Raw genomic sequence first — 72,089 nt, 5'->3', positions numbered from 1 at the left:
TGAACTTTAGTGTGCCAAAACTAAATTTGATAAAACTGAAATAGAGAATATACTTTATGCAAGTGTAGTTAGTTGTTTGATGTATGCAATAATATTAATCAAGACAAATATTTCATATATTGGTAGTATGATGAGTAGATTTATAGTTAATCTTGTGAACAAGCATTGGAAGGCAGTGAAATAGATATTAAAGTATTTAAAAGGAACATCAAAAGGTAAGGTTGTTCTTGGTGCTATGTTTAAGCTAAGCTTAAACTTAGCAGGGATCTGCAAAAGGTAATTTTGCAAAAGATATAAAGAGAATAATAGCAAGATTAAATCTAGTTTTTAGGAGGTCTCATAGTGTCAATTTGTGTTTTCTATCTTGTATGACTTGATAGTCTCCGCAAGATGACATGTCAATTTTGTGCTAAAGTATTAAAGATGACATACACCTCATGTCGGTTAAATACAGTAATGTTACACATGTTAGTCACATGCAATCACTTAAACCATTAAGGACATAAAGACATAAGTCAATCATCGCTTTGATCACTTAATCAAGTCACATACTTTACGCATGAGTCAAACACAGTCAATTGGTTGTTAACAATAGTTACAAAAGTGGGAAAGTTCTAAGTTTGGTTCAACAAACCCAGAACATAACTGATGAACAGACATCTTTCTAGGATTCTCTAGATTAATATATAAAGCCTTAAAGGCTGTGAATAGATCAATTCAAAAGCTTGATCTTCAATATTAGACTTGTAAGACTTGTTCTTGGTAATCAATAAAAATTGACGCTCTGTTCTTTAGTGGATGCAGGCATTTCTAGGCCAAACAAAACTTTGTGCCATCTTATCAATTTTCTTTACTTGAACTTTTTGTTCTTTGTTTGCTTATTCTTAATAAATAATTGGAGAGTTTAGTGAGATCTTGATAGTTTTAGATTGATTATCTATTGGTCTGGAACCACCAAAATAAAATGAAGATAAAAAGGTAAAAAGGACAATTACACACTATTGTTTGCTCAAATGTAAACAAATGTTATTATGATCAAACAATTTGATTAAAAAAAAAGTTATATGAAGAACACTTCGCAAATTAGATAAAAGAACATACTACTTATGACAATTTATTAGGCAGTATCTAGTGCTCTTGAAATTGTGAATTCGAAAAAAGTTGATGGCACTTTATTAGTTTTATTTATGATCGTTCAGATTCCAATCTAATCCACTCAATCCGTTTGATTTGTAGAAATCTTATCTATAAAAATCTAATATGTGAATTGGTGGATTAGATTAGATTGAAAATTTAAAAATCCATAGTCGGCGTATTGGATATGGATTTACTTCTTTAAATACGCAAAAATCTGTGAATCCACCAAAAACATTATTCAATTAAAAAATAAAACTTGTAAATATGGCATTAGTACTTACTAATAAATAAATAAATTAAAATGTAGTTAAATTAACACCATATTATATCTTATCTAATAATAATATAAAATAAAAAATAATTAAATAAGCAAATATAACTTCCTAAATGGAAAATTTAATGTACTGATCTAAACAAATGAAAATTTTTCTTTTTGGTGTAATATATTTTGAAATTTTGAATGTATTTTCTAGCTTTATTTAAACAATTATTTTATTTAAATCTTATTTAATTTTTAATTTCATCAGTAGGAAAATTATTTTTATATTAAATTTTGTTATTTAGTTAGTTCATGGATTGGACATAATTAAAAAATTTTAGTCTGTAAACCAATTCGCAAAGTGGAGAATTGGTTATGGATTTGGTCAAATCCGCATTCGATCCGTAAACGTACGGATTGGATTTGGATTGACTTTTAGTAATCCGTGGATTGGATTGGATTGAAAATTTATAATTCGTAAAATTGTGGATCGGACACGGATTGAAGTCCAATTTGTAAAATCCAATCCACAAACACTCCTAGTCTCATCTTGTTTCCCCTCGATTCTTGGAAATGAATTTTTTTCTTTTTTCTTTTTTCTTTTTTGAGGGAATGCATGTAAAATATCTAGAAGCGCTTCTTTTGGTAAAAATTACATCGGATACATGTACACAATTTTTCGCTTTAGGAGAATACTTCTGGAAATGTACAATAAAAGCTCTTTTAAAAGATTATTTAGTAAAGTAGCTAGTAAGCATACCAAAACTAGGAAATTTATAAATAGCATATTTATTTGAGTCCTTGTTTTTAATTAGATTTATAATGGATCAATGGGCTTTATATAGTAAAGGGTTAGACTATTTGCACCCTTCTAAACTCCTAATAAAGCCCGTTAATTAATGAGAAGAATTCATTGTTTTTATGCACACGCAAACTCTTCTAAAACTACCCCTGATCCAATCTAAATACTTTCTCTCTCCCACCTACAAAAACAATTTATATCAAATGAAAATAAAAACTTTGTTGATGAAGAACTTCAGAGGGGAGATGAGATTTCGCCTACCCTTTTGAATGCAATCGGAGGATCAAAGATTTCAAAATGTAGAGGAAACACCCTAATATGATTGATGGATATTCGCATATACGATTTATCATATTTTACAACAATATTATTCATTTTTTTAATTCAATTCCCATGCATTCCGGGCCCTGCAATACTCATGGCCTAAATTGTGTGTATGTTGATGATGTAGTTGATATAAATTGTAAAGAGCAATGATAGATGTCTCAAGTTTTTTATCCCAAATTTCATCTCAAATGATGTGTTATTTATTAAGTGATTAATAATTTTGTACAAAATCTAAGTGAATTAGTTATATTATTTGATCAACTAACAGATAAATGACACATCATTTAAGATAGTTTTTTGGAATGGAAAATTTGAGATGTGTAGCATGATTGACACTAAAAAGTGTACATTTAATAAGGATAAAATTATTAGTTTTTCACTTATTGTGTCGATTAATGCGTTCATTGTTTCTAAATTATTTTAATACTTCCCAAATATATTTTATGTTAAATTAATTCACAAATTGTTAATTTTTATCTTATAAATATTTTTCAAGAATAAATTGGAATTAAAAGTGGGAACAAAGAAGGATTGCTGGAGCAATTTGGACACATTATTGAGAAAATAAAATAAAAATGAAAATGAATAAAAAAACAAAAGAACAAAAACAAGTAATTGATTTTTCGTGATGGTCAAGTATGGTCACTTGACCATCACACATTTCAAAACAATGATAATGTAAATAATAATAATAAAATAATAAATAAATAATAAAATAAATTAAGTTAAAGCATTTGTTGCCTATAAAAAGGAGGCAACTGATCGGAGGCGGGGAGAGCTATTTTGAGGAGCTTAAGTCGAGAGGGAATAGAGCGCAGTTGAAGAATTTCTTTCTTTCTTTCTTTTCTTTTCTTGTTTCCGTTTGTAATCAACTTTCTTGTAATGTATTTCAAAAGTTTATCAAATAAATAAAGTGTTGTGTTTTCTTTCAATATGAGTGGCTAATTTTATTAAGCTGAGGTGAAGGGTGAAACTCAATGTTTCAAACTATTAAATTTATTATTTTCTCAAATGAGTTTAAAGTTTATTTTATTCTTTTCTAATTATTTTTATGTCATATTAATTTATAAATTTCTTTGGATCTGTATGGTATTTTGACATAATGTTGACACATTAATATAGTGTGGCACATTAGGTACTTTATTTCATATTTATCTACACACATAGTTAGTTGAGAATTAAATGATAGAATAATTAACTGGAAAAAGTGAGGCTAAAAATGAGAGAGTATTAAAATTATAGTTTAAATACCGAGAGTGGATCCCGTATCCTTAGCTTATTTTTAAATCAATTTCAAATAATTTCTTTGCCCCGCAATTAATTTTCTTAGTTTTACTAGATTTAAAACTCCCTGTGGTTCGACTCCGGTCTCACCGGGTTATATTATAACTAGACACTCTTATACTTGAGAGTAATACACTTTTGAATCGTGTCATAGAACTACTCTTAGATACTCTTAGATTGAAATATGGTATAATATCTTTAACGAGGATAAAGGCTCTAGGTTAAAACTTAAATCCAGACTAAGTATTTGATGCTACTTTTGGCTGCTTCATGGAGGGGTAGCTGGGGGAGCATGTTGTTACATTGAACCAATTCCTAATATGCCATCTTGATAGACAGCGATAAAAAAGTAGCCGTGGAGATCCAAGCAATGCCTAAAATGACATAACCAATCATGCGTGGAACAAGAATTGACGCCAGTGAGACTGTAGAAAGTGATCTGAAGATGGCAGCTATAAGGCTGCTGTTGATTGATTTGTATAATCAATTATCATAAATGCCAACGTGAAAGTATACACAACAAGTAATAAAGTGATGAGTATTCAAGATCGTCTCCACATGGATTGATGTTACTCAAAATGCTAAAGCAATCACAATAGTGCAAATCAACCAAAGACCGAAGCAAATAATTCTATCATGATTAATAATTGCGAGAAATGGAAATAAAACAATACTGTAATGAAATAAACTAAGTTAATTGTGTCTAAGATTCAATTGAGAATATAGTAGTTGAATGATCAAACTCTCCAAATGGGGTGACTGTTGTTTACCAAATTAGCACCAGTTGTTAGAATAAGTGTTGCAGTATCGAGCAGAATAAATCGGCATCCTCAGCTATCGCATGTTGGACATCTCATACCTTTAAATCTATTAACAATGACCAGTTGCTCATATATTTATAGTACGGCATTATATCCTTTAATCTTTCTACCCTACAAGGTGAACACCTATGTCTAGTGTGCCACAAATCTTAACTTCAAGTATTGCCCTTATGGGATTCAGGATAACCTAATCCAGGAAACTCGTCTTAAGATCAAGTAATACTCTGATAATGTCCGCTAAGACATGTCATTTTGCTGCTCTATCTTAACTGAAACTATTAAATGGGTGGTCAACCGAAATAACAGTTATATACATAAAAACTACTAGAGTAAAATGCTACATCAATATCATAACAACATATAAGAACAGTCAAGAACCCATTGGATTATTTGTCACTCAACTACAAGTAAATTTAGTTCATAATCTGGATGAGAAAAATAAACATAAACATATTGATCTCGGAATACATCAAATCAATTAAAGGAAGAAGATAAATATAAGTTGAGCACGGTAAAAATCAAAGCCAATTAATTCTGCACGATTCTCCAATGTTGCCGAAACAATACTCTTCAATTCTGATCTTCTTCTTCTTCGTTCCTTGTAATTATTCTAATGATAATTCCCTTTTGCCACCTTTTTTTGTGGTATTGCCTCCTTTTTATATTGCAAATTAGGGTAAACATAAGCCCATGCACGTGCATGCGTTAAATTAGGAAGCATGTGCGGACCCACGCCTACATTTTCTCCTGCATTTACTTTCAGATTGCTACAACACGGATTGCTCTAACATTCGCAACAACATTGCATTGCTCCCGATTGTGCTTTTCTTCTTTTATGGTCGTCTTCTTTCCTCCTCTTGCTCATCTAATGTCTCAACATCCCCTCATGAATTAAGACTTTCCAAGAACCTACAATTATGCATCTATTTTTAGCACAAATTACTATGATTCAAACAAAACTTATTAATACTCAACTAAAATGAATGTTTAAGCAAAATGTAATCAAAATGTAATAAAAACATCTTATTTGTTCTCTAAATGATCTTGATTCAAGTCTAGAATTGATGTAATAACTCTCATTTCCTAGAGTTATCAGCTGCAGATGTTGAAAGAATTTGTTTGATGAATTGGGGTATTTGTATCTAGTGGCGGATCCATTAGCGGGCTGTCCCGGGCTGCAGCCCGTTATAGAAAAGAAAAAAAATTAATATGTTGATTAATTTACAAATATGCCACCACAAGCCATCAAAAATAAAAACACTTTACCTACTTTTCCTTTCTTTTCACCAACAACAATACTAAAACCAATCAATCAAAAAGATCGGTGGTCCCCTTCACAATTCCTCATTGTCAAGATCTTTCAATTTGGTTGGCTTATTCTTTTTTGTACTAGTATGCTTTCAAGACCTTTATAAATTGCTTCCGAACTTATAAATTTCGGCTTTATGGTTTTTTGTCCTGGTGACTCTTTATTGTGATTCATTATCTTGAATTTTTTATTAGCTATTTATCTTTTGTAATTGATTTTACTGATTTGCTTTATAATTTGTTTTGATTCATTATTTTGTAAAGCATCAATTTTGACTTCTGTCCATATATTCTAAATCATTGTTGTGTCCTGAAAGTTAGTTTTTAAAACTCAAGCAAATTGAATTCAATAACAATACAATAGTACAATGTGTTGGTCAAAATTTAGAGTTAGATATATATATAATTGTATATATTATTGTTGGAACAATTGCAAGAGAGCATTTTAAGTAAATACTTATTGTTGTTATTTTTTCACTAATAATCTATTATTTTTAAATTGAAAAGATGAACAAGTATTAACTGCTTATTTTATTTAAGTATGTTAATTAGGCTTGTAATTATTAATTAATTTATCAATTCTTATATAATTTCATATTATTATAGGTTATGATGTCCCACAAATCCAAGCCAAAGAAAACTCTCCTTTCATTGTTTACCAAAGTATATAGTGGTCAATCATCAAATGAGGCAAGCTCTCCATGCAATATTGATGCCTCAAGTTCTCCTACATCTCAAAGGGTTGAATTTGAGAAAGTCGATAATCCATCCACTATTGACACCCCTTATTTAGAACGTGATCCCGGATTGCGCATTTCAATCAATACTTATCCCACTGACAAACGGGAAGATGTGCGGATGACATACATAAATATGGGACCATTTCAACCTGAGCTACAAAAGTACCCATCGACTAAACATGGTAAGCAAAATCGACGATTTCAATTTTCTTGATTCTCAAAATTTCCTTGGCTTGAGTATTCCATATCAAAAGACAAAGCATTTTGTTTTCCATGCTTTCTTTTTTATGACACATCAACTAAGTATGATGCATTTATTATTGATGATTGTCAACATTGGAAGTATGTTTTTTGTGACAAAAAATGTCCTTTTGCACTACATGAAGGGAGTCATAGTTCTTTTCACAATTTTCACAATGCGGCTATGGTTAAGCGGAGCAATTTAAAGGATCCATCTAGACATATTGATAAAAAAATGAATGCACAATCTTCATAGCAAGTTTTAGAGAATAAATTGCGGCTAAAAACCACAATAGTAGCTACCAAGTGGTTAGCAAAACAAGCTTGTACTTTTAGAGGTCATGATGAGTCGGTTAATTCTCTCAATCGTGGAAATTTTATTGAATTAATCAAGTTGTTAGCAATAATGAATGAGAAGATTAATAAAGTTGTGTTAGAAAATACTCTTAAAAATGCCCAATACATAGCACCTAAAATTCAAAAGGAGTTATTGAATATTCTTGCTAATAAAGTGCGACACAAAATTCAGGAGGAAATTGAGGATGCTAAATTTTGTATTCTTGTTGATGAAGCACTTGATGAATCTCACAAAGAGCAAATGACTATTATTTTGAGACATATTGATTGTGATGGGTTTATTAGAGAGCGTTTCTTTAAAGTTGTGAACGTTGATGACACAAAGGCCTCAACTCTAAAAAATGAGATATGTAATGTTCTTGCTCAATGCAATCTTTTAATTGAAAATTTAAGAGGTTAAGGGTATGGTGCTAGTAATATGGCGGGAGAGTGGAGTAGATTACAATCTTTATTTCTTAATGACTGTCTATATGCTTATTATGTACATTGCTTTGCTCATCGACTATAACTTGTATTAGTTTCAGTATCTAAAGAAGTGCATGAGGTATGGTTATTTTTTTTCCAAGTTGAGCTCTATTATCAACTTTGTTAATGCTTCTTTCAAACGTTATGCTGAGTTAAAAGCTGCTAAAGAAAGAAATTATAGAATTGATAGCTGTAGAAGAGCTTGAGACTGGTACAGGTGCTAATCAAGTCTGGACTTTACAAAGGGCTGGAGATACTCGTTGGAGCTCACATTTTACTTCAGTTAGTAGGCTTATTGATATGTTTAGTGCAACTCTTGAAGTTCTAAGAAAGATGATTAATGATGGACCTACTCGAGATATGCATGGAGAAGCTAAAGGTGTGTATAGAGAGATAACATCCTTCGAGTTTGTTTTTATTTTGCATTTGTTAAATAAAGTTCTTAGAATCTCTGATATTCTTTGTCGAGCACTACAGACAAATCTTTAGACATCTTGAATGCTTTGAATTATGTCACAAGTACTAAAAGGCTTTTGCAAGAATTTCGAGATAATGGTTGGGATGATTTTATTAGAAGTGTGGCATCATTTTGTGGAAAACATGACATTATTGTGCCTGATATGAGTGTTTGTTATTGTTGAGTGTTAGAAAATGCATATTTATAAAGGAGAAAACCGTCATTTTATATTTTAAGTCTTACTAACAACCCTTACTTTTATATATTTAACCTTCTTGTGATTTAATTACATGTGTTTTATTTTAATTAAGTATTTTATGTATTTTAGGGGCATTATAGTCATTTCACAATAAAGGAGAGATCAGACGGCAAAACGGACATCACTTTTGAACTCAGGACGGTCGAAAACCTTAGGAGGAGCATAAAAGGAAAAATGGCACTATTCACATGTACGGTACTATTCACGTGTACGGTACTGTATACGTTACTGTTCACGACACTGTTCACATAGACGGATGATGACGTGGCATTGACCGATGATGTGGCATTGACTGATGAGGTGTCACGATCCTGTTGGACTAAAATTCTTATGTACTGTTGATGGTGACGTGGCAGCATATCAGTAGACGAAAAATTTCGTGTACGATGCATGCATCACACAGGATTATTTTCAACCAAACCGCGTTACTGTTCATCCGGGTCAAACCGCGTTACTGTTCAAAGTCGGGTCAAACCGTGTTACTGTTCATCCGCGTGGTCAAACCGTGGACTGTTGACTGATGACGTGGCGCAATCCTGAGCGTCCAAACTGTTTTTAATCCGATGGCCATGATTTACTCCATGTATCTATAAAAAGGGGGCCTCCCCCCCCCTAATTTGATATCTCTGAATCCATTTTTGGGATCCATTTTCTGTAATTCCTTCTCCATCTTGTATTTTCTTCGTATTTAAATAAATTTCTATTTTGCCCCTAGTTCAATTATGAGTGGCTAATTTTCTTTCAAGCTTGGGTTGAAGGTGAAGTCTCAACATGTGTCATGGGCTTCATTTGGTAAATTTATTTTCTCTTCCCCTCTAATTTTTGTGGATGTTTTGACTTATCGTCGACAAATAATAATAGTCTTGTCTAGATACCGCCTTGGTTACACCGGCTCTCTAGTATAAGGTTATTATTATTTGGCACGATAATCCCTTAGCACCATATTGATTAGAGCATGGTTCATGAGGTGTGGATTCCCCCCTCATGATTTAATTGGCATTAATACGGATTATTTAGCCCATGATGCATGTTGATACGGATCTAGATACCCAAGTACGTCATTTCAATAGAATTATCTTCAATTTATTCTCTCCATTGCAATTCCAATTTTAAAATTTATTCTCGCCATTTTAATTTAAGTCTTAGCATATTCCAAATCATTTCCACCATAAATCCAACAACCCATTTACAAAATTAATTCTATACACATAATTAAAATCCACCTCCTCGTGGGATCGACACTCGTCACCATTAGTCTATACTACAATAGATTCGTGCGCTTGCGAGTACATTAAAATTTGCACAACAAGTTTTTGGCGCCGTTGCCGGGGAGGTAAGTAATTTTAATTCATAGAATTAATTTTTTTTGAAGAATTTCTTTTATTTGTTTTCTTGTATTTTTTTTAATTATTAAAAAAAAAATCTACATTTAAAGATTAGTATTTCTTTTCTTTTTCTCTTCTTTAAAATTCTGTAATTTAATTTTCAATTTATTTTTCTTTGTAATTTTTTTTTGTTTATCTTATTAATTTATTTTTAGTTAATTTATTTCACGTATTTGTTTTTGTGTATTTTTATAGAAAGGTTTTAATAGCGCAATAAGGTTAGTATCGTAATTTCTCCCTCTTCTTTATTTTTAATTGTTTTGTTCCCATCTTTATTTTCATTTTATTTGTTTTGCATGCATGGTCGTAGGTCATTATTACCTAATCTTGAACCTATAGAGCTTGAATTAGAAAAAACACTTCGCACACAAAAGCACATTAAAAATAAATTTGAAATGGATTTGCAACCACAAGAGAGGTCATTTAAGGACTACTTCAGTCCCTTAGCTAATTTGAGCACATCATGCATAAGATACCCAAATGTAGCTGGTAGGAGTTTCGAATTAAAATCTAGTGTGCTAAATTGTCTCCCCACATTTTATGGCCTAGAAAATGAGGACCCATATAATCATTTGAATGATTTTCATGCTATTTGTCAAACATTTAAATATGAGAATTTTTCAGATGATGATGTTAAACTTAGATTATTCCCATTTTCTTTAAAGGATAGAGCTCGTTCATGGCTTAATACATTGCCTGCTAATAGCATTGCATCATGGGAACAAATGGTTACAAAATTTTTGAATAAATATTTCCTAGTGCATAAAACCAATGCTATTCGCAGGGAAATCTCGGAGTTTACCCAGAGAGAGGACGAGCAATTTTTCGAAACATGGGAGCGATTTAATGGGCTACTCTTGAAGTGTCCACATCATGGGTATGAGAAATGGCACCAATGCCAATACTTTTTGGAGGGATTATTGCCGAATGTGCAAGAATGGCTAATGGCAACAAGTGGAGGAGAGCTAATGTCAAAAAGTGCATCAGAGATTTGGGAATTCTTCCAGCGACAAGCGAATAATTCCCAATAATGGAGTCGATCACTCAGGAATACTAGAAGAATTAAGGGAGTAAATGAGTTTCACATTGGCGATTCAAGTTCAGAAATTAAAGAAGTCAAAACGATAATTGAAGGTCTCTCTCGACAAATAGCATCATTATCGACTGCTAAATCAACAGAGCCACATGACCATGACTCATACTCAGATCAAGCCAATGCCATAGGTGTAATGAGAAAACCATCGAATTACAACCCATACTCCAACACATATAACCCTGGATGGAGAGACCACCCCAATTTTTCATGGTCTCAAGGATTCCAACAGAATGGACCAACAGCTCCAGCTCCACCAATTCCACAAAATCCTCAAGCCTCTCAGCCACCATTTAGACCATACAATCAGAACCAGAATTACTCTCAGCCCAGACCATGGGAGGATTCATTCTAGAATCTTAAGAATCTTACTCACTCCACGATTGAGCAACAGAACCGCACCATTGATGGACTACGAAATGAGTTGAGAGCAGGCTTCAACTCACAAGCTCAATTAGTTTCAAGCCTCGAGAAGATGGTGGGACAACTTGCTTCTTCAGTTCAGACCTTGGCAATGACCATTGAGAAAGGTAAGTTTCCAAGTCAACCAGTGCCTAACCCTAAAGGAGTGCATGAAGCAAGTACCAGTTCACCACAGCAGCATGGAGAAGTCAAAGCAGTAATGACCTTGCGAAAAGGAAAAGAAGTCGACAACAAAGTGGAGATGCCGGTGACAAAAGAAAATCAAATTGTACCTGTGAATGTTGAGGAATCATCACCGGAGGAGAAAGAAGAAACCAACCCACGAGAATACGTTCCGAAAGCTCCATTTCCTCAGAGGTTAGCGAAAGACAAGAAGGGAAAATCCACAGGTGAGATTCTCGAAATCTTCAAATAGGTAAGTGTTAACATCCCTTTGCTTGATGCTATTAAACAAGTTCTATCCTATGCCAAGTTTCTTAAAGACCTTTGTACTAAAAAGAGAAATATGCATGTTCAAAAGAAGGCATTTTTAACAGAAAACGTTAGTTCTATACTCCAACATAAAATTCCTTTAAAATGCAAAGACCCAGGCTCTCCCACTATCTCATGTAGTATAGGGAACCACACAATTGAGAATGCTTTGTTGGATTTAGGAGCTAGTGTAAATCTTTTGCCTTACTCTGTATTCGTGAAACTTGGACTGGGAGAATTACACCCAACTCCAGTGGTGTTACAGCTTGCAGATCGGTCCACGAAAATACCTCGTGGTATTGTGGAGGACGTGCTTATCCAGGTAGACAAATTTTATTTTCCTGTTGACTTCATTGTAATTGACACTCAACCAATATAGGATTCAAGGAAGCACATCCCCATTATTCTAGGCCGACCTTTCTTGGCAACTGCGGATGCTCACATTCAATGCAGGACTGAAAATATGCAGTTGTCTTTCGGCAACATGACTATGGAGCTGAACATCTTCAACATTGCCAAACAACCTCACAGTGCAGATGATGGAATTGTTGATGTGGATTTAATTGAAGCATTAGTTGATGATACTTTTGTTTCAAACCTTAGTGATGATCCTTTACAAACATGTTTAACTCACTTTGGTTTTGATTTTGATATTGACAGATCGGTTGATGAGGTCAACGCCCTGCTTGACTCAGCACCATCTATGGATACTAATAAATGGAAGTCAAGAGTTGAACAACTAGCACCATCAGAGAAGCAACTCATTCCATCATCAGAATCACCACCGAAACTCGAGCTCAAACCATTGCCCAACACTTTGGAATATGCATTTTTGGGAAAAGAAAGTACTCTGCCGGTAATCATCTCATCATCCCTCAATGATGAATAAAAAGGTAAGTTGTTGGATGTTTTAAAAGAGCACAAAGGAGCACTAGGATGGACTATAGCAGACATTAAAGGTATAAACCCAGTAGATTGCATGCATTACATTCACCTTGATGAAAATGCTAAAACTATTAGGGAGATGCAACGTCGGTTAAATCCTAACATGAAAGAAGTTGTTAGAACTGAGGTCCTTAAGCTATTAGATGCAGGTATCATTTACCCAATTTCTGATAGTTCATGGGTCAGTCCTGTACAAGTTGTCCCTAAAAAGTCAGGAGTCACAGTAGTTACCAATGCTGATAATGAATTGATACCCACTAGAGTGACTACAGGATGGCGTGTATGCATTGATTATAGAAAATTGAATTCTGTCACACGTAAAGACCATTTTCCTTTACCATTTATTGATCAAATGCTTGATAGATTAGCAGGCCATGAATTTTATTGCTTTCTAGATGGTTACTCAGGATATAATCAGATTCCCATAGCACCAAAAGATCAAGAGAAACTACTTTCACTTGCCCTTTTGGCACATTTGCATATGGGAGAATGCCATTTGGATTATGTAATGCACCTGCTACATTTCAACGATGCATGTTGAGCATTTTTTCTGATATGGTGGAACGATTCCTTGAAGTCTTTATGGATGATTTTTCTGTCTTTGGTGACTCGTTTGATCAATGTTTACATCATCTAACACTAGTTCTGCAGAGATGTATCGAGAAGAACTTGGTCTTAAATTGGGAGAAATGCCATTTTATGGTAAAACAAGGTATTGTTCTCGGTCACATCATTTCGAGTAAAGGTATTGAGGTTGACAAAGCCAAGGTGGATCTCATTTCTAATCTTCCTCCACCCAAAACAGTCAGAGAAGTAAGATCTTTCCTTGGGCATGCTGGTTTCTATAGACGTTTCATTAAAGATTTTAGTAAAGTTTCTAGACCCTTATGCAATTTGCTTGCTAAGGATGTACCTTTTGTCTTTGATGATTCATGTCTTGTTGCGTTTGAAAAATTAAAGCATTTGTTGACATCATCACCCATCATTCAGCCCCCGAACTGGAAATTACCATTTGAGCTCATGTGTGATGCATCTGATTATGCAGTAGGAGCAGTATTAGGACAAAGAGTTGATCGAATTCCCCATGTTATTTACTATGCTAGTATGACATTGAATGATGCACAGTTGAACTATTCAACTACTGAAAAAGAAATGCTAGCAGTAGTGTTTGCATTGGAAAAATTTCGATCATATCTCATTGGTTGTAAAATAATTATATTCACGGATCATGCTGCTCTTAAATATCTTCTCACAAAGAAAGATGCAAAAGCCAGACTAATTCGTTGGGTGTTACTTTTGCAAGAATTTGACTTGGAATTCAAAGATAAAAAAGGGACAGAAAATGTTGTGGCGGACCACCTCTCTCGTCTCCATTTTGACACAATTACAGAATCATTACCATTGAATGAGTCATTTCCAGATGAACAATTAATGAATGTGGAAGTATTACCTTGGTACGCTGATATAGTTAATTATCTTGTTACAGGTAAACTTCCAGAGCATTGGACCAAGCAAGACAAGGCTAAATTCTTTGCAGAAATAAAAAATTTCTTTTGGGATGACCCGTATTTGTTCAAGTATTGTGCGGATCAAATTGTTAGACGATGTGTCCCAGAAAGTGAAATTCAGAATATCCTTTCATTTTGCCATGAACAAGCTTGTGGAGGTCATTTCAGCGCTAAGAAAACAGCGACTAAAGTTTTACAATGTGGTTTCTATTGGCCATCTATATTTCGAGACGCTTACACTTTCTGTTCTTCATGTGATAGGTGTCAATGAATGGGGAGCATTACACGAAGGAACATGATGCCACTAAATCCAATTTTAGTGGTTGAGATTTTTGACGTATGGGGTATCGACTTCATGGGACCCTTTCCCCCATCTTTTGGCCATCAATACATATTGGTTGCTGTTGACTACGTATCAAAATGGGTAGAAGCAATTCCATGTAGGACCAATGATCACAAGGTGGTGATAGCATTTTTGAAAAGCAACATTGTTTCACGCTTTGGATTCCCTCGAGCAATAATCAGTGATGGTGGTGCCCACTTTTGTAACAAAGCATTCAAAGCTCTTTTGACAAAGTATTCAATCACACACAAAGTGGCGACCCCGTATCATCCGCAAACCATTGGCCAAGTTGAGATATCCAATCGAGAAATAAAGCACATATTAGAAAAGACGGTGAGGCCAGACAGAAAAGATTGGTCAGAATTAGTAGCCTATGTTGAGGGTTTAGAAAGCCAACTCAGAGACATTGAGAGAAGTGTTTACGACATCCAGTTGGAGCTTGAGGTAAATTCAATAAGAGGACGATTTTAATTTTCTTTGTGTGTTTTAATTTGTTTTTCTGTTTTTGTGCTTTAGTTTGTTACCCCGGTGAAGTGGCGGATAACGGTACTCCGTGACAATCAAGTCGGTTACTTCAGTTTCCCATAATAACTGATATTCTGAGGCGAAAGTATGGACAGAAACGAGATTCTAGCAAAGCTTCACAAGCGATTCCCTTCACTTCCTCAGAATGCCCTCCTTACGATCTATAAAGCTCGGTCCGAATGCATGCGATTACTCATGAGGAATAACATACCTGCTGACATCCGTTGGTTAATCGAGACTAAAGTACGATCGGCAGATGAGTTACCTCCAAAATTTATTGCATTCATGCCTGGTTGTGGTAAATGAAATTATGCAAGAAAACGACGAGCTCGAAGAATTTCTGTTGCTTGTCATAAGTGTGCCAGAATGAGTTGCAATAAAAACCCATGTTCTTTAGGAATGGTGTCTGATAACAGGGAAGATAAGATTCAATTCATTAGGGATGGCTTGAATAAGGAGTCATTGGATGATATCCTTTTGTCTCTTGAAACGCATCCCAGTGGATATGTGCAAGGAGCGATTCTCCAGTTATGGCCATTATTCCAGAAAGAGCATGCACGATATAGTCTCGGGAATCTGACTATAAACGACCCTGTTTGCCAGTTTATAAGAAAACTGGATAGGAAGCCTATCCTCGACCCATATAGGGCGTTCAAGCCGTTTCTGGACGTAAAACCAGAGGAAGATGTGAGCCACAGTCGCAACTACCTGTAAATATCCTTTTACTTTATTGTTATTTTATTTCACTATTGTCTTATTGTTTGCATTATTGTCTTTAATAATTTTATTACTGTTTGCTTTTTCCTTTTTACTGTTTTCTTTTTGACTTGCGAGCACGTGCTTTACGCATTATTTGACACTGACATATTACCTCATACACAACCATGACCCACTATCACCAAGACTCTTAAATGTGATTTCTTTTTTGTCAAGCACTCACAAATTGTTTTTGAGAAGTATCACAATGTCAGCTACTCCCAATAGACAATTCAAGAACATTTGTGTGCTTTCTGGATTTACATATGGCAAACATAAAGAGTTCGTTGAGGCAGCCATAGATCTTGGTCGAAGCGTAGCAGCGAGAAAATTACACTTGGTGTATGGAGGAGGTAATCGAGGGTTATCAAAAATGGTCTCAGAAGTAGCTTTTATCAGAGGAAGTCAAGTGTTAGGCATCATCCCAAGAGTCTTAAAACCATTGGGCAGTTCGTCTGACTCATCAACTGGAGAAGAGTTAGTCGTCTCAGGTATGCAAGAAAGAATAACTGAAATGCTTAATCATGCTGATGCATTTATTTTCCTTCCAGGAGATCTTGCAACACTAGAGGCACTTATCACGCTAGCATCTTGGGCCCATCTGCACATCCACCAAAAACCCATCGGTTTGTTAAATGTCAATAACTTTTATGATGGCTTTATCGCATTTCTTAACCATGCAATAAAAAACTATTTCATTCCCGCTAATGTGAAAAAACTTTTTATTTGTGCTCACACTGCTAATGAGCTACTTGATCTGTTACAAGCTTATAGACCGGAGCCAGACCCCTGGACCTTCGTATTGGAGCGTCCAAATAATGATGGTAACAGTAGCAGCAGTAAGAAGTACAAATTAGATTTAACTCTCCGCCTATAAATATTTTCTTCTGTGTTGCACCACCCAGGTGATGTCTTCTAAACTCTACTTCTTTCCTTTCAAACATTGAGGACAATGTTTCGTTCTGGTTGGGGGGAGGGAATAGTCGACAATTGTGGAATTTTGGTTAAGTTTTTACTAATTTTTGTTGTAGAAACTAACTGTTGCTAACTTTGTGTGTTGAAGATGGCTGAATATGGAGTGTAGTGACTCTAGAAACGCATCTTCATCGTTTATAAAAAAAAAAAAATTCAGACATTTTCTTTTTCTTTATTATGTGTTTATGTTTATTTTTCTTCTTTAATTTCTCCTCTATAAATATATATTTTCCAACTTTTGAGTCGAAGATGGCTGAATATGGAGTGTAGTTCCTCTAGAAACGCATCTTCTTTTAAAAAAAAAAAATCATTTTCATTTTCTATCATTTTACGTGTAACTTTTCTAATTAGTTTTTATGCATCATTTTCACATTTCTGCATGCATATTTTCCTTTCATGTTTAGAATAGGTTGGGGGGTAGAATGATGTTTAAAAAAAAAATGTGTGATTTTGTTTTAACATTGGATGACATGATTAATTTCAAATTTTAGTATTTGTATTATCTTTGGTCTTAAGTGATGTTACGCTATGTTTGCTACTTTACATGTTGATGTCGGAGACAAATATGAGTTACTTGAAGGAATGAACATGTCATAATAAGTACCAAGTGAGTTTTTGAGCCTATTATTTTTCTTGGAGAATAACCATTTTGCCCACTCTTTATACAGCTTAGCAGTTTATTATTTTATACACGATCTCTAAATTACTTTTGAGTTAACCCTTAAAAAAAAATTGTAAAATAAAAAAAAAAGAAAAAAGAAAAAGAAAAAAGAGTGTGTTGCTACATTTGGAGGCCCATCTAACTAGTAGATATGGAAGATTATTTAGAGCCCTAAAAGACGATGGAGAGGCCATCTTTGATCCGTTTGAGCCTTTCAAACCATCCATTTTATTTAATATCCATAGTTAACCCTTTTGAGCCTTAAAAAAAAAAAAAAAAAAAAAACCTTTTCTTTGTCAACTTATCATCTTGACCCACTCCGATTTGGAGTATTACCCGATATCTTATAAGTTCCATCACCTATTTATGTTTGAGAAAATGTAAATAATTATTTTGTTCAGTGAAGTTATGCCAAATAAAAGTAAACAAAAAAAAAAACAAAAAAAAAACAAAAACAAAAACAAAAGTTGTTGTTTCAAAAGAATAAAAATAGGTGAAATCCACCTTGTAACTTCCACAAAAAAAAAAAAAAAAATTCTCTGCATTTTTCTCAAACATACACTTTGTTTTCCTTATTTTCCTTCTTTGTTAGCCATGTCCCTAGCCTACGTTTCGTCCTAATAAAAATCCTTCTTGATTTTAGGAAACTATAGTTTGAAGTAGAAGCTAGTTATATGGGCTAAAAAGATGTAGTGATGCATAATTAAAAAAAAAAGATAAATAAAGTGGGTTGACTAACATTTTATTTGACTTGAGATCATATTATTTCTAAGCTGAGGGCATATTTATTTCATCTTGGTGAGAGCATGTGATATCACTTCTTTATTATTTTCTCTCTCAATTACCATTCATTGGAGTGACTATTTTTATTGGGATTAATTTATTTGTGAGAGTGTCACTACTTCCAGTGAGATTTTGGGGTTTGACATGTCATTCTTGAGAGTAGCTAAAACAAAGTCTACTGGGCTAATTCATGTGGATGGTTGATGTGGGTGTGATGTTGCTTTAGACTGGAGATAATGCTTATACTTTTATTTGATTGCTATCATTAATCTGATGGAATAAATACGAGTGTTTCTATTAAAACAAAAAAAAAATTATTTTGAATTTGAATTTTGTTTTCGCTTTATTTGCTAGGGACTAGCAATAAGCTGGTTGGGGGGTGTGTTGAGTGTTAGAAAATGCATATTTATAAAGGAGAAAACCGTCATTTTACATTTTAAGTCTTACTAACAACCCTTACTTTTATATATTTAACCTTCTTGTGATTTAATTACATGTGTTTTATTTTAATTAAGTATTTTATATATTTTAGGGGCATTATAGTCATTTCACAATAAAGGAGACATCAGACGGCAAAACGGACATCACTTTTGAATTCAGGACGGTTGAAAACCTTAAGAGGAGCATAAAAGGAAAAATGGCACTATTCACATGTACGGTACTATTCACGTGTACGGTACTGTATACGTTACTGTTCACGACACTGTTCACATAGACGGATGATGACGTGGCATTGACCGATGATGTGGCATTGACTGATGAGGTGTCACGATCCTGTTGGACTAAAATTCTTATGTACTGTTGATGGTGACGTGGCAGCATATCAATGGACGAAAAATTTCGCGTACGGTGTATGCATCACACAGGATTATTTTCAACCAAACCGCGTTACTGTTCATCCGGGTCAAACCGCGTTACTGTTCAAAGTCGGGTCAAACCGTGTTACTGTTCATCCGCGTGGTCAAACCGTGGACTGTTGACTGATGACGTGGCGCAATCCTGAGCGTCCAAACTGTTTTTAATCCGATGGCCATGATTTACTCCATGTATCTATAAAAAGGGGGCCTCCCCCCCTAATTTGATATCTCTGAATCCATTTTTGGGATCCATTTTCTGTAATTCCTTCTCCATCTTGTATTTTCTTCGTATTTTAATAAATTTCTATTTTGCACCTAGTTCAATTATGAGTGGCTAATTTTCTTTCAAGCTTGGGTTGAAGGTGAAGTCTCAACATGTGTCATGGGCTTCATTTGGTAAATTTATTTTCTCTTCCCCTCTAATTTTTGTGGATGTTTTGACTTCTCGTCGACAAATAATAATAGTCTTGTCTAGATACCGCATTGGTTACACCGGCTCTCTAGTATAAGGTTATTATTATTTGGTACGATAAGCCCTTAGCACCATATTGATTAGAGCGTGGTTCATGAGGTGTGGATTCCCCCCTCATGATTTAATTGGCATTAATACGGATTATTTAGCCCATGATGCATGTTGATACAGATCTAGATACCCAAGTACGTTATTTCAATAGAATTATCTTCAATTTATTCTCTCCATTGCAATTCTAATTTTAAAATTTATTCTCGCCATTTTAATTTAAGTCTTAGCATATTCCAAATCATTTCCACCATAAATCCAACAACCCATTTACAAAATTAATTCTATACACATAATTAAAATCCACCTCCTCGTGGGATCGACACTCGTCACCATTAGTCTATACTACAATAGATTCGTGCGCTTGCGAGTACATTAAAATTTGCACAACAGTTATATGGAAGGTATAAGACGTTATTGTCAACAAAAAGATTACGTTACAGTTGAGCATCATTATCACTTTGATATATTTAATGCTGTAATAGATTTTCAATTGACAGAGATAAATAGCAGGTTCCCAGAGCAAACTATGCAACTTCTTACTCTAAGCTCAACTTTGGATCCAATCGACGAGTTTAAATTATTTGATACTAATCATATTTGTTGTTTTGCTGAGAAATTGTATCCTCATGATTTCATTGCAAATGAGATTCTTGCTTTGAGATGAGAGTTGGAGCATTATAAGTTTGATGTGCTTTCCCATCCACTTTTTCAAAAAGTTACTTTACTTTCTGAGTTATGTCTACGATTAATTGAAACAAAGAAGTCGCAATACTATTTCTTGATTGATAGACTAATTCGTCTAGTGTTGACTCTTCCAGTTTCTACAGCCACAACGGAGCGTGCATTTTCAACCATGAGTTTCTTTTGGATTTTATGGTTGTCTATACTGAAAGAGAAATTGCAGATACTATTGATTTAGATTATATAATTGATGAATTCCATTGTTTGAAGCTGCGAAAAGTACAACTTTAGTAGTATTTTTTTGAATTAAATTTTTATTTTCAACTTATTAGATGTATTTTATTTTTTTACTTATGAAATTTTATGTTCACTTTGCAATATAATTTTTTTTTAAATTTAGCCCAAGATACTTTAAAGTCTTGGGTCCGCCCCTATTTGTATCAGCAGCAACGAGGGACGAATTTGCTTGATAGGTTCAAGACGCAATACCCTCTTATCCCCGCAAGAAAAAACCACATATTTATGCCATGTTTTTCCAACAAGGGCTCGTTTTTGCCTTCAGCATTGACAACCACAACATTAACAAGAGCTGGAATGAGAAACCTGAAAACGACAGCATAGGAAAGGAAAATTCGGTCCCTACAAATCACAAAAACAAAGCAGATTAGAGTTATAATTTGCTTCCCATAATCTTAGAATATTCACTTTTGTGATTTCGAGAAGAGTTGCTCTTTGAAGAGCATAATACGATAAAAGTGGTAAGTCGCGCAAGGGGGTCATTGTCTATAGTTGGCCTCTATAATAGATCAGTGTGGTCCTGCACGAACGAGGAGTCCCTAGAAAAAATCAAAAAGCCCTACCTTTGAGTGCAGTTTGAATCATTGATTAACGTAATTAGAAGTAACCAACTAGATTTATGATAAATATTTTCGTAGTAGTGAAACTATACAACAACTAAATAAATTAATTCTTTTTAGTACTCTCAATCATCCTTAACTTTGCTCTCTCTCTCTCTCTCTATATATATATATATAGTCAGCTTCAGTTCCAAAACTAAAACCAATATTGAAATTTAAGATGAGTTTACAACATTATAAACCACATTTTTCATGGTTTCACAACGTTGTAAATTATAAAAATCCATTTATAACATCATAAACTCGGGTCCGCCTATGTTGCAACAGTTGCAAGGTATCACCAATTTTTTTTCTTTTGTGATGTCAAATTTCATTTAACCCTTTATCTTCTTTTTTATTTACAATTTATTTATAACATTATGTGTTTTGGCAGACGACTTTTTAAAATGTAATTTTATTTTATTTAATATTATTTACTTTTTTATTTATAAGATTTTGTGGTTTGGCTAGTGATCTATTAAAATATAATTTTATTTCATTTAATATTATTTAACTTCTATAAGAATAAATATGTTTGGGTTAGATTTTTCTAGTAGTGTCTCCAAATATAGTCGATCATAATCTACTCATAACTTATTGATGTTGAGTTGACCTCATAAGTACAACCTAGAGCCTATGTTGACGACTTGGTTTACAAGTACGACCTAAGATATATGTAAATGACCTAGTTTAAGAATACTACCTCAAGGCTATATGAGCGACTGAGAAATTCATCTGTCTGATCTGAAAGTGAAGTAATCTGACCTCGAAACTCTCTTGTTCGACCTAAGAATTAGCTTGACATGAAAAATTGCTAGTTAAGAGAACGTGGGCCTAATTTATAAGGAAGTTGTGTGCCACGATCTATTTAAACCACCTCCAACTGACAACCACTTGCAACTGTTGAAGAAAGTGGGCTGAAGTTAAGGAGGTAACCATCCACGACCAAGAGCCTATTTAAACTGAAGAGCGCATCAGGTGATGGGGTGAGCAAAATCAACCAAAGCTTCTGCAAGATTTTCAGCCCCTCTACAGGAAATTTACTTGACTTTAACTCATTCATAATTCTTCATTCTCATTTTTCTCCCTTTATACATAATTTCTAACTTAAGCATCGGAGGGTCTACGTCGGAACCCCACCGACGTATCCTAACCGTGTTTTCTCGCTGGCATGTATAGAAAGTTACAATTAGACTTCGCGCTGTAATTCCCCAAAAGAAACAAATTCAGTTGTTGAGGTCGTTTTTCGACATCAACAAAATATAAAACTAAGCCTATGACTAGATAATATTAACTAATATTTTTAATAAAATAAAAATATTAAAAATATATTCTTTTAAATAAAATAAATAATATTTAAAAAATAATATTTATGTTTTAGGACTTGCAATTGCTTATTCTATTTTATTTACTATTATTTATTTTTAAAAATTAAATATAATAATTTATGACTAAATGATATTAAATAAAATAAAATAAATATTATTAAAAATAATATTAATTTTTTTGAGACTCATTACTGATTATTTCATTTTATTTAACATTATTTAGTTTCATGAAGGAATAAATATAATAATAAGTCTATGACTATATAACGTTAAATAATATTAAATAAATACTATTAAAAATATTTATTTTTAATAAAATAAATAATATTAATCCTTTTGAATAAAATAAATAATATTAATTAAAAATTATATTTTTTTAAGAATCACAATTGATTATTTATTTTCTTTAATATTATTTAGTTTTTTAAAGAATAAATATAATAATAAGTCTGTAACTAAATAACATTAAATAAAACAAAAATAAATACTATAAATAATATTAAATAAAAAATAATTAATATTAAAAATTATTTTTATTTTTTAATGCTCACTACTAATTATTTTATTTTATTTAAAAAAATTTATTTTTTTGAAAGATTAAATACAACAACAAGCCTATAACTAAATAATATTAAATGAAATGAGAATAAATAATATTAAATAATATTTTTAATAAATAAATAATATTAAAAATTAATTTTTTAAATAAAATATATAATATTAAAATAAAATTTATTTTTTAAGACTCACTACTAATTAAACAACATAAAATTTTAAACAATTTGGACTTATGTGCTAAAAGTTTTAATTCTTTAGTTCTTTTGCGTTTTTGATAAATAGTAGTGAGCATAATGGTAATATTTAAATAAACAAATCTCTACCCTTAAATCTATCTTTTATGATGAAGAATTGAAACCATAAAAGACAAAATCAGGTGGTAGCTTGCAACTGTTGCAAAGTAGTTGAGTCCCATAAACTCGTCCCATACTTCAATTCTGTATTGTAATTCTGATTAAAAATTTTATATATGTACACACACACTAAACCTTGCCGATCCTAGCTAGATCCCTTCTTCTTTCAACCCAACGCGCAGCTCGCAATGTTCATTCTCTCGTTCTCCACCCAACGATGCGAGCTACGATTAGCTTTGACTTGAGGCAATCAATAACTGAAAAGAAAATTTTGAATATTAGTAAAATAATAATTCTAATCTATTAGCTTGTGAGATTTTTTTTAAATGAAAAATTTATTTAGCGCAAATATTTATTTAAAAGTCTCTACAATAAACACAAATATATTATTAAAATAAACATAATAATTTACATAAATTTATTTTAATATTATTAGTCTACAAATAGATTAAATTGTTTGTATAATATTTGTATTTATTAAAAAATTTGAAGTTAATATATTGAAAGGTGTCTATTTTTTAAAATTTTGAGGTTTGCCTGACCATTTTCCTAAAACTTAAGAGTGTGGATGTCATTTTTTCTATATTTTATTTTTTTATCTTAAAAACTAGTATATTCCTTTAATATCCACGACATTTATTACTTATATCTTTAGTTGTTTTGACCAGAAAACAATAAGAGTTATTGAGATTGAGTTTATCAATATTTCTCAATGTTTGTAAGCATATTTGATGTTAATATTTCTCCAAGTTTTATAAGCATCTTTGATGTTAATATAATTGAAACAATAAGAGTTGGAATTATCTATCTTTTTTTAAATCAATCTCAATAGAATAAGGGAAGTATTATTAAAAAGAAAAGTTGACTACTAATTAGAGGAGCATAATAAGTTTTACCTTCTAAAAATAAATGAATTACAAAAAATTCAAATTAGTAAGTTTGGTTTAGGCCGAAAACCAAACCGAGCTGAAACCAAGTAGTTCATGTGTTTGTGAACTAAATACAAACCAAACTATAATATTGAACCGAACTAAACTAAATTAATTTAGTTTGGTTCAATTTGGTTCTATTTGGCTTGGTTTTATCCTGTATATTCATTATTTAAAAAAATAATAATATTAATACACTATCACTACAACAATAATCTTAAGTCTATGAATTAACAAACAATAAATAATATAATTAAATCTAACAATAGTAAATTAACATAATAAAATACAATAATATTATTAAAATTCACTACAAATTACAAAATAAACTTCAGTGCAGTTTTTGGGAAGTTACAAAGAAGCTGCAACATCAGGGTTTGTCATGTCTGTGATGGGAAATAAATGAAAAGTGAATGTCCCAATTTTATCCATTAACAATCTAAATTTAGTTTGAGTATTAAAAAACCATTTTTTTAAAAAAAATTTCAGGTACCTAGTGCAAAACTAGCAAAGAATTCCGACCAATTTTAAAACAGAATAAAAAATTTGGTCAAGAATTCCGACCAATTTTAAATCAGTTTTAGTAAAAATTTTATACTGAACGCTTGTCGTATTGAAACAATAGCCTAAATGCTCAATTTATACAAACGAGAAATTGGAAAAGAAGGAAAGAAGAATAATCACATTATTGCAGCTGTGGATGAAAAGTCATGGTGATTCACTCACCATTGTGGCTGGTAACTTCCATTGCGCAAGCAGGTGGTTGGTTGCTCGTTGAGATTGCGTGCACCGCCCATGCGGCCACACGCTGCGCGTCTTCACTAACCCCAATCTTGGATGTACCGATCAAGACTCCCCAACAGAGCCGCGACGACCGCCAGTGCGATGACGTGGAGCAACTTTTTTTTTTAATACCTTTTTTACTTTATATGTTCTCTTTTAACCCTAGGTTAGTTTCTAACTTTTTCAATTTTATTTTTCCAACACAATTAAAATAATATTGACCCCTATGACTCATTTTGCTGGCTCCACCTCTATTCATGACAGATGCATGGATCTCAAAAAGAAGAATCTAAAGAGCGGTTGCATCCTTCTTTTAGAAGTTAAGAAAAATGTAAAAAGAGACTAAAAATTAATAATATGAAATATAAAATTATGTGGTATATTATCGTGTTAATTTATTATTTTATCTTTTTCTTTTAAAATATATGTCATTATAATTCATTTGATTAACGTTTTGTGAATTTTTTTTTTCAGTAATATTGGCGTTCTTCAATTAAATATTCAAATCTTGGAAAAATTACAGATATCAAAATTTCCAGTTCCTAATTTGCGGGGAGATAAAGGTGGTGGGGGTAGAGGAGCTTTTTCTTCTTATTTTGACCGTCTCTTCTTTCCTCGTAATAGCCAATTAAGTGAGAGGAGAGTGCAAAGCCGCAACTTTTGACTTTAAGTCTTTGCAACTTTTGACTTTAAGTCAGATGTGGCGTGTGGGACCATGATCAGAACCATCATTATTATTTGCTTCACATGCTACAAATAACAAAAAGTGGGTAATTTAACTTATTTGGCTTGTAACTTCTGTAAAATACAAACAAATTAAATGGAAAAGAAAATTATAAATCATGCAAAATTAGAAATTATGAGCTCATATGATAGAGTCTCTACCAATCATTGCGAAGACAGAACATAAAAGGATAAAATGGCAAGTTGTGACTCATGATGTTTTATTTTAATGAATTGATTTGAATCGGAAGGCAAATATTGCTGCGGATTTCCTTGCTTCTTATAGTCTAACTACACCCATAGGCTTGCATGTTCTTTCTCCTTCCTCTACTATTATTGGTTTACCTTGTAATAATGCTTATGGAATTGCACACTCTCGTTTAATGTTGCACTAGCTCTTCGCTAGTCCTTTAATTAAAAATTAAATATCTTAATCGAAAAAACTTATGAATAAAAAATATAATATTTAATGTATTGAAATATATTTTTTTTAATTGTATTTGAGTGAGAGTAGTACTACAAGCACCCCTCTTGGAGTAAACTCCATTAATTAATATTGTAAGATTAATTGTTGCATAAAAATGCCCTTCTTCTAAACAATAATTTCTCTCACTCTAAAAAAAATAAAACTCAAAAAATTCAATTTTTATTTTCTTCTCGTTGTGGAGTTTTTACTACTCACCGCCCACAAATTTACGGGCGATAAAAGTTTTCTATGCCAATCATTGATTTTAATCCAAAATACATTAAATTAAAGACTGAAACTTCAGAGATATGAATAACTAACCTTTAAAGAATTACAAGAAAATAGACTGTTATAAAACTTAAGCTAATTAATTGGAAATATGAAATTTATACAAACAAATAGCAGCATAGTGATTACTTTTCTACTAGGCTTTTTTTCATCAAAGAGTAGATATCTTAAACATGCATCCATTACATCCCTCGACATATATCCCTACATGTGACAATGGGGAAGAGAATATTAATTAGTTTGATTAATTAAGTGGCTGCAGTAATTAAAATGTAACACATTAACTTTTAGCGAAGACAAAGAGTTTAGGCTAAAACTTAAATGCAGACTAAGCATTTGATGCTGCTTTTGGCTGCTTTATGGAGGGGCAGCAAGGGGAGGATGTTGTTGCTACGTTGAACCAATTCCTAGTCTTGGTGAAAACCGGCTTGATGAATTTGTTGTAAATCAAACGACCAGGATCCATGATCAATCTGCCATCTTGATAGACAGCAATAAAAACAGCTGCGAAGATCCAAGCAATGCCTAAAATGACATAACCAATCACGCGTGGAACAAGGATGGACACCAGTGAGATTGTAGAAAGTGATCCGAAGACTACAGCTATAAGGCTGCAGACGTCGAAAGAATTTGTTTGCTGAATTGGGGTATTTGTATCAGCAGCAGCAACGGACGAATTTGCTTGATGAATTTGGGATTTGATGTCAGCATTAAGTGCAGCGCAGTACCCTCCTATTCCCACAAGAAAAAACCACATATTTATGCCATGCTTTTCCAACAAGGGCTCGTTTGTGCCTTCAGCATTGGCAGCGACAACATTGACGAGAACTGGAATGAGAAACCCGAAAACAACAGCGTAGGAAAGGAAAATTCGGTCACTGCAAATCACAAAAATACAGCAGGTCAGAGTTATAATTTGCTTCCTAGAAAGTTCTAAATGCAAAGTGTGTGTATTCTCAACCACGGGTGTTCGCATGATTTTTCGTCCCGATTTGAGATTTCGTACTAGTATGAAATCCTAAATCTGTATGAATATTCTTGCGGCGCCCACGGGAGAGAAAGACTTATACATAATACCTTTCTCCCTTATATTAATGTAGTAAGACTAAGAGTTTATTTGTTAACATCTGAAGTTTGAAGTTTTATTATTTTTAGATTTTTTCCAAAATTTTTTTGTTTGTCTTTTATAACTTATGTCTAATTTTCAGATATTTACATTTTAATAAAAAAAGTGAACATTTTTTACTTTTATCCAAATGAACAAAGGTCTAAATGAAAAATACATATTGTATCCCAAAAATTTATCTATTGAATATATTTATTTTCTTAATTATAGCACATAATCCCTTTTTTGGTTTTGATTTACTAGGACATAAATGTTAAATTTCTATGTTGAAAATGTTTTTTGTCTTTTGTCTGGATGAGAATTTCTTTTCTCTTTTATACAAAATTTGTTGCTATATTCCTTACATATAGCATTATTCTAATAAAATATGATATCTTGTTAGAAAATCAATTTTGAAACTGTACAGTGTAATAATATAATATTAATGAGAAAATAATGTTAATTTTTGAATTAACACTGTTACATCGTATTATTTTATAATATTTGGTTATTGTTGTGTCAGATCCTTCGGTTCAAATACTCTATATATGTATATTAAATCTTGCAGCTCCTAGCTAAAAACATATATATTTTTGTAATAAACATATATGTATACTCTATATATGTATATTTTTGTTCACCCAGGGGCTCTGGGCTTCCATGAGCGATGAGTCGTAGCTGAGTTAATAATCACTCTAGAAACTAAAATATCAAGTTAACAGTGAGAAAAATTAAGCATATATATGAATCGGCATTTACAGATAAGTGAGAAAAGAAAATGATATCACAACTAAGTTGAGTGAGCTAGAAAATAATCATACCCATTATTAATATGACAATGGCAGTACTCGCAGTTCGGAATCGGCATCACGTGTATTGTGTTTGTTCAACTGAAGAGAAACCGACGGGACTCCACAAATGTGCCCCTTATTGTCTGATTAATTACTTGTGGTAAGTGCAAGCGATGCCCCCTTATTGTCTGATTAACTACTTGTGGTAAGTGCAAGCGATGCCACACAAGTTTAGTGGATGGTAGTCCATACACGAACATGTTAAATAGACAAGGACTTTGCGTTTGTGTTTAGAAAGAACACTGAAAAGTGTAGCAACTAGCCAGTTATGGCGACTTCACTTCAACGGCCAGCACTTTGCCTTTGATTGGCCCCACGTTGACGGTTATGAGTTAAATTATTATGGAATCCACGTCGGAAAGTAACAAGATGCTCACCGTCACACAAATAGACAAAGTACAAATCTTTATCAAACCCTCAAAATCACATAAAAATTCCACAATGTCCTAAAATTCTCACCTAACGTATTCCTTCGAACACGTTGGGTGATAATTTGAGAAATTTAATAAAGAAATTCGAGAAATTTTGCATGGAGAATGCAAAGATATGTAATTAAAAATTAGAACTAATTTTGAAAGTAAGGAGAATATTAAAAAATTTTTAGTCATAGTCTAATGGCGCCAATTATATGTACATATATATATATATATGGCAAACCTGAACATACATTTAATGTATGTTAGAGTAAACCTATATATATATATATGTGTGTGTGTGTATACATATATAATTATTTTATAGTGCGGATGTCCTTATTTTTTTCCACATACAGATACATTTTTAAGCTGTGTGGTTTAATAAAGTTAGTTCTTAATTCTATTAAAACATATCTTAATTTACATTAATATTATTAAATTATTAATGTGGACGTAAATTCGTGGCCAATAGAAACAAAAATTAAATCAAAGAAAATCCATGTGAACAAGCCAAATGAGGAAAGGATGGGGTCCCGTAATTCAAATCGATTAATAAAAGAGGAAATTTGATTTAAAAAAAAAGAGAGAGAGATACTAAAAAAGGAGATTGATTTTTAAATAGGAAAGAGAGTCACGTGCATGGGAAGATACTAAAAAAGGTACCAAATTATTTTTTTTTATAAATTTCATAACTGAACAACTGAAGATATTGTTGTTTATTCAATAAATACATGCTTAGCCAATGGAATCCCATCGGCAAACCCTGCCCTCAAAATTTAAGTATTAAAATTTCTCTTTTAATTTAAAAAATTAAGTGAGGCAGATTTTTTTCTATCATTATAAATAGAATAGATATTTTTTTCAAAATTTATGACAATAGAGAAATCTCCAATTAAATAGACTTGTTCCAAAGTTATCTCAATAATTTTTTTATTATAAATATCAGTACATTATAATAAACATATAAAATAAATTAATAAATTCTTACTTTCAATAAATGTATTGATAAATCCTGTACTATATATATTTATAGGTGAGTGTCAAGTTACCACACCATCCATTATTTATATGAGTAGGTACAAATTACATGTAACTTAAGGGCTCTCCTATTGATATTGATGTCTATAAATAAATGATTGTCATCATCATATTATTTTATTCCTCCTTAGGACTCTTCGTTTCCACAAATAGGCCCCACGTGTTAGTGATGTTGATGTTGATATCCACGTGTCGTGATGTTGATGTTGATGTTGATGTAATGGTGCTGGTGATGTTGATATCCACTTTACAGCGTATGATTGATAAGCCTGATGAGAGAGTATGCAGAATAAGCTTCATGATCTCACTGGCGGCTAAGCATATCAGTCATGAGTTAGTTATGATGACCTGGCCAAGTTGTTATAACAGGCTTAATAGCTACCAGCTCAGTGTGTATGTTTGTGAAGTTTCTAGAAAAATCTAGTGAGTAGATTCTCGTATGCAATCATCCAAGTATAAATATAGTAGCTTGTATTCATTCATGTACAAGTTGTTAATGAATAAACTTTTGAAACTATTTTTCCATCGTTTTCTCATTCATTTTCTCTGTAACCAAACATATTTTTAGGCTTTTAGCTCATTTCAACACCACGAAATCTAGAAGGAAATAATAATAAAAAAACAAAAATAAAAAGTCATGAGCCACCTGATTACCATCATTTCATGAGATCCTTTTTCATATTAACGGCAAAAGACAAAAGCCTCACACTCAATGGGAGAAAAAGTTTTTTTTATTACTTGCTTTTTAGGGAGTTGCATACTTCTTTTCACTTTCTGTTATGAATTCTTTTTCTTTTTCTCACAAATTTTGAGACTTTCATACACCGGAAAAGGACGCTTAGGTCTTTCGTTTTTTTTTTTAAACAATTTTTACTTCTTTATTTATATTTTAATTATTCATGACATTTGGATTTTAATTAAAACAGTAATATATAGTAATTGGGTTTCAGCTTGTCAATATTTCTCAATGTTTGTATTTGAGGTTAATTTTTCTCCACGTTTGTAAGCATCGGAATCATCTAATTAAAGGGAAATAATATATAAGCTTTCCATTTTTATTTTTAATAAAACTCGACAGAAAAGGGAAGTGTTAATTAAAAAAAAACACAACTAATTAAAAGTAAATCAAGTACAGAAAATTCATATTAATGTTTTAATTTGCTGATTTTTTCAGAATTCAAATTTATGTGGCCACCTAAAATTCAAATTTATTTTTATAAGAAGAGATTTGAAATTAAAAAAAATTGGGACATCTAATCTAGTTTACAATAAAAATTGACCAAGATGGCGCAAATCCCCAAGCTTTGTTACAGTGAAAATTTTCTTGTAGTGATTATTGATATTCTTTACGAACAAATTTGATTTTGGGAAAACACAAAGAAGCTTCTTTGGTATCAGGGCTTGTCGTTTCTGTGAAAGGAAAATAATTTTTTGACTTTGACATTCCTTCAAAGGATTTGCACTTGTTTGTATTTTTTATGATAATTTTTTCAGTTAGGTTGGTACCAGCGTCGCTTCTCCATGTATGATTGGGACATACACTATATATGGCATGAGATTAAAGATTAGGTAAATTTAGTATTACTCTCTTTTTTTTTTTAAAGGAAAAAGGCACCTACACTCCTAAGATTTAGGACAATAGTCATAAAAATTTCTAAATTTTAAAAATATGACACCAAAACTGCTTTTTGTCCGTAATACCCTTTGAGTATAGTAATTAAAAAAATTGACTTTAAAATTTTTTGATTAACTAAATAATATAATCTATTTAGTAGACTAATAATATTAAATTAGTTTTAATATTTAAAATAATATTAAAATTTTAAATTATTATATTTATTTTAATAATATGTTTGTAATATTATAAAGATTTTAAATAAATCTTTGGGTTAAATAGATTTTTTAATTAAAAAATTCCTATTAATAATATTAACATTAAATTTTACATAATATTCCAAATAATTTAATTTATTTATTTTAATATTATGTTTCTATCTATCATTAAAAATTACTTTAATATAATAAAATAGGTCTAATAGATTAAAAAAGATAAAAATATTTTTAAATAATAAAAATATTTTGAAATGTATATATTATTACACTTATTCTAATGTCATATTTTCATTTATTATAAAATTTTGGGGTTATTTTTTAGGATTTATAGAGTCAAAGGGCATTATGGTCAAAAAGGGATCTTGGTGTCCCTTATTAAAAACTTGGGGGTGTTTGTGACTATTTCCCTAAACCTTAGGTGTAGGTGTCCTTTTTCCTTTTTTTAATTGATTATTTTCAAATAACCTTTTTATTTTTAAAATCCTCAAGTTGTCTCTATTTTTATTCAAAAGTTAAGGGAAAAATGAAAATAGTTGATAAATTCTTTTTGTCTTTTTAACATAAATGAGAGATAAATTAAGGTTTTCAAAAGTAAGGAGATAATTTGAAGATAGTCAATTCACAAGGAGAATAATCTAAAATTAACACTTATAGATTCATTGCTCCATTGATTTTATTTTTTGTGTACCGAATTAAAGGTGACTTGGTAAAAGAATTAAAAATTAAAAATAAATCTACACTATTAATTAATTCAATGCATAGCACCAAATCAACTGAGTACTGGCGAGATCAAGATTCGGAGTATGCACCATTAATTGTGTTGTCACGTTGATCGTTTGTGTTCAAATGTGATAGCTAGGAAGAAGTGTGACAAAAATTTGTGAAAGACAAATCGCTCGAATATATTTTTTCCTTTTAAGTCCAAGCATAGGTACAAATTGTAGGTTTCAAGTGTTTTCATTTTTCCCAGCGGTCGTATGTGTGTAAACCGTGTCATAACATATTGAGTTTTGAGTGGGATGGTCTAGTCTTATCAATAGACTAGACCACTTTTCCCACGCAGATTTTCCATTGGGGGACTAGCCAATGACGCTAATGGCTACAATAGTTTAGAAGACTGTTTTACCATGATGCTAATGGCTTTTCATTTTTATTAGTTTATTTTTACTGGTTAATTTTCTTTTTATACATTATTTTTGCTACACTATTTCAGATCTTTAATACTTTAAGGGGTAAGCTCATTATGTCCTCTTGTTTGAGTTGACCTGTCTTTTTTCTTTTAGTAAATTTCTTGCTTTATCAAGGTCATTCGAAAAAGAAAAAAAATAATTATTGACTTAAAATTTTAACACAAATTTTGAATCATTAATTAATTATATATAATCATTTATCATAAGATTATAAGAAACCAATGGTCCAAAATTTTTGTCAAATTTTAAGTAACCAATTTAAGTTAAAATAGTCTCATATCTAAGTGAAAGTAAGTACTTTAAGGTGTTGGATGCTATAATTTAAATTAATTTTAAATTAAATGGTCACTCTTTTATGAAAAAATGATAAGATGTGAACATAGTGACATGACGAAGACCACGCTACCCCTAAAACTTTCGTGGTATGTTCAAGGTTCATATCATCACAGTCAACGAAGGATTTCAGAATACATTTGTTGTATTACACCTAATTAATGCATATATAACATAACTAAAGAACAAATGTTTTGTTAAGACATATATATATTTTAAAATACTCATCACTCATTAGTTGAGAGGAGAAATAGTCTCAGCACAAGGATGTTGGGATGGCAAATGTGGACTTGGGTCAGACTTTTTCAAGCCTAGGCCCAAGATTGTTTGGGGGGAAGTATAAGGGCCGGGCTTGGACTTTCACTTATTTTTTAAATTTTTTTGAAATTGTTGTTAATTTAAAATGAGTTAATAATCAACGAGTTATTATAATTAACAATGAATTAAAAAAATAAATATTTTAAAATAAAATAATAAATAAAGTAAATAAAAGTTTAGAGATTTAATTTTTTTAATATTGGATTCTCTAATTCAAATACTCTCTTAATTAATTAACCCTTAAAACTGAATTTAATATTATAATTTTAGTTTTTTTAATTCATTATTGATATATAAATTAGAGATTTATGTTTTTTTTCTATTAATTTTTAAATTTTAATTTATTATCTCAATTTATAATTTATTTTTTTTCAAAAAATAAAGAGTTGGGTCTGGCTAGAATTTTTTTTTCCTTAAACCCTTATCCAACCCTTGATGTGGAGATTTGGGCCAAAAGCCGTGAAAAACAGCCCGTATCAGTCCTTATTGCCATCCCTACAAGAATGAGACGCGAACCGTGCAAATTTCATAAAAATCTAGGATTATTTAAATTTTAGACTGAAAAATTTTTGAGGAAAGCTTTGAAAGTTTTGGAGATAGCCGCCACTTTTGACATTTTGCATGCTAGATTCGTAATTGCTTTTAGATTGAAAAAAAGGACAAGAACTGGAAAAAGAAAAGAGCAAAGGATAATATTTTTTAGATTAATTATAGGCCAATGGGAAATTTTTGCTCCACGACAGGTTTGGGACAATGAGTAGGACATGACGATTTTTTGGTCTCTTACCCAGACATTTTAATGGTAATGATTGCTATTACAAGATTAAATATTCTTGGGTTATTAATTTGCTTCACATGGTGTAAATTTACGTCAGTTATTTTCTTTAGAATGGCTAGCTGTCAATTAAATGGATCGTTTAATTAGCTTGTGAATTCTGTCAAACTCAGATTCAAAGAGAAGATTTGATAAAGTCAAGTTGTGAGTTTGTTTATACGTATGTAATGATTGCAGAATTTAGAGAAATTAGATTTAGTTTTCTTTGGAATTTGTTTAAATATATGTAATGGTTATTAAGGAAGCTCATGGCAGTTACTGTGAACAGTTTTACATTGATGGCATGGATTGCCAGCTCGCATCTGGTTGTTATGTTATGAGCTGCATTCTTGAGGATTACCTAGAGTTTGTTAGAATTAGTTAGGGTGACAAAACTAATAAATCAATCGAATTTGAATCGAATCGTAAACAAATTAAGTTAAAATCCTTAGGATTTGAATTTAATTTATTTATTAAATAAATATTCATTTAATTTATTTTTATTATAAAAAATTTAACGAATCAAATCGAATTTGGATTCATTTACAATTCGTTTAATTCATTTATGCAAAATATATATTTTTGTCTTGTTATTATAGCTTATAATTATGAAACTATCCTCCAAATTATTAAATTTACACATAAAAATTTAATGGTAAATAAGTAATTTAATTAAACAGATAATAAACGAATAGACTCATATTCGATTAATTTGTAAATAATTTATTAAATGAATACTAAATGAATAAATGAAGTAGTGATCTGAAATCCGGATTCGATTCGTTTATTTAGTGATCGAATCAAATTCATTTATTCATTAAACGAAACAATTTTTTCAAACCCAAACCCATTTAATTTGACTTGAATCGAATCAAATAAAAGAATGACTCAAATTGCCACTCCTAGAATTTATTGATTGCTAAATTATAATTTTAGATATTTATTTTTTTTAATAATCAGTTTAATGGAATCAATTTGATTGGGAAATTGGTATTTTTGCTTAATTTAAATTTTACAATTGGCTTAAAAATTATAAACAGATGAGATTTTTTTTAAAAAAATTCATAATTAAATTAATGAAATAATTAATCCAATAAGGACAAATTTGTAATTTTAATTCAACAGAACAAAACATATCTTCTGAAATTTTTGGGATATGTGATGGCACTTGCCCAGCAAGTCCTTAGTGGCTCCGCCACTTTCACTATATAATTTTAAAAAGCTATATTACTAAATGAAAATAAACTTTTAATACGCGCGCACACACACAAATATATGTATGTATGTATGTATGTATGTATGTATGTATATACGTACATACGTATGATTTATTGAAATGTCTGGAATATAATTGGAATCTCTCTGTAAAGATCTTGGATCAAATTTTAAAACAAAGATTTAAACCTCTACACTTACACTGCATGCCGTTGCTTCAGCTCTGTTGAAGATACGTAGTTATTATTATTAGCTTGAAACCAATTCAAGATTTTGCTGAAAAATGGCCTCAACATTTCTTGGTAAAGCCAACGACAAGCATCCACAAACTTTCTACCATATTGATGTACAACAATGATAACAGCTGCGCAACTCAATGCAATGTGTAAAATGATTTCAACAATTGAGTGTGTAGAAAATGTGGAGGGTAATGTAACGGCAGAAAGAGATCCCAAGTTAACAGCAATAAACCCCCACAGCTGCGAAGAATTTGCTTGATCACACTAAGACTCATAATCATGAGCTAAAAATGCAATGCTGTAGAAGATTTGAGGCCAGCAGAAAAGCCTACTAGCTTAATGTATAAGTTTCCATCAACGAGTTAGTTGTGCCTTGTACATTCATGCCAACAGCAGCGACAAGAGTTGCAATGAGATAATGGATAATATTTGAATGCATAATCGATGAAAAGAAATTGCGACCACAGCGCAAAACCATCAAAAGTCATACATGAACAGATTAGTATTTTTTTTTTATATTTTTCATTTGCTATACATATTTCACTAGAGATAGCTTGGTTTGCCGTGAATGGACCTATCTACGGTTATCCTAGTTCGAATAAAAATAAGAGGTAAGATTTAATATTTCCAGGATAAGGTACACTCAGAATTTTAAAACAATTGTCATATCCACTACCTTAGCATATAAGTATTAACAAGGTTACGAGAAATCGTATGTTACCAACCATAAAATTTCATATGCGCATTAAAGCGTCCGATTTTTAAGGACAAATGTTATAATATTCATAATCCACCACAAATCGGATCGGTATGTCACTTAAAAAAAAATTCTACAATTACTAAATATATCAAAGAATCCACAAAGCAAACCCTATGTGGTTTTTGTAGTAGATTTTATTAGTCGTGTTGGGATATAGTTGGGGTTGACCTACATGATGTTATTTTGGATTATTTCAATGGATCTGCTATGCCTCCAGGATTCTAGAGTATTTGGTTGATTCTTTTACCCAAGAAGGACTCCTCTACTACTTGGGCAGATTTTCGACCTATCAGTCTTTGTAATGTCAGCAATAAGGTGTTGACTAAATTATTGGTCCTGCGACTGTCTGCACTTCTTCCTCGTATTATATCCCCTTCCAAGAGTGGCTTTGTTCCGGGTCGGGTGTTCCATGATAATGTTTTGTTGGTCCAGGAGCTCACTCATGATATTAATCATCGTACTTGAGGTGGTAATGTGGTTCTTAAACTGGATATGACAAAGGCTTATGATAGAATGTCCCGGTCCTTTATTCTTCAGATGCTCTGGTGCTTTAGGTTCTCTGATCGTTGGATATCTTTGATCAAACGGGCAATTGACGGGCCATGGTTTTCAGTGTTGGTTAATGGAGTCAGTTATGGTTTCTTTCAGTCATAGAATGGTCTTTGGCAAGGTGATCATTTGTCACCTTGCCTATTTATCATTATCGCTGAATTTTTGTCTCGAGGCTTGGAACAATTATATTCTCAGTACCTTTCGCTGAGATACACTACGGCCACTCTATGTGTGTTTCCTATTTAAGCTTTGTTGATGATGTTATTATCTTTGTGAATGGATGCCGATCTAGTCTTCATCGTCTTATGGACTTTTTACATCATTATGAGACAGTTTTTGGCCAATTGATCAATCAACCAAAGAGCAATTTTTATGTCAGGGGAAACACTTCGATCTCACGTAAGACTATAGTTCAGTCTATTACTGGTTTCCAGCCACGGCAATTTCGTTTACTTATCTGGGTTGTCCAGTGTATGTGAGAGGTGTGCAGATTCGACACTTTGATGATGTGATCTGTAAGATCAGGTGAAGGATATTTGGGTTTGCAAATCGGCTGCTCTCTTTTGGAGGTAAGCTTGTTCTCATTCGACATGTGCTTTCATCCATGTCGCTTTATCTCTTTCATGTCCTTCGGCCGCCTGCTACGGTCATTCAAATCCTTGAGAGGTTATTCACCAGATTCTTATGGAGTGATAAAGATTCTTGGCGGCATATTCACTGGTTCATATGGCCATCTGTCCGTTTTCTAGTGGTGGAGAGTGGTCTTGGAGTTCGTTCATTTTCTAATTTGGATGATGCTTTCGAGATGAAGTTGTGGTGGCGGTTTCGAGACCAACACTCGCTTTGGGCTACTTTTATGAAATCTAAATATTCTAGAACTGAGCATCCAAGCATGGTTCAATTTCGCTATCCTTCCTCTCTTATGTGGAGAAGATTATGCTCTATTCGTTGTATTGTTGGGCCTCATATTCGTTGGCTGATTAGATCTGGTGATAATATTAGTTTCTGGTTTGATTCTATACATCTTTTCCATTTTAATCCTTCAGCAACTTCTATAGCCCCAATATCTTCTTTTTGGTGTGGTGTGGAATGGGACAGGGGAAAGCTTTTATTAGTACTGTCATCTTCAGTTGTTGAACATATTTTGTTAGTACCTATTTTTTATTCTGGACCAGATATATTTCTTTGGGCCTTATCTAGGGATGTAAATTTTTCACTAAGGATTAGCTGAGAATTTATACGTGGGTCCCATAACCAGAATGAGGTTTTTTCTTTAATTTGGCAACGACATATTCCTTCACGGGTCTCTTTTTTCTTATGGCGCTTATTGCATAGTTTCTTGGTCGCGAACGATGCTTTGTGCTTGAAGGGTTTTCACATGGTTTCCCGGTGTCTTTGTAATCGGGATGTTGAGACTATTAGACACTTATTTTTGGATTATCCAGTGGTTCAACAAATTTGGCGGCGGTTTTATTCAATGATCGATCGTCTGTATCTCTCTTTTTTGTCTCCCCATGCTTTGTTTAGTCACTGGCGACAATATTGCCGTTCCCGTTCTTCAAATCATATTCGAGTCATTCTCCCATGCTTCATTCTATGACATGTTTGGAAGGCTTGAAACACTCTCAAGTATGATTCTGTTGCCTTTAATGTGGATGTCTTTATTTATAGAGTGCTTCTGGATATTAAGCTAGTCAGTGACGCGTTTGGTTTCAAGCCATCTCAGTTGAGGGGTATTTTGGATACTCAGATTGGGGAGGGATTGTAGATTATCATGCCTCCTCGTAGACCACCTCGATTGGTTTCTTGGATGAAACCGCCGCCGGGGGTGGTGAAGTTGAGCGTGGATGATTGTTCTAGGGGAAACCCAGGTATGACTGCTACTAGTGGTGTTTTGCGAGATCATCAAGGCGTGGTATTAGCTGCCTTTGGTTCCTTTTTGGGGCACCAGTCTATTCTTTTTGCTGAATTGATGGCTCTGTTAGAGGGTTTGGATCTTGCTGCTCAGCTTGGTTTTTCTAATCTTGAGGTGGAATCCGACTCAGCCACTGTGGTTTCTTGGGCTATTTCAAGTAGATTCGTGCGGTGGGATTTTGCTTACCTCTTTGGTCGTGTTCAGGCATTGGCTTCTAGCCCATCTATTATTATCAGCCATGTTTTTCGAGAAGCTACATCTGCTGCTAACTTTATGGCCAACTGGGCTTGTACTCATAAGACTTGTCAGCGATTTTTCAATCCTGGTGACCTTCCAGCTGGTTTATCGGGTATTCTTCATTTGGATACTCTCGAAATTCCATACATTTGGCATTAGCCACTTTGATTGGATTGGTTTTATATTGATCACTAAATCGTTTGCTTCTATTGGGAGGTTTTGGTTTATGTCCCCCTCTTCATGTTCTTTCATTGATTGATTTATTTATAGGTAGGGGTCCGGCCTAACCCCCCACCATCCTGGTGGATTTTAATTTTTAAAAAAATCAAAGAATCCACAACATCACTCAACGGAAGTTATTTACGTCAGCAGCTTTGACTTTCATGAACCTGAGCTGGGGTTGTAAGCTGGTTACCACAACAATTTCCAGCACCTGTAACTTGACCAAATCAGGAACTTAGCGAGTGTCTAATGACGCATTGTAAAGCTTGTAAACAGATCCATTGATCTGGGTTCTCTTCTTTATAAAAGGAACGTTTAGTTTTTTTTTTTTTTGGCTCTTGATTGTTAAACTTAGTAGCTTGTGCTGTGTTTTGTTGTATGTATTTTCTGCAACTGATCATTTTGTTGTAATTAATCTTGTTTCTTTTATACAATCTTGATTGTTTGTGTTATTTGTTCATTAAGGGGTGTTGATTGATCATTTAACAATTATTATTACTACTACTACTAAATATAATGGTGTTTATCATGCTCATGCAAATTAATTATCCGGAAAAAAGATATGATCAGAAGGTTCCTACACCACCACGTGGTCGAGCTTTTGCTTTGTAATCGCTCGAGCCATGTAAAATTTTTGCTTCTACTCTCTTTTTTCTTTTTCAATCAAAATTTTACATGGCTCGACCCACGTGGCAGTATAGGAACCTTCGGATCACTGACCTTCGTGGTGGCATCTGAACCTAGGGATCATCTTTTTCAATCTGCATGAGTGATCGCCTAACAAGACCATTATATAAAAATTGTTTGTTTCATTAAGGTCTCGGTTGGGGATGGAAAAACCCCATGTTTGGGCATGGCTTGGCAAAGCTCGGGCTCAGCCCAGACATGCCTTTTGAACGCTTGTGGTAGGGCTAGATCTGGCTTGGCAATTTTATTGTTAATAATTTTTATTAATATTTTTATTTTTATAAAATTTATAGAATATAAATTTATACGTTGCCCTTGAAAAGTTGGCCTTAAAGGAATTAAAATTTTAAATATATACTCATAAGAAGATTTGTCAATTTTGGAATAAATTTAGAGGAATCGACCAATGACTATTGCCAATGTAGCTAGCTAGTTGTCAGGCTGCTAGCCGTAGAGGAATTAAAATTTGTCCAAGTATATATGATATCAAAATCCTTTTACTGATAGTTATCGTTTATCCTCATATACAATATATCTATCATTATTCTTTATGTAACTTGATTATGATTCGAATGATCAGAAGAACCTCTTGTGTTAATCGAAAACATTAAGTTTTTGTTAGACCAATTAATTTGTATATAATAATAAATATTTTTTTTTTAATTTTTTGCGTAGAACAATACGTTCCATCAAGAATCACTCCCTATCAATTGATTGATTGATAAGACAACATTCAATCTGACTGTTGTAAAATATAACCTTTGTCACTAGATTTATTTTACCCTAAGACCGAATTGAGACCCCAAGATTCAAGGATCAAAATAATACAAGTCGAGACAATCACAAGCTCAAAGAAAACAGCACGAAGAAATCAAGAAAACAATAAGATTTAAGTGGTTCAGCACCTTTTACAGTGCCTACATCCACTGGAGAAAACAAACTCAGGGAGATACTTCAAAGGTTTCAGAGATGATAAGCACAATACAGAGAATACACAGAAACATTTCTGTCTCTCTCTAGTGCTTCCTTATCTCTCTTTATTCGATCGTTCTAGACGAAACCAGAACCAGCATATATACCAGCGGTTACTGGTGTTATACTTCCAGTTGATTCCCTCCAAAACTGACCAACTTAACCGTCTGCTCATGAGCCCCTCACGCGCAACTTAAAACCTTCCAAAAACGACAACAGGTTTTGCCGTTTAAACTTAAAGCAGGCGTATGTTAATCACGTGATAGTTTAATGATATTGGATGACAGCACCAAGTTGTCGGTTTTGGTTCCCCCGATCAGCTGAAATGCCAAGTCACTTGACTCACGAACCTATAAACGACAAATAGTCTATCGAGTTTGAGTTCTGACTGACTAATGGAAAGACAATTACTTGATTATCCAAGGACTTAAGAAGAAAACAAAGAATATAATCAGGAAACTAGATTCAATTGCTGTGATGTATTTTTTGTTTTAATCATCTCAACACGGGGGAAGATCTAGTGGTGGAGACTGGACAGTCTGCAATTCCTTATCTCCATTCTCAACTAGGAAAGCCATTGCGAGGCCCCAAGTTAAGTGTGAATCTAGGTGACAATGCATAAACCAAATTCCTGTTTCATCAGAGATTCAATTGAGTTTGTCAGAGGAAAACTTGAATAGAATTATTTGTATAGAAAAATTAAAAAAGGATTGCCCCTGAGTGTATACTTTTAGTTAAGTTCAGAAAATGGACCTGGATTATTAGCCACAAATCGTATAGCAACCCATCCGCCTGGAGGCATTCCAATAGTGTTTCTCCTTGGTGGGTCAATGAGATTGAACTTGGGAGTATCTGTACTTGGGTTAAAGTTACCAAAACCACTACCTACCACATAGAATTCATGCCCATGAAGGTGCATAGGATGATCCTCAACTGTGACAATGCTTGTGTCCTGCCACACTAGTTGTACACTGGAACCAAACTTCAACTTGTACAGCTTAGTTCCTTTAAGTGGTTGCCATAGAACTCGGCTTACATTACCTGTATAATCAAATTTGATTGGAGGAACTGGGGGAAAGTCTGTGGTGAAGACACCAGGCTGGTCTTGGAAGTAGGCTTGCATCAGAGAGTTCCCCGTTGGAAATTCAAAAGAGACATTGTTTATGCTGGCAGCAAAACGGGTTCCATTCGGACCTTGGCATCGGGGGCTGTTAGGATTTGAGCAGTTGATGAGACCTAAACCCACCGTGAAAAATAGGTCCTCATCAATCGCTGTTGGGACTTTGACCTCGTGTAGGCTTCTGATCTGGGCAGTGTATGCAGTTGCAGTGGCGGTGTCATTAAAGCCTGGGAGGGTTGGGAAGACTGGTGCTGAAGAATTTGATCCCCCATTCTTGGCATTGCAGGGAGCAGATTTGTATGCAAGGATTGCAGTGGTGGTGGTATTGTCAAAGGCAACATTGGCGCTGTTGTAGGCACGTGCTGCCATGTAGTAACGAGCCGGGGGCTGATCAGCTGTGAGCAGAACATTTGTTGTCTGACCAGGAGCTATCATGATGACCGAGGTTGAAAAAGCCTTGGTATAGGAAGTATCAACACCAACTACAGTTAGTTTGTGATTCGCCACCCCAAAGAAGAGTTCTTGATTCATTGCGGCGTTGATAATTCTAAGAAGAACAGTCTCCCCTGCTTCCACTTGAAATCTCACAGTTTCTGCATTGCAACGCTAGGAAATCACAATACAGTTACTAGTTATAAATATATATATATATCTTTCTACCTAATTAAAGTTTTGGCACACCTCTCCTGGAGCATCTGTACAGATCGCCCGGTTGACCGTTAATTGTAAATGCATCAGAAACATTTGGAGCTGCGCCTGTGAAAATTGCTTGCATCAGGACATCCATGGGGTTTTTGTCCCACCATTCCCCTGTTTATCGTTGCTTCATTTGTTAGAATTTTACCATACTTTGTTCCATGGTGTAACAGATGCTTTGTTTATAACTCTAAGAAACAAAAAGCGAACTAGAAGAAATAAATGAAATTAATAACCTAGAAGAATTGGGATTTCTCTATTTGGCACAGGGAAGGGATATGAAGAACCAAATCTTGGGTAAATGATGATAGCTCCGTAGACAGTTGCTCTAATCCATCTGCTATGAGCATGCCACCACAAAGTTCCCTCTTGGTCTTCAATGGTGAATTGGTACGTGTAACTCCTTCCTGGTTGGATTGGGCACTGAGTCACATATTCAGGACCATCTGCCCATGGATTTCCCTTCAGGCTTACTCCATGCCTGAACAACAACATTAGCCAGCAATTGATATACATATTGTTAACTCACACACTTATTGAAGCTTGAACCCCGGAGTCTAGGTCCTGGAAAGCCGCTCTTTACCATTAGGGCTAGACCTTGGCTTCAAGCAACAATCAATGTCAAAACGATGTTATCTTTCTTATTTTTTGATAAACACATTATTATTTGAATGTGCAATAAATGATTACCAGTGGAGGGTAATGTTGTATTGAGCTCTGTTTATAGTCGTGATGATAAGAGTATCTCCATCTCGAACTAGCAATGTTGGTCCTGGGAACTCCCCATTCACTGTAACAGTGTTATGGGTCCTGCATAGCCTCTTCACTGGCTTGGCTTCAATCTGTATTCATCAAAACAGAGATATAAATCCTGTGTCCAAGAACGATATGATTGATGAAGAATGAGAAATTAAATTAGCACGCACAACAAACTCATGGAATTGAATTTCTGCATGAGAAAGAGAAGCCACGAAAGCAAAGATGAACAAGACACCAAGTAACAGGCAAGAGCTCCATGGCTTGACTGTAATCAATGCTGGAATATCCATTAGCTGTGTTGATTAAAGTCTTAGGTGATGCTGTGTGAGTGTGAATCAGACTAATAAAGAGCGGTAAAGGACGGCAGTTAGCTAGCTTCAAATAATAGTTTCCTTTTTTTTAAAATTTCATTAGTGGAAACAAAAGAATATTAAATTTTATCTAGGAAATTAGGTTATAAGTCAACAATGACAAAAAAATTTCCCAAGATTAAAGGACAACACTTAGACCAACCATAAGAGGATTTGGTTCACCCACTAATACCATCAATTTTTGTTAAATATACGAGATTACGTATTTAATTAAGACACCACTAATAGGTGATTAGTTGCTACCTTGCTTAAATACAATTTTGTTTCACTGTGCAGATATATCGTAGGCAGTTCCTTGTCTTTAAAAAAAAAAAAAAAATCCAATCATGAAAAACTCTGTATCAAAATTGAATTTTGAGCTCATTTTAAGACTACAAGATAATCGAGCATTACTCCGAATAAGGAAGATCCGGTAAGGTTCCTTTAGAGCACTCAAATATTTGATCATTATCTCTTTAAGTCTCTGTAGTTATTTGAATCGAACAAGAAAAAAAGAAAAAAATTAAAAATCAGTTGTTAGCTCAACAATTTTTTCGCGCAAGACATCTGATCATTATTAAGTTAACTTCTTTTTAGGGCTTTGGTTAGATATGCAGCCAATTGATAAAGGTTAAGTAATTAATAAGAAAAGAAACTCCTTTAAGTGTACATACTCTTCCTTGGTGCTATTTATGATGCAACTACCATATTAGGAAGCTTCTTCTTTGTCAAAATATCTTAGGACATCAATCATATATCTTTTCGTGGAAAAAAATTAAACAATTTACGTATATTTTTTAATTATGGGCGTCATTTAGTTCGAATGATAAAATTTTTAGTGTTAAAAACAAAAACAAAAAAAATTAAGGTTCAATCTCCACTCACATAATGGAGAGGAATTTAAATTGCCGGTTAAGCAAAATGTTTTTTTTTTTTAAAAGTATATTTCTCCTTTTTTATTAATCTATTTTTGAGTTGACCAACTATATGTCCATATATTGACTAAAACTTGTGGATAAAAAGTTTTGAGCATTGAATCTAGGCCTTCTTTAAACTGAGGACCAAGGCCCTGTAATTATGTTGAGAGACAAGCTAAAATTTATCTTTATGAGTGTGTGATCTTCTTCAATCATGATCCAACTGAAATACTCTTTAGGTCTTACAAAACAAGCTGTTGGTAAGAAACAGATGAGATAATTAATTGCAGCTGTAAATTTTTTCTTAAATAAGTAATCAATTAATTATCCTGGGCCCAGGGTAAAGAAAATTTCCGAATCTGACTGACTACTAAATCTACTACCTTGTGAGGTTCTTCATACCCTGAAACCGACCCAAATCATTCAAGCCCGTGATAATTTTTTTTCATCCATATCTCATTGTAAAATTATTACTTACCGTGAATTCATATTAGAGTTGGGACATTGGAACCGATTTAGAAAACTTTTAAATCTCTCTAATTATTTTATTACTTTAACTTTCATCGAAGTTACATAAAAGAACAAATATCTGACACATGTTTTGTTTAGAAGTTTTTGAAAGCAATTATCTCTCCCTCTCTTTCTCTCTCTCTCTGTTGTTCTAGAGAATTTTGATTGGCAAGAATTGCAAGCTTTAATTGATATTTGCAGTAGAATAAAATAAATTGTCTTATGAAACGCAATCTTTGTTTACATTTCAAAAGCCATTAACTAGTAGCAAAGCCATCAAAAAGATAAGAGCGGTCAATTTATAAAATTAAACAATTTAGGGCAGTTTTAATTAAGTTTATCTCAACTAATGATTTATACTTTTGATTAAATTTTTTATTTCTCTTATTTTCTGGTGAGCAACAAAATGCTACTTTATATATGTAGGATTCTTCATTCCTGTCAAGAGTTGAAAATTTGAAATAAATAACAATGTTAATGAAATTTGTTTCAAACAAGAGTGAGGGAAGAGAGATAAAAAGGGAAAAAGAATTTGTGGAAGGAATGAAAACGCCATTGATTTAGGGTTTGAGGAGGAAAATTATAACACTGAGGAGTGGGGCCGGAGGGTTCAATGTTTCAGAAAGATTGAAGAATAGTTTAAATTAAGATTATTTATGTCATTAATAGTGTTGTTATAAGAAATTCATATTATTTTCAAATATTAGAATGGAGTATATAAAGAAGAGAGATTTTAAAAGGTTTATTGAGGAGCATTCCAAATCGATATTATACCAAATAAAAAATAAAATTAGATAATTCAATATAATTTAATCTAAAAATTAATCCAATCTAATCATGCTTTCCAAAAATAGCCTAACTAATTTACTTACACAGCCAGGACCACAGGAGACACATTTCTTGTAGTTGTATTCCACGGATTACGTCTCTTCTACAACTGCGAGCATTTTCACTAAGGGTGGAGTATATTTATAAAAGATCGAAAAATATGCACTGCACAACGAGCAAAACGGGACCCGCTTTCTACATGTATTCAATGATCTAAACCGATTAACCAATTTAATGGTCTAAAGTAAGAATATGGACCGCCAGCTCTGCAAATTAAAGATGCAAACCGATTTACCAAGTAAATGGTCAAAACTAAAGTGAAGGGCCCATTTCTTCTAAAGCAAAATTCAAGAGGTTTTCCTTTCTCTTTCCCTCTCCCGCGGCTTTGTTTAATTTTAGGGCACATTTCTTCTCTTCTCTTCGCTTCTATCTTGAAGAAAACCTTTCGTCTCTCTCCAGTTGAATAAACTCAACAGTACACATAATGCCGATACCGAGCTGCGAGCACTGCCCTTGTCTTCGGTATGGTTATTTTCTAACCCAGTTAACTTTTTTTTTTAAATAATTTTACATAAATATATCTGTAAATGCCGATACGTGCATATGCTGGTTGTTGTAACTTTGTTCTTTAGTTAGTAAGGTAGAGTGAGTATTAACTTAGTCACCACTCACTGAATATCTAGGGCAAATGGGAGGTTGCCTATAGGGGTTTAGAACTAAATTTGAAGAAGATTTGAGCATAGCTGGTTGCGATGGCAATGAATGGTAACCAGAGGCTGAGACTTTGAAGCTGGAGCTGGGGAGAGTTTAGCGGATCTAGGTGGTTTTTTGTGCTTGAGGTGTTAAGAGGTGGAGCAAGTGGAAGCATTGGGTATTTTGTTATGAATTTGAGTCTCAAAATCATGAACTGCTCCTATTCTGGTCAGGACTAGATTTGGACTTTTGTTGGTAGAAGAAAAAAGATCTAATTACTGGAAATGTCAAGAATAGAGCAGTAGCAAGGTTTTGCCTTTTTTCCCCCCTCCTTCCCCTAATTCCTCCCTATCTTCTCACTCATGTGAGTGGTTGTAGTTGTAAGGGTTAATTAAAGAATCAATGGTTTTGATTCTTATATCTCGCTAATACAAAATTTTTCTTTATTCTAAGAAATTCTGAAGCAAAACAAAACCCTAACCTGTTATTATATTTGTGGTTTTTCTTTTGCAGAGACAGAAATTCCCTGATAATTTCCTCAAGGCCGCACGTTGACGTATTTGTGTTTCTTATTCCAGTTCTTGTCACTCTTGTGGCTGCTAATGTTGAAGGCACAAACAAGCCCTTGTTCGAAAAGCATGGCATAATCATGTGGTCTTTTCTTGTCGAACTGGGGTGTTACTGCATTGCACTTGTTGCTGATGTCAACTGCCGAATCCATCAATCAAATTATTCCGTTGCTGCTGCTGATCATACCCATTCCCGAATCCATCAACAAAATCTGTCCGTTGCTGCTGACACAAATTCCCCAAACCATGAAGCAAATACTTCCAGAATCAATAGCCTTATAGCTGTCATCTTCGGATTACTCTCTACTGTCTCCTTAGTCTCTACCCTTGTTCCGCCGGTGGTTGGTTATATCATCTTATCCATTTCTTGGATCTGCGCACCTATTTTGGTTGTGGTGGTCTATGAAGATGGAAAATTGTATAAGGGTGCTTGTCGATGGATTTACAAATATTTTATGGTGCTGGTTTTAACCTCCACTCGGAAAAATAATTGGTTTCATGAAGCCAGAAACAGCAACATGATCATCTCTTCCCACTCCACAGAGCAGTCACCAGCAGCAATATCAGATATTGTTTAGTCTACATTGTTTAATTAATTGAACTAGTTAATTAAGGCTTTGTCACTGTTATGTACCAAGTTTTCATTGGTTTATTTGGTCAATTGTATTTAATTTAAGACACTTTGTAGCTTAGCATGTTTCATTTGGTCAATTGTATTCAATGTAGACTCTTTGTGGCTAGGGATGTTACAGATATGTATAGGATGAAATGGATGTTTAGACTTTCTAGTACTGCTTGAGATGTAAAACCCTAATTAATAGAAAAGTGCCACTTTGCTGCAACCCAAAAAGGTTATGCTGCAAGCTATTTCATTCTCTGGATTTCTTGCATTTTCTATAAGCTATTCTGGAATGCTTCTGATGCTGCTTTATCGTGGACTAAATCAACAGCATCATCAACATTCATATTTCAAAGTTCAAAGATGCCTTCTGGTGATGTTAATGGTTTCCCCTGTTACCTTCTTTTATTAGTTCATGTTGTTTCAAACTTTTCTTTTATTGATTTCTTCTCTGCTGTAATAGCTTCTTACAAATTTAGGGGGATAAGGCTCATTTTTGTCCTCCTAATTTGGTGTATTGCTGATTTATTTCTTAGTAAGAGTTACTCGTAGTCAAAGTGGGGAAAAAAATCGTGCTGCTATTGTCATGAACTTTGTTGTGAAATATATAATAAATATATGTAAACACATTCACATAATTTGAATGTGCAAATTAAATTTAATTCTCTTTCAGTATCATTTAAGGGTTTTCAGAGAGGCTAATGAAGATTAATCTTTTACAATTAGAACTTAAGAGCAACAATATTGATGGTTAGTGGAGTGGTGCAATCACAGGCGGCGTTGGTTTCAGCACTAGGGAATTTTGGAGTGTGCTCCAGGGATACTAACACTCGCAATCGTGAAATTTTCCATGCATTAACTTTATCAAGCATTCAAACCGTATATACAAAATGAAAAATATGACTTAAATAGTAATGATGTTTTCTTTTTGACTAACATGGATGAGGACTTTTATTTTTTGGCAAATCTTGTCGGGATGAGGAAACTTTATTATTAATAATAATTAAAAAAACAAAAGATATAACAGATCAGGGGACAGAAGTGAGCCTTATCTTGCAAAATTAACGTAAAGCCAAAGCATCAAGAAGAGCCAAGAAAGTCATGCTTAGAAGAAACATAAAGATCCAAGCATGACCAAACCAATATGCCATGAAACAAATCGTGCATGAAACAAAGAATAAATGCAAGAAGCCAAGATTTGAGGCCAGCCAACGTGCAAGAATCTACCTTAATATCAAACACTAAACTGCAACGAAAGTCAGCACAACAAGGGGAGTATATATTTTTTTGGAAACACTCGTTCACTGGGTTCTTTTAGTAACAACCTATACTACTGAGAAAAACAGTGGCCACTCAAGACATTTTTTTTGGTCCTATGCAAAATATTTTGTTTAGGCATTTTTATATTTAACACAAACTTACAACCCATAATGAGCACTAATAAAATAAGAAAAACGATAATAGAATTTTTACATATGTTATGTTTATTTAAAATCTTATATATATGTTTTTGAGTATTGTTAGGGATTTTTGGTTCTGTCCAAAATTTTACAAGAAAAAATATCAAAAAATAATAAATAAAAATATAGATAGAGAAAAAAATCAATCACATATCACAAGACTTTACATGAAAAACTCTTACAATAAAAAATATCGTAGGAAATTTCCTAACAATTAGATACAAATTCTTATTGAAAAAGGAAACATATTTAGTATGATTCTTACTTTGTTTCTCTATTTCAATAAAAGAAAAAATCTTAATTTAGTTATTTACTTTTTAGTATAATCCTAACAGCATTCAGATAATGCAAGAAAAGGAAGGATTAGTTGAAAAAAAAATATTATTTTAGAAGGTTTAAAGAGGGTGAGTTTCAAAAGTCAATTATAAATAAATTTGGAAATAAAATTTTGACTTCTAATTTGTAGGAAATAGATGTTTAATTACATAGGACAAAATAAAAATATAATTAAAGGAATACACGTTAATTAAATGGGGCCCTAACTCAAGTGGGGCCTAAAAGCAAACTGCCTAATTTGCCTAGGTTAATTTGTGCTTAATTACACGACTTGTATGATCTATTAGTTAAGAGATGGGGGCCTAAATAATTATTGAGGATGCAATAGCAATGGCAGTGAGTTGGTTTCATTTGTGGAATATATCTTTTAATCTTTCAAAACAACTGGTTGGAGGAAAAAAAAAACACTATGAATGCAAGTATATTTTGAAATATTTGTTAGAATAACAACTAATTGAAAGATTTAATTAAGAAAATCATTATAATTATCATTTAAGGCTACCATTTCTGAAAGAATCAAACCCTAACTGAGTTGTGCCAAAGAACCCAGTTGCTTAAAAGATAATACGGTACCCTTGTTTTACAGGTTTGCCTAGTGCTGTCTCCTTTCGCTTTGCAAATTTGTAACTTCCCTTGCAACCATCAATAAGCCAGATCATGATCAATATACAGAAAGAAAAAATGAAAATGCAAAGAGAAGTATATGGCAGTGTTGAAAAATGAGCTTGTATACAACTATAACAAGAAGCTGATAAATACTATGATTTAGGGATATTTTGGCCCATGATGTGGACTTTGGCAAAATCATTGGTCTTTTGTGGATGGTGCTTTTTCCGTCTTTCTTTGCACAATTTTTTATTGATATAACTTTCTTACCCTTTTAGCATATTCATCACAATCACAAATAAAGTAGATTATAATTGAAATCAATTTACTATAAATGGGGATGAGAAAATTTTTGTCCACTAAACACTAAATTTTATCTCTTATATCAAGTAAGCGTGGGCATAAAGTACATTTACTATTAGTAATTAGTTAATCCTAAAGGCAATTCCATTCAAACAGATTATTTCTCAATTTAGAGGTATGTAAGTGATTTAAATAGTGTAAGAGTCCCATTAGTAACAATTTTGAGTAAGGAATTTGAACAATAATTGTTTTCTCTTATTGTATTGTCAGAACTGAAAGTTAGATTGTTTAAGGGTAATTTTTAAAAACCTCCCCTGAGGTTTGGACTTGTTGCAAGTAGATGGCGAGAATTGATTTATTTGTAAAAAATCCCCTACCGTCAGTTAAGTTTAACATTGACCGTTAGTTGACCGTGCAAAGACAATATTACCCTCAACAATAGTTTGTAAACGAAAATAACTAAAAAAAAACCAAAATTATTGGTGCAAAAAGCACAAACCCTATTTTTTGACAATTTTATCCTTGTCAATTCTAAAAATTTACAATATCATAGGTAAAGATTATGACTATTTCATTTTTAAATTTTTAATTTTATCTTTCTTGTAGGAATTTTAAGGAAATATCAATAATTTAAATAAGATTTTTTAATTTTTTAATTTTAATTTTTTATAAGAACTTTAAGAAAATATCAATAATTTAAAAAGTATAAAATAGCTAATAATTTTGGTTTTTTTTTAGTTATTTTCGTTTACAAACTATTGTTGAGGGTAATATTGTCTTTGCACGGTCAACTAACGGTCAATGTTAAACTTAACTGACGGTAGGGGGTTTTTTACAAATAAATCAATTCTCGCCATCTACTTGCAACAAGCCCAAACCTCAGGGGAGGTTTTTAAAAATTACCCGATTGTTTAATATAAGTTCAAAATAAGATTGCAGTATACGCACTTAACACATGCAGGTATACATCATCGAAGAATCAATGGTGCAAGTTATTCTTGTCACATTTAATAATTAAGCTTGGATGTACCATAAGTAAAACCATTGTGATTTAATTAAATAAGTCTCAAAACAAATCTCAGAATTAAACAAATCTCTTATGAAACAGTAAAGTTACCAAAATAACCTCCTCGATCTTCTTCTCAGCGGAATTATCTCTGTTGATGTTGACGATGGGGCGGTGGAATTTGTTGCCGAGCTCATACCGAATTTACCGAAATACCCTGTCGAAGAGGATCCCGTGGTGGTGTTGCATGCCTCCGGCGTTACCATGACCTCCACAGGGAGCTTCTGTGTTTCCCGATACACAGAAAAGAAAATATGGTAACCCCTTTTTTTTTTGTATGAGGCCTCAGCTAAGGGAGATTTATTAATTTATAAAATAAAAAAAGCGTACAGAAAAAAGATGGCTGCCTTTGAAAGGAAAAAGGAAAAAGAATTTCCTTTAGAATACTTTCTTTCAATTTTCTTATCTAATTAGTCATCAACTTTACTTTCTTTTTTATTAAAGAAAAAACTAGACCCGTCTGTGAGTTTAATGCTTCTGAGTAGTCTCATAATCGTGGACAGTCTATATATAGAAGCACGTTGAAAAGATAATTTCACTCTTATTTATTAACGAGCACAATGATTTAATTTATATAAAAATGGAAATATTATAACTATACAAAAATGAAATTTTAATATTTGCAAAGATTTATTCAAATAATCTTTGATATTGATGACAATCAATCTTTCATTTGGTTGACAAAAATTGAGAAAATCACTCTTTACGATTTATTGTCTTTGTTTCATCTTTGTTTTGATTCTTCTTATCCTCCCTCCAGCTAACGAGGGAGAATAACGGACTCCTAACTTGACTTCAAATATGTCGATCCTTGATTTTCTGCAATGGTCTTCATTCAAGTGTCGTTTAACAAATAAAGAAAATATTCCTTTGAATCTTTTATCCACTCTTTCAATTGTTTCCACGTATACTTTTTTTTTTCATAACATAAATTATAACCACAAAAATATTCATTTGAGGAATTCTTTTAATTAGAAAGCCATTCCTTTCATCTTGTTTAAGGAAATCTTTAATATCAAGGATAAATTTTTCTCTTTAAGTGTCAAGAAATTCTTTCATCTAGAAAGCCATTCCTTCGATCCTGTCATGTAAATCTTTGATTTTGAGGATTTTTCTTATTCCTTTTTTCTTTTGACATCATTTTCTTTGTGATGGTGGTAATGGTGATTCATGTTGTGGTTAAACAAATTTCTTTTTAATGAGAAAAAAAATATTATCTTTCTCCTTTACATACCATGCTCCGAAAATCCCTATTGACATGGTGGCTATTTGTTGAGCAGAATATTTTGGTTGAAAATAATTACTAGGTCAATAATATAAGCTTGATCGGGTTAAGAAGCCTAGTAACTATTCTTAGCTAATGTGGGATAATATCCTCGACACCCCCATTATGTGGAGGCCTTTTTTTACCTAATTCTTGTCATGAAGTAAGGCGGTGTGTGCCCACTTGTCCATGCTTCTAATTCTAATGTCATATAAAACTTCTAAGAATTGTAGAAAAAATTTAAATGTCACTTTTATTTATTCATGAGCACAATAGTTTAAATTATAAAAAAATTATAAATGTGAAAAGGAAAATATTAAAATTATAATCATTTGGAATTTGATTGATTTGCAAAGATTGACTCAAATAATCTAAATCTTAATCGACATTTAATTTTTAATTTGATTGGCAAAGATTGAGACAATCACGCTTAGTGATTTCTTGTCTTTATTTCATCTTTACTTTGATTCTTTTCATATAAACAGTAAAATCTTTAATTTTTGCTTTTTTTGGAGTATTTTGTAAATATAATAGATGTGTTAATCTGATAAAAAAGTCAAGGTAAATTATTATTATTATATTTTGAGTTTTATTTATTTATTTCATTTTCTTCTTGATGAAGAACTTGCTTTTTCAACATCTCTATGTGGACATATACTTCGTTCAATTCCTTCATGACTAAGAATTTGCTTTTTTAACATCTCTATCTTCCCATACTTTATCATTTCTAAGGCACAGGCTGTCATGTGCAAGCCTAAAAATTGTTAACATGATTTATAATACTGATCCAAAACCCCATATGCTTGAAAAGTAACGGCATAAGAAATTACAACACCAAATCATTATGCTAGCTTGAACATATGTGTATCAATAAACCCAAAAAAAAAAGATGTTTTAATTTGCAGGCCCATTTCAACATCACAAAAGCTTGAACTAAAACTAAAAGATTCCACAGATGAAGTCAAATTACTGCCATTGCTATGGAATTCTCATTAATTATTTACATTCCTCTTTCTATACGATCAATGTGTCCCGGGAATTGAAGGGTTTTGGTTTTGGGTTCGAAAATTCAGGCAAAGTGAGAAAAGAAAAGGTTAGCACTAAGGGCAACGCAAAGGCAACGTAAGTGGAATCTATCTGCAAAGGCAAGGCCCACAATTCACTAAAAATACCACCTTATGCGTCTAAACAAAATTCTGAAATTATTGAATACATCAAAGAATCCACACTATCCCTCAACGCAAGTTGGATACACCAGCAGCTTTGACTTTTGTTGACCGGAACTGGGTTATTTCCAGCGCTTGTAACTTGATCGAATTAGGGAGTTGGAGTGTGTCTAATGACTCATTGTAAATTGTAAAGCTTGTTTTTTCCAGCACTTATAATTTTAATATTTTCTCAATTTTGATGTTTGCGTAATTGTAATTTATCTAATTGTTCTAATAGCAGAAACTGACAACTGATCATCTATCAATCATCCTGGGTTGCATGTGAAAATGATATTGCTTCAGATTTTATCTGATAATTATTATTATTATTATTATTACATCCGAAAATTTTGCTTGTGATGCAGGATGAGAATTTCCCACACCAGAAGATAAAAACTGCAGCATTATATCTAATAATTAAGGGGACCAGCGACTTTGCTCAAGTCCATATCATCGGGCCAATATTGTCATGTGCTTGCTTCTTACTTGGATCTCTCTCTGTCTTACTGTATTTTCTTTTTTTTCAACTGAATCCGAATTATTTATCATCTTTCTTTAAGTATATAAAGTATAGTTGCGAGTTGCTAGATGCTCAGTTGAGAAGTTATTAGTTCTGTTGAAATAGAAGCTAAGGCACAAAGAGAGAAGACAAGAAAAATAAGAATATATGCCGCCCAAGAGCAGGTTTGTGTGTGTGCGCGCACGTGCGCTCTACTTACCAATACTGTTTCTTAGTTGTATAATTAGATAAAGTTTAACCGATATAATTGAAAAATATTTGACACTTTGAATAAATAAAAATGAAAAACAAACTCCTTTAATTACTGTCTTCTTCCTTTATTATGCTTATGATCTAATTAATTAAAAAAAATACTCTCAAATTAGTCGTCTTCTTATTTTTATTTGATTTCCCACTCCATTGTTTCTCTTCAAGAGAAAAAGCTTAATTTAATATATTTTCAGTAAAAATTTTAATTCATTAATATAATTATGGATAGAAATTAAAGTTTTGTCTTGATATTTTGTAAGTGAATTATTCTATAATGACTTACTGGTAGTTGAACGCTAGGAGGAATGATACTTGGGTTTTAATTTTTTCACTTTTGACACAGAAAGTCCCTACCTTTTTTTTTTTTTTTTTTTTTTTCTAATTACTTACATATCTAACATTAAGACAATAGCAGAATTTTTTTTTTCAGTTCTCTGTACTATTATATCTTCACTGTTACAATAATGTGATGTGTTTATTAAAGGAGTACATACATAAATAAATAAATAAATAAATAAATAAATAAATAAATATATATATATATATATATATAGAGTTTTCTATGTTCACAACCACATTTATCCTTCAATAATAAAGTTAATATGGAGCTTAAATTCTTCGTTAGTTATTTAATCATGAGAAATTAACCAAAAAGTAAAAAAGTGAACTACTTAAAGACTTAACTACTAACAAAGTGTTGACTTCACTTGTAATGGAGTCCCCTTAAGTGGTTTGACTGGGTTTGCTCTCCAGTTCAAGAAAGTCGCCTTTGCTCAAGTCCACATCATTGGGCCAATATTGTCATGTGCTTGCTTCTTACGTGGAGATCTCTCTGTCTTACTGTATTTTCTTTTTTTTTTTTCATATTCTGGATCTTTCTTTCTTTTATTCATATTCTGGATCTTTCTTTCAACTGGATCCGAATTATTTATCATCTTTCTTTAAGTATATAAAGTAGAGTTGCGAGTTGCTATACGCTCAGTTGAGAAGTTATTAGTTGTGCTGAAATAGAAGATAAAGGCACAAAGAGGTCGAAGACGAGAACATGATCATAAACTAACACACAGTTCGTATTAGAAACAACCATTACATATATTTGATAAAATTCTAAAGAAAATTTAATTTAATTTCTATAAAATCAAGCGTGCATACAATTAAAATGAAATTTATTTCTTAAGCGTCCTGTTTCTGCATAAAGATGTTATTTAACTTGTTGACTACTTGTTCTACACTTCTACTTACGTTCCTTGCCGCTCTGGTGAGGAGATGGCTTTTTTAGCTTGGAACCAAATTGATGCAGAATAGGAATTTATACTAGGATATGTTTCTTAATTAATTAAGAACTTTTAATTTCCTTTCTATTTTAGAATTTCGTTTCATTTTCAATTTAGAATTTTGTTTTCCCTTAGTGATTTAGGATAATTACTGCTACTATAAATAGCTTCCTCTTGGAGTCTTTGAAGGCATGTTCAATTTCAATAATATTTTCAATTTTCAAATCTCTTTGTGAGTATTTGAGTTCAGTTAATTCTCGGTATTCTGCGGAATTAACGAGTCTTAACCCCTAAATTCACGACATTCTTTTGAATCAACGTGAGTTTAGTTGTTCTTTTATTCCGACATTCTCTAGAATCAACGGAATATTTTGAACTTTAAGCTTCCATTGCATCAGTTTGGTATCAGAGCTAAAACCTGATATCACCAATCTAACTCCATCTACCACCAAACATTTCCTTTTTTCCTTTTTTGATTTTTTCCGTTTAGTTTAAAAAAAAAAAAACCGAAACAGAACAGAAACAAAAGCTTCAGCCCGGGCCCACCGTCCAAGGCTGTCGGCTTTCGTTTTCCATCATCGATCCGGACGCAACCACCACTAAACGGATCATAAATCGCCGGCCATCAAACCCCAAGCATCTTCCACTGTCGATTAGCCACAGATCGCCCCAAAAAAAGCCAAAACAGTCGCGATCGCCGCCACCTCCGTTCACCACTATCAGTCCATTCCTCTCCATCAACTGAACCTTTCCCACCATTCCTCACCGCCAATCGACGCTCAAACAGCTGGAAACCAAAGCCCTAAAAATCGTCGGATTTATCTACAATTTCCAGCCAAAACACCACTTTTTCGGACAAACCACCACCACCATCATACTCATCAAAAAAAAATCTTTCAGATCCACCCATCCTTGCTCGATTTCCGACCACCGTCCTTGGAAATCTAAAATTTTTGCGTAATTACAGTTTTACCCCACTACCTTTTTATACCCGAATTTGAAAAATGCCTCCAAGAAAAGCTTGTAATGCTCATACTGCAACTTACAATCAAGAAGATGTTTCTAAAGATGAAGCTCTGGCTAGCATGACAACTAGGATTGATATGTTAGCTACACAAATGACACGAATGGCATAGTTACTTGACGAACGCCATCGTACTCCAGAACGTGAAGACAAATCAAGTGAAAGTTTTGCTAACTCATTCTCTGGGCGTCGACCTAGAACTGAGTCTACTGATGATAGAAGATGGGAATCTGGGTTGAGAATTGACATTCTCGAATTTCAAGGAAGTGGTCGACCTGAAGAATTATTGGATTGGATTAATACCATTGAGGAAGTTTTCGAATACAAAGAAGTTCCTGAAAATAACCTAGTTTCAATTGCTGCAACTCGACTTCGTGGAAGAGCAGCAGCTTGGTGGCAACAAACTAAGCTCACAAGAATTAGGCAAGGTAAAAAGAAGATTGATTCTTGGGAAAAGTTGAAGAAGCTTGCATGGAGCATTCTTGCCTCATAATTACGCCAAACTATTATACCAACAGTTACAGAATTTAAGGCAAGGTAATCGATCAGTGGATGATTACACCACAGAATTCCACTGGTTGGTGGCACGCAATGACTTGACAAAGATAGAAGAACAACAGGTTTTCCGCTACATTGGAGGCCTACGATTTCAGTTTCAAGACCAATTACATTTACTTGACCCATTCTCTGTTTCAGAGGCACACCAACAAGCCTTGCAGTTGGAGAAGTAATTTAGCCGGCGTACTAATGACTCAAGCTTTCGGGGTGCTCGAAGTGTTGTTTGTGATAATTGATGGTTGTCGAAGCCAACAAAAATAAATTTCTACTCTAAATAAATTGTGTATAGTGATTGAGTAGGGTTGTGTCCACAGAGATCGGTAATTATTTAAATCATTTTAAAACGTAAAACATAAAATGGGGGTTTTGTTGACAATAATAAAAATCAAATTAAAATAACAAGAATGCAAATTAAAGTTGTAATTCAAATTGGAGAAAGCTCTGGTTGAAGGAATTAATTCAGCTTGATTCGACTACTGATCATTGATTCAAATATAAATTATTATTACTTATGAATAGACAGGTTATAGCTACTAAGACCCTCTAATAGCCAATCTCTCCTTAACTAATCGATAACCAAGGTACGACCATTGGCTATTTCCCTAATCAATAGACAACCCTAGATACAATCATAGGATTGAATCAATTGACAGCCTGAAAGACCAGAGAGACCCAAATCCTAATCAACACATACGATGATTCATTTAAATTAGATTGTTTATTCTCCTAACACAACTCACTGCTATGTTATTTGTCACAAACATTAAAATCTTCATACGATGAATCCTTTAATTAACAATAGATTAAGTTGATAATTAAATAGTGGCCAATTACCTAATTAACAAACATAATCATGAAAATAATTCAGAGAATAAACAAATACCCAAAAAGCAATAAAACAATTAAAGCATAAAATAGATCTCACAGTAGTGATGAATCAAAGCTTCATTATCCTTCAACCAGAAAAATAGGTTTAGTTCTTCATAGAGAGAAGAGAAAAATTTAGATCTAGGGTTTCTTTCTCTTCTCCAATCTCCTCTAGAATTCTATTTAAAATAAAATACTAATATCTGAAATATTTAATTCGTAATTACAAAAATAACCAAAAATACAAAACACGTTAAACTAAAAACTGCAGGTCCGTAGTTGACAGCACGCGCCCACGCCTTATCAACAAAGTTCTTCTGACGCTCATAATTTCTCCAAGAGAACAATCATCATTAAATATAATCTTGTAGCTTAATTTTATCACCAATCAATACAATTGCACCTACAAAAGTAAAACATAAGTAAATCACTATTATTAAGTGCAAAACATCGATATTAAGGGAAGTAAACAATGCAAAACTAGTACATAAATTGCACTCTAACAATAATTCAAACCCAGCTTTTTGATTCCGTAATTTCACTCCTCCAAATCCTCCAAATAAAACTAGTAAACCTAGTGAAATCGGTCAAAGCAGCAAAACCCAATCCTCGGGTTCGGGATTACGCTGTTTTAATTGCGGAGAAAATGGGTACCAAATGACATAATGTAAAAAGGGAGGAAAATATAGTAAAGACTTATTCGTAGGCACAGAGAAAAGTGAAGACTACCAGGAGGAAGAAACTGAAGAGTTCGCTGTAGAGCCAACTTTTGATAGTAGTGGTAGCGCTCAATCTGTTGAAGAACATGGTGCTAGCGGACCAATGTTGATCGTGAACCGCACATTCTTCACTCTTAAAGGTCAAGACAAAGACAAGTGGCTACAACAAAATATCTTTCAGACTACTTGCACAATTGGGGGTAAAGTATGTCGTATAGTCATAGACTCAGGCAGTTACGAGAATGTCATTTCGGAAGAAGCCGTAACAAAGCTAAATTTAAAGATAGAACCTCATCAAACTACATACAAGCTCACATGGCTGAAGAAAGGAAATCAAGTAACAGTATCGAAATGTTGCTTAGTTTCTTTATCCATTTGTTCAATTTATAAAGACAAAATTTGGTGTGTATTGTGGCTATGGATGCTTGTCATCTATTACTGGGTAGACATTGGTAATATGATCGAAACGTAGTGCATGATGGGAAGAGAAACACCTACAGGTTTATGTTTAACAACACTAAGATCGTTCTCCTATCTAACAAGGAGTTTACTCTCCAGCAGGACTTGGGTAATTATTTGTTAGGCAAGAAGCAATTTATAGATGTTGTAGCAGAGAAAAAGAGAGTCTATATTTTATTGAGAAAAGAGAGTAACAGTGATTCGAAGATTCCTGAAGCTGTGACACCTATTCTGGAGGAATTTTAAAGATTTGTTCCCTAATGAGCTACCATAGGGTTTACCACCTCTTCGGGATATACAACACCAAATTGATTTGGTACCAGGTTCTACGTTACCAAATCGACCTCATTATCATATGAGTCCTACAGAACATGAGGAATTAAGGCGCCAAGTGGAAGAGTTACTAGAAAAGGGATTTATCCGTGAAAGTCTTACTCCCTGTGCAGTCCCTACTTTATTGGCTCCAAAGAAATATGGTTCTTGGAGGATGTGCGTGGACAATCGAGCTATCAATAAAATTACCGTTCGATATCATTTTCCAATCCCTCGATTAGATGATTTGTTAGATCAATTCAGTGGGGCAGCAATTTTTACCAAACTTGATTTGAAAAGTGGCTATCATCATATTCGAATACGGCCTAAAGATGAATGGAAAACATCTTTTAAAATTCGCGAAGGGTTATACGAGTGGTTGGTAATGCTGTTTGGCTTATCTAATGCTCCGAGTACTTTTATGCGAGTCATGAATCAAGTTCTTCGCCCTTTCATTGGAAAGTTTGTGGTTGTTTACTTCGATGATATACTTATATATAGCACCAGTCATGAGTTACATCTACAACATTTGAGAGAAGTGCTTTCAGCCTTAAGAGCAGCAAGTTTATACACAGCAGTAAACAAGTGTATTTTCTTGACAGAGAAAGTATTATTTTTGGGATATATGGTGTCGAAAGATGGTATATCTATTGACTAATCAAAAGTGGATGCTATTTGAGATTGGCCTCAGCCAACTACTTTATCCGCCACTAAAGGTTTCCATGGATTGGCCTCTTTTTACAGGTGATTCATTCCTCATTTCAGTATTATGATGGCACCAATCACGGATTGCATGAAAGAATGACAATTCTCTTGGACAAAGGAAACTACTAAGGCATTCAAGATTATCAAAGAAAAGTTTATTACTGCCCCAGTACTTGCCCTACCAGATTTTTCGCTCACTTTTGAGGTACATTGTGATGCTTCTAAGGTAGGCAATAGAGCTGTTCTTAGCCAACAGGGTAAGCCTATAACTTATTTCAGTGAGAAGTTGAACGGAGCAAAGGCACGCTACAACACTTATGACGTGGAATTTTATGCAGTAGTCCAAGCGTTAAAACATTGGCGACATTATCTAATTCATAAATACTTTGTTTTATACACTGACCATGCCGCATTAAAGTACCTCAATAGTTAAGACAAACTCTCTCACAGACATGCCACGTGGACAGCATTCCTTCAATAGTTTACTTTTGTGGTGAAGCATACCTCTGGCGAATCCAACCGGGTAGCAGATGCACTTAGTCGACGAACTTCTTTATTGACACAAATGCATAATCAAGTTCTCGGATTTGACACATTTCGAGAGTTATATGCTTCTGATCCTTACTTTGCTATTATATTAAAAGATGTTGTTGCAGGGTTTCGCTCAGATTATCATTTACATGATAGATTCCTTTTCAAGAGTAATAAGTTATGTGTTCCTAACTCAAGTTTGAGATTGAAAATCATTGCAAAGTTACATAACGAAGGGCATATGGGTCGTGACAAAACTTTGGCTCTAATCGCCAACACTTATTTTTGGCCTACCATAAGGCGTGAAGTTTATCACTATGTCGAGACTTGTCGCATTTGTCAAGTTTCCAAGGGTGTAGCAACTAATGTTAGGTTATATATGCCGCTGCCGATTCCAACACAACCTTGGGCTAACATTAGCATGGATTTTGTTTTGGGATTACCCCGCACTCAGAGGTGTATGGATTCAATATTTGTTGTTGTTGATCGATTCTCGAAAATGGCTCACTTCATTGCTTGCAAGAAGACTACAGACGCTTTAACTGTTGCTCATCTATTCTTCAAAGAAGTCTATAGATTGCATGGTTTACCGAGTTATATAGTATCTGATCGGGATACACAGTTTCTTCGCCATTTTTGGAAGACATTATGGAAGTTGACTAACACTCGCCTGAATTTCAGTAATGCTTACCAACCACAAACAGATGGTCAAACCGAAGTTGTCAACCGCTCTTTAGGAAACCATCTACGTAGCCTAGTTGGCGATAACTTAAAGATGTGGGATCAAAAGTTATATCAAGTCGAATTTGCTTATAACCGTGCAGTTAAGCGCAGTACTGGTTTAAGTCTTTTTCAGGTGAATTACGGATATAATCCACGAGCTCCCATCGACTTGGCTCCACTTTCAGATTTAGTTCGCAAAAGTAGTGATGCAGAAGACTTTATTGAGCAGCTTAAGAAAATTCATGAAACTACGCAAGAGTCTTTGACGCAGACGACCGAGGGTTATAAAATTGTGGCAGACAAAAAGCGTCGAGCTTTAGAATTTCAAGTGGGCGATCTTGTTTGGGCTGTCTTAACTAAAGATAGGTTCTTAGTTGGCGAGTACAACAAGCTTTCTGCTAGGAAAATTAGACCTTTAGAAATTTTCGAGAAGATAAATCCTAATGCATACAGACTAAAGCTTCTTAGTGATATCCACACAGCAGATGTGTTCAATGCCAAGCATCTTATTCCTTACAAAGGTGATCATGATGAAGATGATGTTGCTGATAATCTGAATTCGAGGGCGAATTCTCTCCATCTTGGGGGGAATGATGCAGAATAGGAATTTATACTAGGATATGTTTCCTAATTAATTAAGGACTTTTAATTTCCTTTCCATTTTAGAATTTTGTTTCCTTTTCAATTTAGAATTTTATTTTCCCTTAGTAATTTAGGATAATTACTGCTACTATAAATAGCTTCCTCTTGTAGCCTTTGAAGGCATGTTCGATTTTAATAATATTTTCAATTTTCAAATCTCTTTGTGAGTATTTGAGTTCAGTTAATTCTCAGTATTCTGCGGAATCAACGAGCCTTAATCCCTAAATTCACGGCATTCTTTTGAATCAACGTGAGTTTAGTTGTTCTTTTATTCCGGCATTCTCTAAAATCAATGGAATATTTTGAACTTTAAGCTTCCGCTGCATCACAAATCCAAATGTTGGTGAAAAATGGCTTCAAGGTTTCGTGGTAAAGCTGAAGACAAGCACCAATTAATAAACAATCTGCCATATTGATGATACACAACGATAACAGCAGCACAAGCCCATGAGATGAATACACAGATAAGACCTATGGAGAAGCTCGGAAGAAAAGTGGAGACCATCAAGATTACTGAAAGTGCTGTCCTTGTGCAACAGCAATAATGCCAGAGCGTTTGGTGGTGCTTTCCTTTTTACAGAAAGACTTTATGTCAGCTGCAAAGGCGAAGCAGTAGTTTGCTTGGGACACAAGAAAACTCCACGTATTTATTGTATGCGTTTTGAATATTGGGCTCTGTTGTGCCCTGAATATTGGCTCCCAGGATATGAGCAATGGATCCGGTGTGCAAAAATGACTTGTTAGAGCATCAGCGAAATGTAATATATGTTTGTGGTGATCAAGATTATTGCTCTGCATCCAACAAGGATGAACAAAGGAAGGAGCGCCGCTTGCACCCAATCAGTGGTCATAGGCCAGCCAAGGTCGGGTGAGGCCGGAGTATCGAATTACCTACCTGCTGATCAAGAAGCAGTGCACGCAGAAAGTGACCACGCTAGTACCAATATAGGCTAAAAAGCTTTAGGATGCAAGCACGTCCTCATAAGCAATTAGTTTCGGTGTCAAATTCACAAATGTTTAGCAACGGCGTCATCCTGACCAGCATTGTTCAGTGCTGCCGATGATGTGGTGGTGGGCAGGAGCTGGGTTCCACCTATGGCTTGTTTGCATAATTCCATGTCCCTCTCTTTTTCTCTCTAAATTGTTGGCATGTGCAGGGTTGTGACATAAAACTATGCAGCTCAATTATGCTTGTCAAAGAACGGGTTATTGATGAAGCTTGTTATAAGAATTAAGCTTGCTGGATTCTTTTCTCTCCTTGTCATATACGGCTTCTCTTATCGCTTCCATTTTATTTTTAGGCTTCGTTCTTGCTTTAAACACTTCTTGGCTTCTTCGAGTTATTTGCTGCCTTGGCTTCTTTAGCTTCTTTGCTGCTTGGCTTCTTTCTTGTTTTGTTCCTTTAGTTTATTGTTCTGTTCCCTTTGCTTGCACTTGCTTTGATTTGGTTTTTTTTTTGTTTGGGTCTGCCCCCATTTCCATCCTTGCCCTTTTGTAGATAATATTTTGTTAAGCTACACTTACCCTCAAAAATTTAATCTCCTACATAATTTATCTTATCACACGAAAAAATAGATATTATCTGTTTAAAATTACAAGTAATAACCTCAATTTAAGCTAATATAATGGTGATGGAAATATGTGTAGAGGTGCTACCGATCACACGGCATCATGTGGTAACATAAAAGTAATTTTTACCATAAAAATAATTTTCGCTTAGACCTTCGATAACTTTAAATCACTTGTCATTTCAGTAAGATCAAATTTTCTGTGGAATAAAATCTTTCCATCGTGCTTTATTTCAAGTGATAAAGGGAAATGAAAGCACATGCTTGGCCACAGCGGGCCCTCGCAAACGTATTTTAAACCGCGTTAGTCTTGTTTGGCTACTTAAACGGTGTACAGCTAATTTGGAATCCACAAGGGCCTACAAGGGACCCATTTAAGGAGTTCCAAATAACAAGTTTAATTAAATAATTTGCATATGTACTGTTGAAAGAGAATGAAGCTGACACTGGGAGGGTAAAGAAGCAAAAATGTATTAACTCACTTGAACTCTAACCCCAGTATGGGGACACACATAGATAAGGACGGCGTATCTCTTATTTATAACTTGAATTCCTCTCTCTCTTTCTTTCGCAACAACCCCATTTACAAACCTATCTCTTTCATTTTTTTACAATCTTTTATTACGCATATATTTATTGCAGTCTACGATTAAGATTGCTGTGTATTATTAAGATTTACTATTAGAATTATTTAGAGATTTCATAAACACCCCGTTTTTTTTTTTTTTTTTCAAATTGATAACTACTCCAACCTTAAGTAGCATATTTCTACTTATAAAGTTAGATTTACTGTTAAGCTGAGAATGTTTTATCACGCAATGCAAAAAGAATAAAATGCGTGTCCAATTAAGCCAAAAAAGATTCTTAGCCGGGCCTTTAAATGATCTAAAGCAAACTGAAGAAAACAGAGGTCTCAGTCAAGGGGTTTTCGTGTCTCTTTCCCTCTCTCATGGCTTTGTTTTAGGGCACATTTCTTCTCTTCTCTTGGCTTCTATTTTGAAGGTCTCACTCTCTTTCTCTTCAGTTGAATAAACACAACACTATACGCAATGCCGATTCCGAGCTGCGAGCACTGCTCTCATCTTGGGTATGGTTATTTTCTAAAACAGTTAAACTTGTGATTTTTTTTTTTTACTTAAATTAATGCCAATACATGCATATGTTTTCTCTCATTATTAACTTTGTTCTTTAGATAGTGAGGTAGAGTGAATACTAACTTAATTACCACTCGCCGCCGCCGTTTACGACGACTGGCGAGTTATGAAAGTTGAATCTCCAACCACCACATATTTAGGCGGAATGGGAGGTTGCCTAGAGCTATTTAGAACTAAAATGGACAAAGCTGCATCATCTTCAACCGGTGGCCCTGCTAACTGAGGCGCGTGGAGGATTTGGTATGGTCAAGGGTTTAAGAGGATGAGCCGGTGGAGACACTGGTGGCGTTTTGTTATGAATTTGAGTTTCAATATCATGATTTGCACTTCCGTTCTGATCATCATGAATCGTTCTGGACTTGTGTTGGTAGAAATTAAGAAAAAGTATCTAGTAGTCAATGGTTAATTCAAGAATCAATAGTTTTAGTTCTTTGATCTCACTTCTGTACAAAATTGTTCTTTCTTCTTTTAATTATTCACAGTTAACATTCTAAGAAAGTGCATGCGAAAACAAAACCCTAAGCTGTTATATTTGTTCTTTTCTTTTGCAGAGACAGAAATACCCTAATAAAATCCTTTGCCTTAAGGCCGCATGTTGACATATTTGGGTTTCTGATTCCAGTTCTACTCACTCTTGTGGCTGCTAATGTCGAAGGAACAAACAAGCCCTTATTCGAAAAGCATGGCATTAATATGTGGGCATTTCTTGTGGGATTGGGGGTGTACTGCTTTGCACTTGTTGCTGATATCAACTCCCGAATGCATGATCACCAAGCAAATTCTTCTGTTATTGCTGTTGTCTCCGGATCACTTTCTACAGTCTCTTTAGTCTCCACCCTTGTTCCGCAGGTAATTGGTTATATCATTTTGTGCATTTCTTGGATCTGCGCAGCTATTTTTATTGTGGTGGTGTATGAAGATGGAAAATTGTACAAGGGTGCTCGTAGTTGGATTTACAAAAATGTTATGGAGTCGGTTTTAACCCACATTCGGAATAACAATTGGTTTCATGAAGCTAGTAACAACAACTTAATCATCTCTTCCCCCTCCACAGAGCAGCCGCCACCAGCAGCAATATCAGACATTATTTGATTAATTAAAGTCAGAGTTTGTCTTTGTTATTAGGTACAAAAATTTCATTGGTTTATATGGTAAATTGTATTTAATTTAGACACTTTGTTATTGGATGAAATGGATGATGTTTAAACTTTCTAGTACTGCCTGAGATGTAAAACCCTAGATAATAGAGAAGTGCCAGTTTGCAGCAACCCAGAAAATATGATGCTAGCTTTTTCATTTTCTGGATTTCTTGCATTTTTACTAAGGTATTCACGAAAGCTTTAATTGGAATCTGTTTTAATTTGGACTAAATGAACTGCATCATTAGCATTCATATTGCAAAGATGCTTTCTCATGATACTAATGGTTTCCGTTATCACCAATTTCATTAGTTTACGTTGTTTCAGCCATTTCCTTTATTGATTTCTTCTTTGCTAGAATAGCTACTCAGAAATTTAAACGAGTAAGGCTCATTTTGGCCCACCTAATTTGGTGTAATGATACTTTGTTAATAGGAGATGCTCGCTTGATCGAGGTTATTCAGAGAAGAGAAAAAAAAAATTATATTGCTAGTATCATAAATTTTGTTGTGAAATATATAATAAATATATGTAAAAACATTCACATAATTTGAATATGAAAATGCAATTTAATTCTCTTTCAGTATCGTTCAAGGGTTTTTCTTTATGTGAGTCGGTTGTTGTTTAGCATGTGCACGCTCAGTCCACACCTAGAGAGGCTAATGAAGAGTAATCGTTTATAATTAGGACTCAAAGAGCAACAATATCGATGATTAGGGATCACAGGCGGTGTTGGTTTCAGCACTAGCAATCTTTTAATTGAGATTGTAGAATGAGGAATTTTGGAGTGTGCTCCAAGGATATTAACAGTCGCAATCATGAAATTCCCAACGCATTAACTTTATCAAACAGTCAAACCTATATGCAAAATGCAAAATATGACTTAACTTTAACCAGTAATGACTTTTTCTTTTTGACTAATTAACATGGATGGGGACCTTTATTTTTGGGAAAATCTTGATGGGATGAGGAAACTTTATTTATGATTAAAAGAAAAAATGACGATATGGACGAAGTGAGCCTCTTCCAAAATTGACATAAAGCCAAAGCAAGAAGCCAAGCAAATGATCAAGCTGACAAGAAATTAATGAAGAATAAATAAAACTGCTATGAATCCCACCCGCATATACCTTCAGAAGCTAAAGCCAAACCAATACAAATGAAGAAGCCAAGATTTGAGATAAGCACAATATGGATGAGTACCTATATGAAGCCAAATAAATTAAGGAGAATTTAGATTTTTTATTGGAATATTTGCTGACTGGGTTTCTCTTAACAAACAGCCAGAACTGCTGAGAAAATTAAAAATACAGATGCAACTCAAGACATTTTGAAGTCCCACACACATATTTTTGTTTAGCCCTTTTTATATTTAACACAAACTCACACCGTATATTTGACGCAAATATAGTAAGAAAAAAGATAATAGAATTTGAATATTAGTTATGGTTATTTAAAATATCAAATATATATGTCTTTCGATAGGATTCTTATATTGTTTCTCTAATACCGTAAAAAGAAAAATCTTAGTTCGGGTATTTATTCTTTAATATACTAACCGCATTGAGGTAATGAATTGTTTTTTTCGACGATTAAGATGATGCAAGAGAAGAAAAAAGTAAAAGTATGTTAGTTTTCGAAAGTGTAAAGAGAATAAGTTGTATGATCAGTGACTGCAGCCATTGGTTTAATTTGTTGCTTAATTACAGTACTTGTATGATCTATTTGTTAAGAGAGAGGGGCGTAAATAATTAATGAGGGTGCAATAGCAATGGCATTGATTTGACTTCATTAGTGGAGTCTTTAATTTTTCAAAATACACACTTATTCAGGGAAATAATTAAAAAAAACTATGAATGCAAGCATATTTTGAAAAAGATTAAGTATAACAACTAACTAAACGATTTAAGAACATACTTATAAATAAATTTCATTTACAATTTTAAGGCCATAATGTCTAAAAGAATCAAATAATTAGGAAGTGTCAAAGACCCAGTTGCTTCAAAGATGATACCATACCCTTATTGGTTGTACAAATAGAGATTTAGAAAAAGCAAATTTTCGGTCGAGAGAAAAATAAATAAACAAATGAAACTAAAAAAATGTTTTTTTTTTTTTTTGTTTAATATCTAACGCAGGCATCCATACCATTTTCTTTAAAATTCTAACAAAAAATCAGCGAAATTTAAACATTACAATTCATCCACAATTACTAATCCGCTCAGAAGCACGTTATTTCCTTAAAAAGAAATAAGAAAAAAAGTGTAGGATTAATTATATCATAATAAGCATAAAGTGCGTATGTATTATACGCACACACTTTCTTTTTTTTTAAGAAAAGAGTTACAATCTTTAGTTAATTATTTGAACCCTAGTTTCACCTATAACAAAGAAATTATTGGAAAGCATTTACATAGACATACCTGTGACTGTGAGAGAGACTAAAATTTCCCAGCCAAGGAGTCACAAGAAAATGGTGGTTGTAGTGGTGGAGGCACGGCTGTGGCTGTGATGCCTTGGTTTAATTGCCCGTTTGCCTTGTGCTGTCTCCTTTTGCTTTGCATGTAACTTCCCTTGCAACCATCAATAAGCTAGATGGTGATCAATAGAGAGGGTATGCATACGTGTGTTTGTGTGTGTGTGTGTGTATATATAATATATGAAAATGCAAAGAGAAAGAGAGGCAGTGTGGAAATATGAGGTGGTATACAACTGCAAGAAGAAGCTGATTAGATATCAATACTACGATTTAGGGACATTGGACCCCATGATGTGGACATTGGCAAAATTATTGGTCCTTTGTGGATGGTGCTTTTTCTATTTAACTTTTTCACCAAATTTTTTGTTGATTTAACTTTCTTACTTTTTTTTTTAGCATGTGCATTACAATCAAAATAAAGTAGATAATATGTTGTTGTTTAAGTAAATGGAAACCAATTAATTTCATATGGGGATGACAAATTTGTATCAACTAAACATTAAACCTTGCCTCCTATTATTACTTGTACTCAATTAACAGTGGATGCAGGGTGTATTTATGACTAATTACCTACGCTCGGTTAATTAGTTGTGCTTAAAGGTAATTTCATTCAAACAGATTATTATTAGTGTACAAGTATATGAGTGATTGAAATGGTGTAATTTTCACATTAGTAACAAATTTGAATTAGGAATTTGGATAGTAATTGTTTTCTTCTTCTTCTTTTTTTTTAATCAATTAAAACTCAAAATAAGATTATGTTTTTAATATAAATTCAGTACAAGCTTGCCTGTAGTCAACACAATGCAGGTCTCATCAAAGAATCAATGGTGCGATTTATTCCTGTCATTTAATAATTAGCGGAGCTCGATATACCAAAAAAAAAATCATTTTGATTTAAATAAATCTAAAAAAAGATCCCACAACAAAATAAAATGCCTTATAAACCAGGTAAAGTTACCAAAATAACCTAAGCAGTAAGCAGAACAGCGCCACTAGCCTCCTTGATCTTCTTCTCAGCAGAATTCTCTGTTGATGTTGACGATATGAGTCAGTGGAATTTGTTGAGGAACTCATACCGGATTTACCAAACTACCCCGGTTGGTATTTTGTCGAAGAGGATCCTGCGGTAGTGTTGCATGCCTCCGGCTTTACCGCAACCTCATGGGAGCTTTCTCTGTTTCGCGATACACAGAAAAGAATAGCAGAAAAGAAAAGAAAAGAAAAGAAAAAATGGTAATTTTTTTCCCATAAGGCCTCGGCTAAGGGAGAATTATAAATAAAGGGAAAAAGAGAGTACGGAAAAAAATGGTGACACTTTCTTTGGCAGAAAGGTTAAAAAGAAAAAGGATTTCTTTTAGAATACTTTGAACCCTTCTTTCTGATCTAATCAGTCATTCACTTTTTCTTTCTTTTTCCTTAAAGAAAAAACTGGACCCAGTTGTGTGTGTAATGCTTCTAAAGTGGTTTGATAATTATGGACGGTCCAAAATTTTTGAGAACAATAAGCAAAGATAAATTTCTTTTTTCTTTTATTAATGGGCACAAAGATTTAATTTACACAAAAATTGTAAATATAAAAAAGGGAAATATTGCAATTATAATTAATGAAAATTTGATTGTTTTACAAAGATTGACTCAAACAATTTTAATATTCATTCACAATCAAACTTTTATTTGATTAGCAAAGATTAAGATAGTAACTCTTAATGATTTATTGTCTTTATTTCATCTTTGCTATGATTCCTCTCAAATAGATGGGGACAAAGAAATTTAATTTCTGCTTATTGTTTTAAAGAAAATGAATCTGTTAGATTTGATCAATAACAAATTATTATTATTAACAATATTATTTCGAGTTTAATTTACTTATTTAATTTTCTTCTTGATGAAGAACTTGATTTTTCAACATCTCTATTTGGAGTTTTGGACATATACTCTCTTTGATTTCTTCATGATTAAGAATTTACTTTTTTAACATCGCTATTTACACATAATTTATTACTTTTAAGGGACAAACTGTCATGTCCAATTATTTATGAATTCTCTCCTAATTTAATTTTTTCAAACAGCACTCTTATCCTTATTCTTTTGACACTATTCCAACATAGAATAATATTTTTTCTTACATAGTGGCCTTAAAATTTAAATTTAAATTTACAAGACTGATCCAAAACGCCATTTCTATGAAAAATACATGTGCTTGAGAAGTAAGGGCATAAGAAACTACATCGCCAAATCATTATGCTAGATTGAAGAAAATTATTCATAATTAAAACCACATTTTGCAGGCCCGTTTCAACGTCACAGAACCTTTGAAATAAAAATGAAAAGATTCCGCAAATGAATCCAAATCACTGCTATTAATTTTTCATTCTCATTAATTATTTACATCCCCTTTACATATATATATATATATATATATATATATGTAAACGTTCCAATCTAAATTTTTA

At 33.3% G+C, this 72,089-nt stretch overlaps 1 protein-coding gene across 1 annotated transcript; it reads right to left on the bottom strand.

Annotated features, from left to right (window-relative positions):
- Positions 1–41,906: 41,906 nt before the first annotated feature.
- LOC18042304 (laccase-13) lies at positions 41,907–44,271 on the bottom strand. The gene is made up of 6 exons (XM_006431475.1): positions 44,149–44,271; positions 43,913–44,064; positions 43,459–43,703; positions 43,208–43,336; positions 42,160–43,119; positions 41,907–42,037 (listed from the first exon to the last, which is right to left on the bottom strand). Exons 1-6 carry the CDS (start codon positions 44,269–44,271, stop codon positions 41,907–41,909), a joined length of 1,740 nt encoding a protein of 579 aa, XP_006431538.1.
- Between the last annotated feature and the right edge of the window lie 27,818 nt (positions 44,272–72,089).

Source organism: Citrus clementina, unplaced genomic scaffold (genome assembly GCF_000493195.1).
Source record: "Citrus clementina cultivar Clemenules unplaced genomic scaffold, Citrus_clementina_v1.0 scaffold_5, whole genome shotgun sequence".
Classification (NCBI taxonomy): domain Eukaryota; kingdom Viridiplantae; phylum Streptophyta; class Magnoliopsida; order Sapindales; family Rutaceae; genus Citrus; species Citrus x clementina.
The sequence above is the reverse complement of the archived record's forward strand: the minus strand, read 5'-3'. Positions and strand labels throughout refer to the sequence as shown.

Excerpts from the sequence above, each read along its gene's own strand:
- LOC18042304 (XM_006431475.1), bottom strand. The coding sequence starts at position 44,271 with ATGGATATTCCAGCATTGATTACAGTCAAGCCATGGAGCTCTTGCCTG. Across the intron at positions 44,065-44,148 it reads TTCAATTCCATGAGTTTGTT|ATTGAAGCCAAGCCAGTGAA; the intron begins GTGCGTGCTAAT and ends TGATGAATACAG. Across the intron at positions 43,120-43,207 it reads GTACAGATGCTCCAGGAGAG|AAACTGTGAGATTTCAAGTG; the intron begins GTGTGCCAAAAC and ends GTTGCAATGCAG.